Genomic DNA, 59,315 nt, shown 5'->3' with positions numbered 1-59,315 from the left:
GCCTGAAGGGTGATGATCGTGCGTCATGAGCCTTCGCCAGGAGGCTGGCACAGAGACGCGGTTCCGTCGCCAAGAGCGGGGTCCCGGCTTGGGAGGGACACTGCGCAGCCGCTGTAGGACCCGCCCACCGCCCGGTTCGTGCGCGCGCAGGCGGGCTGGAGTGTGTGCGCACGCGCCCTCGGACGCGCGCGGAGTCCGGGAACCAGCAGGAAGCGGAGGGGAAGGGGCGGGGTTAAACCCTGGTGTCGCGCATGCGTGCGCTGCACAAACAGTTTGGCGGGTTTTTCCTGGCTGCTCCGGTGAGTTCCGGCTACAGAGATGCTCAGCGGGAGCTTTTAGGAAGGAGGCCGTTCTCCCCAGGGGAGCGACTTCTCGAGATTTCTGCTCCATGCATTCGGGCTTTGGGGGCTTCCTCCACATTAGAAAAAATAAAATAGTTTCTCCGTGACTGACGCCTGCGGTTTGGGGCTATTTGGTCACCTTCCGCCTCAGTCCCCTAGAGGGCGAAAGGGCCAGAGGGACCTCGTCCCGCTCATCCATCTCCCGTGGGTTTCTTGGCCTCGGTCGGAGCTGGGCGGACCCGTCCCCGCTCCTGGGTCACCATGGCCGTGTCCGTCCAGCAGCTGACAAAGGAGCTGGAGATCTTCGGCGTGGACTGCGAGGAGTCTGTGACTGAGCGACGTGAGTCCCTCGCCCCCTCCCCGGCCCCCAGCCGAGGTCCTCCCCGCTCGGCCGGCTCGGGGTTCCCAGCCGCCTAGGCCAGGCCCTAGGACCCAAAGGGCGCGCCTCCACGGCCGCCTCCCCTAGACGAGCCCCCTCGGGGCCTGAGAGACGAATTAAACTGAGTTTTGAGACGTGGCATGTGGAGGCTGGGCAATGCTCACCGAGTACTGCTGGGACCCCCGGCTCGGAAATGAGAATGTGAAGGACGGTGTTGCGTCCCTGCCGTTTCCGAGGTGGATGGGGACGAGCCGGCTTCACACTGGGCTCCGGGGCATCTCCAAGTTTGGACACTGGTTAAGCCGCTAGGACAGCGGTTCTCAACCTGTGGGTCGCGCCCCCTTTGGGGGTCGAACGACCCTTTCACAGGGGTCGCCTAAGACCATCGGAAAACACATATATAATTACATATTGTTTTTGTGATTAATCACTATGCTTTACTTATGTTCAATTTGTAACAATGAAAAGACATCCTGCATATCAGATATTGACATGACGATTCATAACAGTAGCAAAATTACAGTTATGTAGTAGCCACGAAAATAATTTTATGGCTGGGGGTCCCCACACCATGCGGAACTGTATGAAAGGGTCGCGGCATTAGGAAGGTTGAGCACCACTGCCCTGGGACGAAGCCGGAGGTGTGGGGCTGTGAAACGAAGCTCTCTCTCCCTGGCTCCTCTCTTCCCAGCAAAGCGGTGGGTAGTCTGTGCAGGTAGGAGCCCGGGGAGGTGGGTTCCTAAAACGGAAGTTTAGCTTTGGAAGGGACTTGGGGGGCGTGTCAGCTGGGGACAGACGGACAGACGGAGAGACAGACAGGAGAGGAGCAGCCCGAGCTGGTCTGTGGATCCAGCCTCCTTTCCCCAAGCCTGGAGCTCCGTCCCGGGGTCCATGGTGCGGTCAGGCGCTGGGCAGGGTAAGGACTCCATTGCAGCTCCTCTGGGGAGACGGAGAGTTCCCGGTCTTAGAAGTGGGGTGAGTGCGCACCTGCCCTAACCATTCATCAACACTTGGAACTTTTTAAACATTAAGGTGTTAATCTCTTACGAGAGACCACAATACCCTTATGCCCCGTGCATTCTCTTCCTAACGGGAGACTTAAGTGAGAAACCCAATGATAGTCATACATTTATTATGTGAGCTTTTTATTTTTTAATATATATTTCATTGATTTTTTTTTACAGAGAGGAAGGGAGAGGGATAGAGAGTTAGAAACATCGATGAGAGAGAAACATCGATCAGCCGCCTCCTGCACACCTCCTACTGGGGATGTGCCCGCAACCAAGGTACATGCCCTTGACCGGAATCGAACCTGGGACCCGTCAGTCCGCAGGCGGACGCTCTATCCACTGAGCCAAACCGGTTAGGGCAGTGGTTCTCAACCTTCCTAATGCCGCGACCCTTTAATACAGTTCCTCATGTTGTGGTGACCCCCAATTTCATTGTTACAAATTGAACATAATTAAAGCATAGTGATGAATCACAAAACAATATGTAATTATATATGTGTTTTCTGATGGTCTTAGGCGACCCCTGTGAAAGGGTCGTTGGACCCCCGAAGGGGGTCGCGACCCATAGGTTGAGAACTGCTGCGTTATTGATTTTAGAGAGGAAGGAGAAGAAGAGAGATAGAAACATCAATGATGAGAGGGAATCATTGATTGACTGCCTCCTGCATGCCACCTACTGGGGATCGAGCCCACACCCCGAGCTTGTGCCCTTGTCACCTGCTAGGGCAGTGACGGCGAACCTTTTGAGCTCGGCGTGTCAGCATTTTGAAAAACCCTAATTTAACTCTGGTGCCGTGTCACATATAGAAATTTTTTGATATTTGCAACCATAGTAAAACAAAGACTTATATTTTTGATATTTATTTTATATATTGAAATGCCATTTAACAAAGAAAAATCAACCAAAACAATGAGTCATAGGTTCGCCATCACTGGGCTAGGGCTATCATGTGAGCTTTAAGTCAAAACAAGAAAAAGGTTTCCGCCCAAGATGGCTTCCATCTCACATGGGACTGCCTTGGCCGTGGCGTTGGAATTCTAGGCTTGGAATTCATAGCCCCTAACCTCAATGGGACTCTAGTATTGCCTGACAGTTACACCATCTTTCCCTGGTGTGTTCCCTCTGAGTCTTCCCGGCAACTGGTTTCCACCTTCTCCTTTGACATCTTTCCTTCCCACTCTCAGTGGATGAATTTACTTCCTGTTTTGCTGAAAAAATAGAAGTTATTAGTAAACTTCAGTAAGTTACTATTCTTGCGTCTTCCTGCCTACCTTGCCTTCTTTCCTGTTAGAGTGAATATATTCCCCATGTTCCTGGCAAAAGCCACACCTCCCACTTGAGTCCTAAATCCCATTCCTTCTCACCTTCTTAGGGACATCACTCCAGTCATTCTCCGCTCTTACATATTTTTTATTTTTCTCTATATAAGATGTTTTCCCTAATAGCATAGAGATGTGGTTCTTACTGCTGCCTTTAAAATACTCGATTTGAGCCCAGCGGGGTGTGGCTCAGCCGTTGACCCAGGAACCAAGAGATCACGGGTTTGATTCCCGGTCAGGGCACATGCCTGGGTTGTGGTCTCGAGCCCCAGTGTGGGGTGTGCAGGAGACAGCTGATTGATGATTTTTCTCTCATCATTGATGTTTCTATGTCTTTCTCCCTCTCCCTTCCTCTCTGAAATCAATAAAAATATATTTTAAAATAAATAAATAAAATACTCTATTGATTCCACTTCCCACTTCATTTCTTTCCTTCCCAATTACAGCAGATGTCTTCAAAAGGGTTGTCTAGATTTGTCTTCGATTTTTTTTGTCCTTAAAAGTCAGCTTTTTCACCTCCACCATTACACTGAAAATGGCTTCTCTCCTGGTCATCAGTGACTTTCACCTGGCTGAAGTCCGTGGTACATTTTCAGTCCTCATCTTGAGTTATCAGCAACATTTAACACTGTTCCTCATGTTTTCTTTCTTCTCTTAGCCTCTCGGACACACTGGCTGTTCTCCACCTTGCTTACTGCTGCCATTCCGGCTCTGCAGATCCGTCCCCGTCCCGTCCTGAGCCTCAAGATGCTCTCACTTTCTTGGCGGTCTCACCTGGTCTCGTGGCTTTACAGCCCTGGATTTCTGATGAGTTCCAAATTCATATCTTAGCCCCGACCTCTTGCCTGAACTGCAGGCTCGTCTGCCCAACATGACGTCTCCAATTGGATGTCTAACTGGCACCTCAAACTCTAGTCTTCTAAAACGGAGTTCCTGGTGTCTGCTCCCTCTCCTCAAAGTAGTCCTCCTGTTGTCTCCCCGACCTCCCTTCCAGGTGCTCAGGCTAAAAACACAGCATCATCTCCTTTCTTCTTTCAGACCTCATGTCCACACAGCAAACCCACTGGCTTTACTTTCAGGATGTTTCTTCTCCAGAGTCCCACCGCTTCTGGCCGCCTCCGCGGTCACTGCCTTCACTGTCACTACCCCGACCCAAGCCACCGTCATCTCTCGCCTGGATTTTGCCATGATTCTCTTCATTGGTTCCCCTGATTCTGCCCGTGTGCCCTTCAGTCAGTGGAAGTCAGATCATGTTACAGTTTTATTCTTGTCAGACCCTCTCGCGATTTCCCAACTTGCTCAGAGTACTACCCAGAGTAGTTGTAGTAGCAAACACTCTGCACCCCCGTTACCCTCTCAATTCTGCCTCCTCCTTCCCAGCATTCCAGTCACGGGGCCTTGCTGATCTTGCTGGGCCTCGGGGTGTTTGCCTGAAAGCTCTTCCCTTAAACACTGGCTCACTCCTTCACTTCCTTCAAGCCTTTACTTAAAAGTCTTCTTCTCAATGAAGCCTTCCCTAATCAGTGTATTTAAAAGTGCCAAACCTACCCTCGCTGGTTTAGTTCAGTGGATAGAGCGTTGCCTGCGGACTGAAGGGTCCCGGGTTCGATTCCAGTCAAGGGCACATGCCCGGGCTGGGGGCTCGATCCCCAGTCAGGAGTGTGCAGGAGGCAGCCGATCCATGATTCTCATCATTGATGTTTTTATCTCCCTCTCCCTTCCTCTCCGAAATCAGTAAAAAAATATAAAAAATAAGTAAAAGTGCCAGGTCCTTCCCCATCTCCCTGATCCCTCTCCTGGCTGTGCTTTTCTACATAGCACATTTAACCCTCTGATACACTACATATTTTATTTATTTGTTCCTTTTCTGTCTCCCACCAATAGTAAGCTTCATGAAGACAAAGATTCTCTGTTTTGCTCATTGCTGTATTCTCATGCCTAGGACAGTGCCTGGCACTAGTAGGTGCTGAATAAATATGGATTGAGTAAATAGAGGGTTATTTTCTCTTTTCAAGGTGAAAGCTGCAAGAAATAAACTAAGTTTTCACTTGTCCAATGTTCCCTCCACAGTGGCAGAGCTGTGTGCTCGGTATGAACAGAATGAGGAGGAAATGGTAGGCGAGTTCGTAGCCTTCCTCACCAGCACACAGAAAGACTGCCTTCGCTCAGAGACCGTGGACTCTTTTGAGCATGAGGTAAGAGCACAGTGTAAGGGACTCATCGTGTAATTCTCCATTTCTGCCTTCTAGGGGAGGCAGTATGACATATTGAGAAGAGTGTGGGCTTTGGAATCGACCTGCTTCCAGTCCCAGTGTGAGCTTGGACAGACCAATGTCTCTGAGCCTTGCTTCCCTCTTCTGTCAGTGGTTCTAGTAATGCATATTTTTTAGGATTATTGTCAGAATTACATGAAAATGGCTGTAAATCACTTAGGACTATGCCCAGCAGGTGGTGGGTCTTCAACAAGTAATTGGTGTTATTACTAGAGTTATTATTGTTGTAGAGAAATTGTCACAGAATAAGTCTTTATTTTTAGTTGAACATGTGTCTTCTTAATTCTTACTTTGAGGAATTTCATATCTTTAATTATATTTTGAATGCCAGTTATCGCGTGACTGTGGAAAATACCTCTTCTAGTACTTGACTTTGGAGTAATAATATATTCAACATCTTTTATTCCTCAGTTTCTGAACAAAAGGTTGTCCAAAGCCCATCACAGTGCCTCCAAGGACAGTGGGCATGCGGGAGCCAGAGACATCGTTTCCATACAAGAGCTGTATCCTTTCTGTGGAAGGTCTTTGCCTCAAGCCATATTCTATTTTATAATTTATTTACAGTTGCATGTATAATTTACAAACAAAAATAAAAAGTCCCTTCTGTTCAGATTTCTATTTAATCAACCCTTGTCTTAGATTTTGAGAAGTTTATTATTGTTTTTCTTAACCAATATTTTTAGAATTGAAGTGGAGGAAGAAGAGGAGACCCTCTTGAACTCTTATACCACACCCTCTAAGGTGAGTTTACAGTGTTTGGAATTGCATTCTGCAAATAGTGTTTTTTTCTTTATTCTGAAAACATCATGACATTTGAATTTCCGAGAGAAAATTAACCACTCATATAGTTTCCACGTATTTCCTACCACATTTCCTCTAATGCATCTTCCTTCCCTTATGCATATGTGTTTTTACATAGTGGCAGTTCTTGTGAACATTTAATTATCCTGCTTTTCTCAGTTAGCGTATCATAGATTTTTTATAAATACCATTTCTCCGTAACTATTCTTTTTAATGGTTGTATAGTTTCATATCTAAGTGGAGGCATTATAATTAAATAATCTAATTCTAGTGTTGGATTCAAGCACAACAGAGAGTAGGGTAGTGGAAAAGTATTGTCCTCAAAGCCTGAGTCAAAAGACCTAGATGACCTTGGGTAAGTTGTTAGCTCTCCGAGCTGCAGTTTCCTTACGTATACAATTAGGATTCATTTTCATTTACTGAGCAGCCACTGTGTGCCAGGCGCTACACAATGAATGAAACGGGCGTGGAGGGGCTCTGCCCTCCGGAATCTATCTCAGGGGGGTCAAGAGGGGAAAAAGGAGACATATGTAAAACTTTAGACAATAAATAAAATAAAATAAAATAAATAATAATAATAATAATAATCTATCTCAGAGGGCTTGAAGATGAAATGAATATGTAAAGTGCCAAGCCCAAAGCAAGGTATTCAGTAATAGTAGTTACCATTTATACAAAATAAATTTATATTGTAGAATTGTGACTCTGAAACTTGTATAATTTTGTTAACCAGTGTCACCCCAATAAATTCAAAAGGGGAGGAATAAATAAATTTGTGGAAATACATAAACATGGAGTAAGCCTTAATTTTTCAAAGTAAATTACATTGTAAGAAAGAAAGTAAATAGTTTAAGTGTGTCTGTGGAGACCAAGAAAGCTAAAAATGTACTTTGTAAAGTTGCTAACAGCCCTGGCCGGTTTGGCTCAGTAAATAGAGCGTCAGCCTGTGGACTGAAGGGTCCTGGGTTCAATTCTGGTCAAGGGCACGTACCTCGGTTGCAGGCTCCTCCCTGCCCTGGGCCCTGGTTGGGGCTTGTGCAGGAGGCAACCAGTCGATGTGTTTCTCTCACATCGCTATTTCTCTCTGTCTTTCCCTCTCTCTTCCACTCTCTAAAAATCATTGGAAAAATATCCTCTTATGAGGATTAACAAAAACAAACAGAGTGCTCCTTTCAAATGAAAGGCCAGGTTTCCCTTGTTCACAGCTCTCCACCAGTTCTCCATCTTCCCTGGTAACTTAGCAACCGCGTAAATTCAGAGTCTGAAGTGTGAGGTTCTGTCTGAGCTGGCCCCTATTCCTTCTGGCCTCCTTCCATGCCCCTCGTCACCTTCAAACACACCAGACAGGTCCACCTCATATGTCCCTTTGTCAGAGGGAACAAACTTGGCTAAAATTGTAACACCGTCTTTTTTTTTTTTTTTTAAATATATTTTATTGATTTTTTACAGAAAGGAAGGGAGAGAGATAGAGAGTTAGAAACATCGATGAGAGAGAATCATCGATCAGCTGCCTCCTGCACATCTCCCACTGGGGATGTGCCCGCAACCCAGGTACATGCCCTTGACCGGAATCGAACCTGGGACCTTTCAGTCCGCAGGCCGACGCTCTATCTACTGAGCCAAACCGGTTTTGGCTGTAACACCGTCTTTTTATTTTAATTTTTTATTTTTATTGATTCAGAGAGTAAGGGAGTGAGAGAGAGAGGTAGAAACATCGATGATGAGAGAGAGTCATTGATTGGCTGTCTCCTGCACGCCCCTTACTGGGGATTGAGCCCGCAACCAGGCATATGCCCTTGACTGGAATTGAACCTGGGACCCTTCAGTCCACAGGCTAATGCTTTATCCACTGAGCCAAACCAGCTAGGGCTCTTTTCTTTTCTTTTTTTTTAATATAGTTTTACTAGATGCCCAGTGCACAAAAATTTGTGCACTCAGGGGAGAGGGGGTCCCCTTAGCCCGGCCTGCGCCCTCTCACAGCCTGGGACCCCTTGGGGGATGTCCACCTGCCAGCTTAGGCCCACTCCCTGCGGGAAGCAGGCCTAAGCCACAGTCGGATATCCTTAGTGCTGCCAAGGAGGCAAGAGAGGCTCCCACCCACCGCTGCACTCCCAGCCGTCAGCCTGGCTTGTGGCTGAGCGGAGCTCCCCCTGTGGGAGCGCACTGACCACGAGGGGGCAGCTCCTGCATTGAGCATCTGCCGCCTGGCTGTCAGTGCACCGTGTCAGCGTCATACTGTTAGGGTTAATTTGCATATTACCCTTTTATTATATGGGATGGATTGTTTTAGAGAGAGAAAAAAACATTGATGTGAGAGAGAAATATTGATTGGTTGCCTCCAATACGCACCCTGACCAGGAACTGAACCAAGTGACCTTTTGGTGCATGGGACGGTGCTCAACCAGCTGAGCCGCACTGGCCCAAGCCTCTCCTTTATTTTATTGCTTTATTTTTCTCCATAGAACTTACTACCATGAGACATGTTATATATTTGCTCTTTGGTTTAGTCTGTCTCCCTCCATTAGAGTGTAAGCTCCGCGAGGACAGAGATTTTGCTTTAATCACTGCTGTTCTCCCAGTGCCTGGCACAGCAGTGGTTGTTGAAGTACAGACCGTCTAAAAGAGGACAACTGGGTGGCTCTCCAGGTAGCATCAAGCAGAACTGTAAAACCTGTTGGGGCCACCATCCTGTTGATCTGATTGACAGCTTCGCAGTTCCAGAATGTATCTGACTTGCCTGTATATCCAGAATTAACCATATTCTTGGGAATTGACTCGTGGTAACCCGGCTCTCAGTATTCCGATGTGTAAGTCGGATGCAAATTTACTGTTGAAGTGTGTACCCTCTCAAAGACTGAGGTGCCACATGGGGACACCCATTCCTACCATAGAGGTACTTAGGAGACTCAATTATAAATCAAAATCTGTGACCATGGAATCAGAGCTCAGTCAGTGGATTGAAATGCGCAAACAATTTGAAATACACGTCTGAAGCTCAGAGAAGATACAATATGGTCTGGGCTAGAGATATGTCATATGCTGAGAACAGTACCCATCTCGTGGAAACTGCTCAATCATTGTACACCATGCATCAGTAGTTCCACACAGTCAGTGCCAGGTGAGGTTGCCTGACCCTTGTCAGGTCTTGGGCAAGTGTATTCCAGTTAAGTGGTGAATGTCAGTGGGCTTGCTTATCGTCATTAAATATTTGATTTGTGCACTTGGCAGCTCTTCTTTTGCCTACATGCTCACCATAAATCTTGTTATAATTTGGGTTTCCACATGTCCTGCCTGACAGGAAAGGCTGTATTAACCTAAGAATATGAAGTTCCCATACCATTGGCATAAAATTTCTAGTAAATTAATAAACTGGCATCTTTGGTATAATTTGGGTTCCCGTGTGGTGTGAGAATGTGCTTATATGAGGATAGGGTACCCACTGTATTTCTCATTACAAGTGAATAACGCGGGTAGTGGTAATAGTGAATCTCATGACCTTGGGCAGAGTGAGCACATCCCTGAGGGGTATGAGGGCAGTTGACTTGTTGACAATCAGGTTTTATGACAAGGGCTGAGGATTAGAGAAATGAGACAACTGGCAGGGCCGGCTTTTCCCAGAGTACCATCCTCTTGCCATGTTCTGGGAGGCAAACTCTCTCTTGAAATAATCCCTGTACAACATTAGCCCTAGAGTCCTACAGAGGATTGCATATTAGAAATATCTTTTGGGAAAATAGTTTGAGAAAAATATATATAAAAACTATAAAATCTTTTCTATCTTTGACCCAATAATTCTTCCTAGTAAGACTCTCTCCTAAGGAAATAAACCAGATTATGAGAAAAATCTATATGTGTGACAATATGAATCTCAGCATAATTTATATTCACCCCAAATTATAAGCAGCTGATACATCCAGCAATAGAGAAGTCATTATGTAAATTATTATATACTAGAGGCCCGATGCACGAAATTTGTGCATGGGTAGGGTCCCTAGGTCTGGCCGGCGATCAGGGCTGATCTGTGGGGCGACTGGCAGGCCGATCAGGGGGGCCCCCACTGGCACCTGCCTTAGCCACCCGCTCGCTGGCGCTGCCAGTCGTTGCCTCCCTCTGTGGGGCAACCGGCAGGGTGATTGCGGGGGGTGGCAGCTAGCACCTGCCTTGGCTGGCCTGGGGCCTGCGGACTGAGGGCACCTCCTGCGTTGAGCATCTGCTCCCTGGTGGTCAGTGTGCATCATAGTGACCTGTCGTTCTGCCGGTCAGTCAATTTGCATATTAGCCTTTTATTATATAGGATAAGTTCACTTTAATCAATACAGCTACTAAAAAGGATAGATTGTAGCAATGGCCCTGGCCAGTTTGGCTTGGTGGTCAGAGCAACGGCCAAAGGGTCACGGATTAGATTCCCCTGTCAAGGCGTGTACATACCTTGGTTGTAGGTTCCCCGGCCCCAAGAGGAGCATGTGCAGGAGACAACCAATCAATGTCTCTCTCTCATGTCGATGTCTCTCTCTCTCTCCTCTTCCTCCTTTCTACTTTCTAGAAATCAATGGAAAAATAATGTCCTCTGGTGAAGATTAAAAAAAGATTGTGGCATTGTGGGAAAATTCTGGTAATTAATATAGACCAAAAAATCAGTATACATAGTACTTAAACAAAGGTTTATATTTAAACTAAAATGGTAACTATTAGAATTTGTATTTTTAGTTGGAAAAATATTAAAATACAGGAAAGGAATATTAAATAATGGTTGTTGTAGTGTCCACCTCGCAGTTGCCACAGGAGGCTGCTTTGGTGCATGACTCAGATACACAGCCAGGAGGAGCCCAAGGGCAGACTAGCTGGCCTCCTGGTTGCAGCCCGGGCAAGGGCTTGCCTTAGCTCTGTCAGTCAGTTATCCCAGACTTTGGGGAGCAATAGGTCTCTGGACTACGGGTTTCATCTCCATTCTGGGCATATCCTGGGATTCTTGCTGATGAGCAAAAACCAAAAAATGACCATCAATGAGGTGTTTGCTAAATACTCTCCAAGTATGAGCTCAACCATGTTTTCTGCCTTAGTCATTCCCTTCTCTAATTTTGCAAATGGTAGACTTTGCCAAAATAAGTAGTAACATGGCCCCATCCCTTCTCAGGAAAATGGGTCCATGCAGGTCAAAACCCATGCGTTGTTAAACTCACAGCTGTTCTAAAGCAGTTAGAGGTGGGGAAGAAGGTGACCACATGCATGATTTGACAGGACAGATGCCTGCTTGGCAGTCCTTTTGGGAAAGGTTGGCACTTTTTCATAATTGCTTTCAACATGGGGTCAGTATTCTGATAAATGCTGGCTTACAATTGCTGAAGATTTCTATATGGGATTGTGCTTGGCAGATGGGACTTTAAGACCCAGTCTTGCTGAAACCGGTTTGGCTCAGTGGATAGAGCGTCAGCCTGCGGACTGAGAGGTCCCGGGTTCGATTCCGGTCAAGGGCATGTACCTGGGTTGCGGGCATATCCCCGGTGGGGGATGTGCAGGAGGCAGCTGATCGATGTTTCTCTCTCATCGATGTTTCTAACTCTATCTCTCTCCCTTCCTCTCTGTGAAAAATCAATAAAATATATTTTTTAAAAGAAATTTTTTTAAAAAAGACCCAGTCTTAAGGAACTGTACACTTAATTAGTAACTGAGTCTAGAGGGATTGGGATTTTGTTTTCTATTTTGTTTCTAGGGTTCTCAGAAGCGAGCTGTCACCACCCCAGAAACTCCCCTAACAAAAAGGAGGGTGTCTGCCCGCAGCCCCCAGGTGCTCCTCTCACCATCGAGTTTCTCTCCAAGGTAGGAATTAATTCGGCTGCCAGAAAGCCTGCCGGCCCTCCCCTTTCTCTGGTTACCTGGTGGAGGCTAACCCCACCATTAAATTAAAGGGGGGGTAACTTATTGAATGGGGTGGACGGACACCCGCCGCCGTGAACTGGCTGGAGAGCCTCTTGTCCTGTGCCCTCCCTGCGTTCTCTTCCTGTGTGGAAAATTACTGTTTCTTACAGTAATTCAGGAAACTCACTTTCCACCCACTTTTCTGGGGCTCGTTTCCTAGATCAGGAACTGATATCTTGACTGGAAACAACCTGTCTATTCAGGCGTCTGAGTCCTCCCAGTCCGGCCAGCGGAGGCGCAGCGCCTTTCACCTGCTCTCTGTTAGTCCGTGTGTCGTTGGGTTTCTTTTTCTTTTTTTTCCAATCTAAAGTAGTTACTTGTTTTTAGAAAAGAAAAGCACGTTTCTTTGTTCATAATGTTGCATAACCTGTTATTGTGCCACCTCAGGTTACAGCTGGCTTCTGAGAGTTTTCTTGTCACTGTGGATCTGCACTGACTTAATTGGTGTTTTGTCCCTGCAGCCCCTTCTGCACGCGAATCCACAGAGATCATACGTGATTTTTTGAAATCCGTAAATGACATGTCTCATATGAGAGAATTCCATAGGTGAGGGCTGTGCTGCATGGAAGAAAGGTTTGTAGGATGAGGCTGAGGAACAGAACTGCTAACGGCCTAGGGCAGGGGTGGGGAACCTTTTTCTGTCAAGGGCCCTTTCGAGGGCCATACAAAATTATCAACTTAAAAATGAGCCTGCTATATTTGGTCAAACATTTAATTAACTCACCCCTAATGCCTTGGCAGGGCCAAATGATTTTGCAGGCCTCCTATGGCCCGTGGGCCAGACGTTCCCCACCCCTGGTCTAGGGAACTGCTGGCTGCCAGGGTCACCACCTCAACTTTGCATCACTTCTAGGCAAGCAGAGCTTAAGATTCCTGTTGCTGTAGAAAGGAGGTGATGGCAGTCGGGCAAGATGAGCCCTCACTGGGTTCTAAAGGACAATTGGACTTTCATGTGGTCCACTGCTGCTTTGGGGAGTTGTCAAATTTTTTAGAAGCGAACTTTCTGACTGACAGAGGCGCCTGTGAAACTTGGTGTATAGAAGTGGTTCTCGTAGGTGGGCCAGCACTACTACAGGGGTCGTATCTCTGAACAAGCAGTCCTCTGAAACCTGTAGATCTCTGTACAGCTGACCTCGTGTGTTTCAGCGCCTTAAAGGGCCGGCGGTCACAGACATCCCACGAGCTTGCCAGGGAGGGGCTTGGAGAAGTCAGGGATACGCTGCCTAGTCATTTTTAAATGCACGCTAATAAAGCTGACATCAGAAACTGGTTCTGTAATTTATGAAAGTAACTTCTAAATTATTCAGGTGGAGGCAGCCCTGGAGATGGAGATAATTAACTGAGTCATTTTCTGTAGCCTCTCTGTGGAAAGACGGAGCGATGGCCCCGCTTGCTGTGGGGCCCACGTACAGCTGGTTCCTGCAGAGTTTCGGAGCATTAAATAAGCCTGTTTTAAATAGACCTCTGCAAGTTATGTTCACAGCCAAAGGATTAGAAGGCCTCACTGTCATCTAAGCGGGTAGCACCGTCAGTGTTCTTGGAGGTGTACTTTACCCCTGGGGAGTGGAAATGTGAGAGCATGTCAGTTGAGCCTTGCAGAATGGGAATTTGTTCACCAGCTGACCAGATTCATTACATCTCCACTGCCATGGACACTGGGAAGTTGGTTCATTTCACTTAACTTCATTTTGTTGTTGTTTCCACCTTGAACTATATGGCGAGGGAATATATACATGCACAGCAACCTTTGGCTTGTCCCAAGTTCCAGGCTCTGACAATGTTCTAATGCTAAATATTCACAAGAAGGAAAGAAAATGGTACTCGAAGTTTGCTTTCTAATCAGTTCAGAGTTTGGGTTTCGTTTCCTTTGTTTAGTTTTAAGCCAGGAGAACGACCTTATAAAATATCTCTCTGTCTCTAAACTTCTCTACCATGGTTGGGATTGCTCAACTTGGTCTTCCTCAGCCCCTCATTCCTGAAATTCCTTAAAGGTCTGGGTATGTCTGACCCCATTAAGCTGATTAGATTTACAAACCCCAGCTTGATACCTCTCCAATCCCCATTTCCAAAAGGCAGCCTCATTTTACTACCCTCTCTTTAAAGATGAACACAGTAATGTTCATCTCTTTTGCTTCCAATTAGTGCTACTCCCTCCCAGAAATATAACTCGAGAAATAACCGTGGAGAAGTGGTTACCTCCTTCGGCTCAGCACAGGGAGTGTCTTGGTCCGGGAGAGGAGGAGCCGGTATCATCAGCCTGAAGGTCTTGGGGTGTCCAGAATCACTAACTGGGAGCTACAAGTTCATGTTCCAGAAGCTCCCAGATATTCGAGAAGGTGATTGTTTTTCCCTTTGAAATTCTGGAGGATATAAAACCACCTGGAAGGGTTTAGAGTAAGGAGCAAAGCGTCAGCTAGGCTGCAGAGCAAGTTCCAGGGTTGCCTTTGAATACGCAAGTTCGTAGGTGTCCTCTGGGGCCCCTATTAGTGCAGGGACATGAGATGACTCTCAGTAATTCTCCCAAGTGACTTCCGTTTGCTAAAGAAAAGTGCTAAAGGAAAAGCACATAACCATTTCCCAGTAACAACTACTTAAACTATGTAAAGGAAGCCAATTAAAGTATTAAAGCAGAAACATTTATGGCTTCTTCCTGGTAAAGAATGGGCGACTGTCCAGGTTGGCTTGACTTGCCCTGGTCCTCACGGATGACCTGAGTAACAGGAAGGCTGTGGGTGGGGACCATGCTGCCCCTGGGACTGGGCCACGAGACCCCCTGTGGCCAGGAGGAAGGCCAGCTTCAGCAGCAAGTATCAGGCAACTGGCTAGGGCTTTAGAAAGTATAAACTGGCCGGATCGCCTAAGCACCCTTCCTGCTTCTGTAAAATGACTGGCGTTAATGTTTGACAATGTGCTGTATTTTCTCTTTTTGGCAAGTGCAATGTCTTAAACACAATATGTTTTCCCCTTGGGATTTCAGTTCTGACCTGTAAGATAGAAGAACTTGGCAGTGAACTCAAGGAACATTACAAGATTGAGGCTTTTACTCCTGTTCTAGTTCCAGCACAAGTAAGAATTGTTCCAATAGTCCTTCCTAACTAATACTATATTGTTTAATCCCTGGTGAAAAGCATCCTCTTGTGTCCCTTTTCACTTCTTGTCTACATGCTAGTCAGAACATCTACCCTGGTTCGATTTGGTAAAATGGGTCCTTTTGAAGAAAGACTTACAAATCCTCTCTGGTTTATGACACAGTCATTGTCTTTGCACTTGGGTTCGGATCCTGCACACAGCAAAGATGGAGGGCCTTAAGCATTCAGTGTCAGACTGTGAGGACAACAGCAAGGATAGGAGTTCCAGAAACGGGTTTCACAGTCTCTTCCTTGTTTGGTCTCTGTTGTTATGAACTAGCTGCTGCCAGTAGTGTCTTTACATCGTGGTTTAATCTGGCATATGTGCCAGTGCATTCGAAACAGTGGTTCTCAACCTTCCTAATGCTGCGACCTTTTAATACAGCTCCTCATGTTGTGGTGACTCCCAACCATAAAATTATTTTCGTTGCTACTTCATAACTGTAATTTTGCTACTGTTATGAATCGTAATGTAAATATCTGATATGCAGGATGTATTTTCATTGTTCGCGACCCACAGGTTGAGAACCGCTGCTAGAGGGAGCTGTGTTCTAGAAGAGTCTTTAAGGTACCTCGGTCATGTTTTCGTTCTGAGAAGAATGACCAGTTGGAGAAGATAATGTGAAACCATGTGATATGAGGAAGTTTGGGAGGAACTGGAAGGAAGTAGTGGAGGGGGGACAAGGATGCATGATCTTGTGGGAAAAGATTAGACTTCCTCAGTTTGCCCCAAGGAATGGGAACAGGACAGAAAAAGCCACAGGAAGAGAAATTTCAGCTCAATTTAACGAAGAACTTCCGGTTAAGAGGCAGTAAGCATAGTGTGTGGTTAAGGATATGACTGTAGAGCAGGGGTGGGGAACCTTTTTTCTGCCAAGGGCCATTTGGGTACTTATAACATCATTCACAGGCCACACAAAATTATCAACTGAAAAATTAGCACACACACACCGCCCCCCCTCCCCCCCCAAAAAAAATTAACCTGTTATACTTGGTTAAGCATTTAATTAACTCACCCCTAATGCCTTGGCAGGGCCAGACCAAATGATTTCGCGGGCCTCATACAGCCCATGGGCCGGATGTTCCCCACCCCTGCAATAGAGCCAAACTTCCAGGCTTCAAAGCCAGGCTTCACTCACTGTTTAACCGTGACTAAATAATCTAGTGTCTCTGTTGCTCAGTTTTCTCGTCAGTAAAATGGGTGCAGTAATAGTATCCCCCTCGCAGCTGTTGTGAGGACTAAATGAGTTAATACACGTAAGCCTTTAGAACAGTGCCTGGTATTTAGTACGCTCAATACATGTGAGCTATTATTAACAGCTATAGCTATGCGGAGATGCAGTGGGCTGCTCTCGGGGTGTGGGGGCAAGTTCCCCTTCATAGAGATGCTCAAGCTTAATGGTGCCACTTAGAGGGTCTCAAGCATTAGGTGGGCAGACTGGACCCCTTTAAGAGCTCTAACACCCCTGAAGAGTCGGTGATGACGCTCATCACTAGCGAAAAATGATACCCGCCAAAATAAGGTGTGTTGTTACTTGGGTGTTGCTTTGCTATTCACCCTGTTGACTTCAGAAGATGAGCTTCTGTCCCAAAGATTGTATCGTTCTTTTGTTGCAACCTTCCTTCCGCAGGAGCCTGTCACGCTGCTGGGCCAGATTGGCTGTGATAGCAATGGGAAGCTGAACAACAAGTCGGTGATTCTGGAGGGAGACCGAGAACATTCCTGTGGTGCTCGAGTTCCAGTGGATTTATCTGAGCTCAAAGAATACTCCCTGTTTCCCGGGCAGGTGAGACGGGACGCGGCATGCTCTTTCTTCTGCAGTCTGTGTGCTGGGCTGTGGCTGGAGGAATAAGCTTTTCATTGCTGGCCTCTGCTCCTGACTTTCAGCCTCCGCTGCCCTGAGATGTGCCTGGGGCACAGGCCCAGCAGCGGACACCGGTGAGGGGATTCCGATTTGCCCTCATGTGCTCTGATCTTGGCTCTGGAATCCGAGGCCCAGGTTCAGATCCCAGCTCCACCCCGTGAGGTGTGTGATTGTGGCCATTTTACTTAGCCAGAGTGGCTTCATCTGTGAAAGAGGAATACTTCTTACCTCATAGGGTTGTTGTAAAAGTTAGGTCATCGTGTAAAGCATAATTATTATTACTAATACAACCCCCTTAATTTGGTTTCTACAAAAATACTGCCAAGTTTACAATTACAAAATGAGAGTAGCTGGACAATACTTTTAATTACATCAAAATAATTTATTCCTGACCTCTCGTTTATCTCCCCTATTTTGCTTCTTGTCTTTCAGGTTGTAGTTATGGAAGGGATCAACACCACTGGTAGACAGCTTGTTGCCACTAAACTCTACGAGGTACCATGGTCCCCCGCCCTCCCTCCAGGTCCGCCACAGGCACGGATGTGCAATTTGTCCTTTTGAAGAGCCTATTTACTTGCTTCTCAATTCTCTCTCTGGAGTGGGAACCTACTTCTAGGCCAGGGGTAGTAAACTTTCTGTAAAGGGCCAGAGAGTAAATATTTAATAACCACAGCCATAGACAACGTGTAAACCCATGAGTGCCTGTGTGCCTATTACAAAATAGGTGGTAGCCAGATTTGGCCCAGGCCGCAGTTTACCGGTCCCTGCTCTAGGCAATAATCTTCCGCAGATTTTCATAGGATGCAGGGAGAGTAGCAGACACCCCGCTCTCCCCTCCTTCCTTAGGACACTCCCACTTTGCTCCCACTTTTTGCTGGGTGTCCTATGAGTTTGCTGTGACCTCCCATTTTCTGGGTTTCTTTGTCGCTCTGAGCAAATATAGAAAAGCGGCAGATAACATCAGCTCTGTGAGCCTTTAGCCCCATGGAGCCAGACAACTGCAAACATGCCCCGTTCGGTGCCCACCCTTTTCCTTACCAAGGCGATGCCTGGAGCATGACCTCAGTTTTGTTTCTCCTGTTTTTAAGGGCGTCCCACTTCCATTTTATCAGCCCACTGAAGAGGACGGAGGTAAGTTTGGGTTCAAGCACTGCTGTGCCAGCACTGACGGGGTGGGCCAGGGCCCAGGAGTGCAGTGCCGCAGGGATGGAGGAGGAAGCCGCAGCGATGGCGGCCCCGTGGGAGGCAGGGGTCTGGCCACCTGGGTTCTGAGCACGGAGGCGTGTCGTTCAATGCTAATGTTAATAGGTATTTGAAGGTTGCTCTGAAAAGGGAAAACTAGGAGCTTTTTAAAAAAGAATTTCTTTAAATGTAATGTGGTCCCCTAGATTGGATCCTGGAAAAGGGACGTTACTGGAAAACTAGTGACATCCACATCGAGTCAGGAACCGTTAGCAGTGATATCGGCGCTAATTCCTTCCTTTTGACAAACGTAGGAAAGATGCCGCCATCAGGGCCACTGGGTGAAAAGCATACACACAGCAACTCTGTGCTGTCTTTGCTATAAGTCTAAGGTGATTCCAAAATAAAAGTTCATTTAAAAAATTAGATGAATTTCTAAGAGAGCCTAGAGTTGTTTGGTAACTAAACCAGATGGGAAAAGACAAAACTAAATTTTAACAAACTTTGCTTCAAAATATTTTAAAGCATTTTTTAAAAATATTTTTTTATTGATTTCAGAGAAGGAGAGAGAGATAGAAACATCAGTAAGAGAGAATCATTGATCAGCTGCCTCCTGCATGCCCCTACTGGGGATCGAGCCCGCAACCCAGGCATGTGCCCTAGACTGGAATCGAACCCGGGACCCTTTAGTCCGCAGGCTGACACTCTATCCACTGAGCCAAACTGGCTAGGGCTTAAAACATTTTTGTAAGGAAAGAAGACTATTAAGGATTCACAGTGAGATGGCCACCACCCATACACATTAATAGTGTATGAGGTGGTTCTTGGCGACAACATAGAATGAGGAATGAAATTTAGGAATTGATGATACTGTGCATTTTATCAGAAAACGTGTTTATGGCAGTATGAGTAGCATGGTGGTGTTAGGTCAGCTTCAGAGAATGAAAAGAAATGAACATGGTTGCCCTACCAGTTTGGCTTAGTGGATAGAGCGTTTGCCTGCGGACCAAAGGGTCCTGGATTCAATTCTGATCAAGGGCATGTACCTCAGTTGCAGGCTCCTCCCTGGTCCGGGCCCTGTTCAGGGCTCGTGCAGGAGGCAACCAATTGGTGTGTTTTCTCTTACATTGATGTTTCTCTCTGTCTTTCCCTCTCTCTTCTATTCTCCCTAAAAATCAATGGAAAAATATTCTTATATGAGGATTAGCAAAGAAGAAAGAAAAAGAGAGAGGGAGGGAGGGAGGGAGGGAAGGAGAGGGGAGGGGAGGGGAGGAGGAAGGAAGGAGGCTGAGATGCCCAGAGCCTGAGCTGTGTGCCAGGGAAGCCTTTGGAAGCAGCTGAGTGTGGTGTCAGTGATGTGAGCAGGGTATGGAGCGAGGCACTCCTGGACACAGAGGAAGATGTGGGTCTTGCCCTCCGGGCACTTGCTAGTTACCCTGGGTTTACATCTCCTGCAGGCACCGCAGAACCAAATTTAACTTTGCCGCCTGCTCTGTATGAAACTTACTCTTCCCGTTTAGTTCTCTGTCTCAGTTCATGGTATCGTTACCTGTGAATTTGTTATTTCTACGGCAGAAGGGGCTTTACAGATGTGAACAAGTGAAGGCTCTTGAGCTGAGTTACCTGGATTATCCAGGGAGGCCCAGTGTAGTAACGGGTCATTAAGAGGGAGGGCAGAAGGCTCAGCTTCTGAGGCTAGAAATGTTAGGCTGCTGGCTTTGAGGATGGAGGAGGGGCCATGAGCCAAGGAATATGGGTGGCCCTGGAAGTGAAAAAAGTCAAGGAAACAGATTCAGACCTCCAGAAGGAACACAGCCCTGCCAGCACCTTGATTTTAGGACTTCTGACCTCTAGAACTGTGAAATAGATGCGTGTTGTTTTAAGTCACTAATTGTGGTAATTTGTTGCAGCTGCATGTTAAGAAGTCCGGGATCTTTGGATTTTGTTGTTTTGTTGCAAGCTACCGAAACTGGTTCAGACCACCTTAAGAAAAAGAGCATTTGTTAGAGGAAGTCCAGGTAGCTCACAGACTGGACAGGTGGCTAGAAATCCAGGCTAGAACCAGAATAGGAGCTAGCAACTCTAGGTGTCCAGGTAGCAGGAATTCCCCACTGTCTCATCCGGTCACCTCTGCTGGAATAGGTCAGCTGCAGCCTTTTTTCTCTCCTTGGATCATTCACCTTGAGATTCCAGAACCTGGGAGGAGAGTAAGAAGGGCTGGCACTGGGTCACATGCCTGTCCCGTGGCCAGAGGAGGACAGTGCACCTAATTTACAGCCCCTCCCTCCCAAGACTGCTTTATGGAGGAGGCAGCTGGTTCTCCAAAGGAAAGCAGATGCTGTGAGGAAAAGGGCAACACAGGAGTGGCCAGAGCACAGCACCCCTGCACCCCATCCCCCAACAGCTGCTCATTCCCAGCCTTGCACCCCAGCCTGTTCAGGGACAGTTTCAGTTTTACAAGATGAAGAGTTATGGAGACGGGTGGTAGTGATGGTTGCGCAACATTGTGAATTTATTTATTTAATACCACTGAAATATTAAGATGGTTAAGATGGTAAACTGTGTTATGTGTATTTTACCACAATAAAAAAATTAGGGGGAGCCCTTGCCAGGTGGCTCAGTTGGTTGGAGCATCTTCCCATACACCAAAAGGTTGCAGGTTCGATCCCCATTTGGGGCAAGAGAGGCCACCAATCAGTGTTTCTCTCTCACATCAGTGTTTCTCTCTCACATCAGTGTCTCTCTCTCTCTGTCTTTCTCCCTTCCTCTCTCTCTAAAAATAAATTAAAACAAAACTCCAAACAAACAGCCTCGGGTGAGGATTAAAAAGAAAAGTTAGGGGGAAGTATAAGCACATCTCACTTTGATCAGTACTCTCCTGGCTGCCGCTTTCCTCCCGCCACTCCCGTGCGCTGCTAGGAGCGTGCCTGTCATGTGGTCCAGTTATTTGCATACCCACCTGTGCACCTGCTGGTGGAGGATTCTGTGAGGATTGGAATGTGGTCTTACTCCTCTTGGGTTTCCTGAGTTGCACACACAAGGAGACTCGATTGATTGAACCCAGTGCCATTTCTCCCTACTTGTCCTTTCTCCCACCGTCCCAGGATCTTCTACTCCACTCCTTACCATCCTTTCTCTCTTAGATTTTGAGCAAAAGATGGTCCTGGTGGCCTGTGGACCATACACCACATCCGACAGCATCACGTATGACCCCCTGCTTGACCTGATCACCATCATCAACCGTGACCGGCCGGATGTCTGCATCCTGGTAGGAGGCCCTCCCGGGACAGCTTCGCTCAGACAGGCACCAGTGGGAAGACCCGCAGTTCTTCAGAAAAAGACCCAGCGCGGGTCTAAATTCTTAGGAAGCGTTTCGGATTCTCCTCCCCTTTTTTTTTTTTTCTCTCCTCTCTTTTAAAAATATTTTTTAGTTCTTCATCTGCAGCTTTGGAGAGGTGTACATGTCCACAGGCCTTAATTTAATCTAAAAGCCCAGGGTCTTTCCATCCTTCCTTGTCTGTGCAGGATCCTGGCCTCTGTGTCATTACTCCAAGCTCTGAACTGTCCTCTTTTTAAGTGCAAAGCACTGCTGTTAGCAGGTGGTAGGTTTCCCTTGCTAGGTTTTAGAACAGTGGTTCTCAACCTTCCTAATGCCGCGACCCTTTAATATAATTCCCATGTTGTGGTGACCCCCAATTTCATTGTTACAAATTGAACATAATTAAAGCATAGTGATTAATCACAAAACAATATGTAATTATATATGTGTTTTCCGATGGTCTTAGGCGACCCCTGTGAAAGAGTCGTTTGACCCCCAAAGGGGTCGCGACCCACAGGTTGAGAACCGCTGGTTTAGAAGGTTAGGAAAAAGCCCAGTATGGTAGGAGGCTGTACCCTGGTTATGGGGCCATGGGGGCCTCCCTGCTTCCAGGGCTCACGGCCTCTGTCTGATCTTGGCTGGGGGCACCCACCCCATCTGCTAACTGTCCCAGGCTCTACACGCAGCCTTGACAGGACAGATGGGCACGGAGAAGAACTGCTAGGAGGGGTTATGAAGGCGCTCACGGACGCACGTGGTTCTGATTTGGTTCTTTCGTTTCTCCGTCGCCCTCATCTGTAGTTTGGCCCTTTCCTGGATGCTAAGCATGAGCAGGTTGAGGTAAGTGACTGGGATGAAGGGGAGGGTGGTGGATACTTGCATTCAATTGTGCCCTCAGTGTTAGTCATCTCTTTTTGTTTTACTTTATGTTTTTATTGTTTTTGTTGTTAGTCCTCACCCGAGGCTATTTTTTATTTTGTTTTATTTTTTAAAATATATTTTTATTGACTTCAGAGAAGAAGGGAGAGAGCGATAGAAACATTGATGAGAGAGAAACATCATAGATCGGCTGCCTCCTGCCCACCCCCTATTGGGGATCGAGTTGGGCATGTGTCCTGACCAGGAATCGAACCGCAACCTCTTGGTTCCTGACTCGAGGCTCAACCACTGAGACACACTGGCTGGGCTATTTTCATCTCTTGGCGTTACCCTGCATCTAATCCCTATAGGTCGTCAGAACGACATTGTAGTGGGAATTTAAATAAAGATAGGGAATGTGAGGGCTTCGTTTCACCAGAATCCAAGGCCATTAGGAAGCTGGGGAGGGAAATACAAATACATGAGTCCTGGTGTTCCTCTGTGACGCCTGACACCAAGGCCAGAGGGCGTCGGCACAGATGCAGGGAGGTCCCTTACACCGCTTCCCTCAGCTCCGTGGCCCAGTCCTGCTGTCCCTGATGCACTAACACAACTGGCCCTTCCCGGACATCTACCCAGATGCTCATCCTTTTAGTGTTTCAGCTTATATTCAAGAGGATTAATTATTTCCCGATCTCCTTTCCTGTCCCCACTGGACCCCGCTCCTTGAGGACAGAGAGCTGTCCTCCTTTGCACCCCCTTCAGCTCTTAGCTCAACAGCTGGTACGTGGGGTCATCTAATGTTAAACAAATGAATCATCGCCAAATGTCCACCCTCTAAATCTTTTCTTGCAGAACTGTCTCCTGACAAGTCCATTTGAAGATGTTTTCAAGCAGTGTCTACGCACGATTATTGAAGGGACACGAAGGTCAGAATTTAAAAATGCTGCCTTAAGCTGCCTAGGCTTCTCCTGGGCCTCCTTCCCATTAAAAACTGAAATTGTTCAAAAGGAGGGGTAGTTCTTATCCTTTCATCTTTTGAACTAGGGATCAGATAGAACTCTTGAACTTCAAGTGCACAGACGCTGCATTGAGGCGTCTTTGTAAACCACAAAGATAAACACACTTGATGTTGCTCTTCCCTTGCTCGCTCTGTACTTCCTTCCTTTTCTCACTCCTGTTCGAATACACTCATGTTCCACGGAATCTTCCCAGGATGTTCCTGGGAAGTGTGTGATGACTTACACAGCAAAATCCCGAGAGGCCTAGCCCTCTCATTGTGTGAGTGATTGTTGGGGTGAGCCCGAGTCCTTCCCCTGAGTCACTGCTTGCCCACATTTTGTGGGTATCGCCGGTGGCCAGAGCAGCCGTGGTAGAAACTCAGGGTGGGGATCTTGAATCCCTGCCATAGACCCGGGGAAGGCGCTGTGGCAGGTCACAGGGTGACGAGAAGAATGTGCAGCTCTAAGTTGAGAGAAAAGGTGCTATTCCAGGAACAGTCACTTCCTGTCCCTTTTCCTCCGGTGCTGGGTTTGGGGGAGATTGGTGTAGGTGATAGATTGTCTCTGGGGATTTGCTTGCCTGTAGCTGAGCTCATAAAAAACCAGCATTCCTGAGGATAAGCTTTTAAAAACAAGTCTGTAACAAAGGTAGATTTTCAAACAAGATGTTTACTCTTCCACCCCTTGACCGAGTGAACTGATCACAGAGTCGATTAGCCTGAAAACTGCCTTCCTGTACCGGCAGCACCATGGCCCGTATGGTAGGCCTCGTGGATGGGGCGGGGGCGGGGGCGTGGACAGCCCCTAAATGACCCAGAGTTGGGGGACTTGAATGGTGCAGTGACAGGCTGCGGCGGGAACTGCCTCTTCCTGCCTTCCTCTCGTGAAGATGACTTTGCTTCCCAGGTTTGCTGTGGCCCTGAGAGTTCATCAGACCTGGAGAGCTCGGGAGATAAACCCCGACAAACAGGAGCAGGGCTGCTGTTCCTGTGCTGTCGGCCCGAGGTCTCCTTGGGGACAGGCAGGGCTGTGTGGCACGGCGCCCGGGGCTGGGTGCTTTCAGTGTGAGATTGGGTTGTTTGGGTTCCTCGCCCATGTGGTATTGACAGCAGCGGTACAAACAAAGAACAGACCAGGCTTTGTTACCCTGGGGCAGCGCCCAGCACCACCAGGCACCTTCATCTGCGGCCAGGGTGTGCCCGCGGGTAGGGAGGCTGCCTCACCTCCCCCCAAACAGTATATAAACAGTCCTCGTTTGGGGAATTTCCTTTTATTCCTGAGCAGTCGGAAATGCAGAGCATTAGCTGATTTATCAATAAAGACCAGAACCAGTGAGAAAGCACCTCCTCCCTCACAGGAGCCGAGCCTGTGTGAGGGCCCTCCCACCGTGAGGCATGAGGTTGTGCAATCCTCAGCATAGCTGGAATTTTCTCTCCGAGCCCTCCCCCTGCAGCCAGTCCCTAACCATGAGCAAGAGCTGTTTCCTCCTGAACTGTTGCTCTTCCAGCGCCTACACTGAACCAGCAGTCCCACCTCTTAAAGCCCAGCTGTACCTTCGTGTCCATCAAGACAGCCCCTGGGGCCTGGAGCACAGGCTGTCCATTCAGTTCCCCGGCCTGCTTGCTAGACTCCGGCACCAAATGGGTAGTCTTGGATAATGACAGTGAATTTTTCAATGTCAAGGGGACTGTAACTAATATGTAAAGTTCCTTTGGTCTCAAGATTCTGATTTTCTGTTGCAGAAGTCTCAGTTCACATGAGCAGGGTGACATTGAAGGGACAAGTGTGACAACAGTCACCAGCACCTTTATCCTGTACGAGGCAGCTTTGGCCATTAGCTGCATTTGGGAAGGCCACCCTTTAAGTGTAAGAAGGAGATGGCAGTGAGAGTTCCTGGTGGGCTTTAAATAAGCCCGAGTCCGCTTTACGCCTGCTTGGTTTATAATAGGCCCCTCTGCCACGCACCGCTGAGGGAGCCAAGGAAATGGGGCTTTTTCCTCTTTGTGTGGCTGGGGAGGATAACAATTGCTCCCAGAGTTAAAGGTTTTTATATCGCTTATGCGTTGTAACCCTAGGGATCCTCCTGCCTCCATCAAAGGAAACATCTGTCAGCTACGCTTTTACTGTTGCTGTTAAATGTCTTTTGTTTTTACAAGGCTGCCTGCTGAGAAATAAGAACTGAACGCACCGCTTCCCCAGGGAAGAGGGGAGGGGCTGGCTCTGGGAGAAGCCAATCAGGTTTCCCCGTCGCTCTGCAGCCCTCTCCGTCCTGGTCCTGGATGCGGCTCTGTGACCCAGGGCTTGATCAGTAGGAGGCTGTGGTCTCCAGGTCTGATTAATGTGCCGGGTCGCTCCCCAGGCAAGAGCTCTGTCCCGAGACTTAACGCCTTTAAGCCACATCGTGGTTTCAGCTCTGGCTCTGAGGCTCCGATCCTTTGGTCAAATCCTGTCTTTCTGGATTTTCTAGATCCTAACTTCTCTACCAAACTGTAGTCCCATCTTCTCCTCATCACAGAGAGCCAAAAGAATGCATCTTGGGTGACTGCTCCAGGTCAAGGTGGATGTGTGAATGAGCACAAATTGTCCCACGGGAAGTGGCACCTCTCTTCATAGGAGAGTTCGGTTCTGAAATTCTTCCCTGGAAGCAGGGTCTGTACAGCCCTGATGTTTTACTGTCGTCCGGTTGTCCTCACTAACCTGCGCTCATTGTTCTCCCTCTTATGATTTTATGACGAAGTAGCTCCGGTTCCCACCTCGTCTTTGTCCCCTCGTTGAGAGATGTGCACCATGAGCCTGTGTACCCACAGCCGCCTTTCAACTACGATCTGCCTCATGAGGACAAAAAGGTACCAGGTCCCCTCCTTGACCAGCAGGCAGCCAGAATTGAATGTGCCGCAGGTGACCAGCTCTGTACCCGAAGTGGAGGTGAAGATGCCTTTTTGGGGCATGCACAGGGCCTGAACCTTAAGCTACTACTCTTTTAAAAATATATATATATATTCTTATTGATTTTAGAGAGGAAGGGAGAGGGAGAGAGAGAGAGAAACATCAATGATAAGAGAATCATTAATTGGCTGCCTCCTGCATGCCCCTGACTGGGGATTGAGCCTACAGCCCAGGTTTGTGCTCTGACCTGGAACCAAACCATGACCTCCTGGTTCACAGGTTGATGCTCAACCACTGAGCCACCCCGGCCAGGCTTAAGCTATTGTTCGCAGGCACTTGTGCTCATAAATTACTGTGCGCTGGTTTGGGCTCCCTAAGCCCTTGGACACCCCCAACTTTCATAAGAAGTTTTGAGCTTGGTGTGTAAATGTGCATCTCAACCCCTTCTCACTTTAGCGAGTGCAGTTTGTGTCCGACCCCTGCAGCCTCTCTATAAATGGCCTGGTCTTTGGCTTGACGTCCACGGACCTGCTCTTCCACATGGGGGCCGAGGAGATCAGCAGGTGAGGCACGCATTCCACCCCCAGGCAGGACAGCTGGCCCTCCACCACACCCTGGGGCCATGGGAGGGGAGCCATTGGAGCCTTTGTTTCTATTAGCACTTGTCTCTATGGTGTTTGAGACCCCAAAGAACCTTGTTGTCTGCATTTAATTTATGGTGATAGAAGTTTATCTGCTTTTCTCCTCCCACATTTGTGACCTAAATAAGGGTGGGCGTCCCCGTTGGTGGAGGATGACCTGTGAACTTTGGAAGCTGTTCCCCACCAGAGCAGTGTGTGGCTCTGCAGAGAATCAGCTGCAGCCAGATCTGTGCGCGTAGCTTCTGCAGTCGTGTGAACATGGGCGTGTGCTTGTTGGCGGAGAGTTGAATTGTGGGGGTCACCCCGGCTACACGCTCCCTCGCTGGTGCAGACGCTGCGTGCTCTTGCACAACCCAGCGCTGGCTGTCATGGTTTTGATCACAGGGGATTCCTGCTCTTTCCCTTCTTAACCCAGCATCCTGCCTCTCGTCGTGTGGGAAAGGACCAAGCTACTTGTGGGTGGGTCTTTAACCTTCCCCAGAGGGACCCTCTTGCCTTGGCCATGTAGTCTCGCTGTAGTTTATCAAATCCTCGAGTCCTCCCGAAGAGAAACAGAAACTGCAAAGCAAGGCTCTGCATTCCATTTCTTTCTTATCTGCCTTCCCCAGTGCTTCTGGAACTTCAGACAGATTCAGCCGAATACTCAAGCACATCCTGACGCAGAGGAGGTGAGCTCGCTTCCTGGACCCATGGCTGGCCGCGGGGAGACTGCTTTGGGCTCATGCAGCTCTGGCAGATTTGATCATGAGAGCCTTCCCCAGGCCACTACCAGGGAGCTCCCCCCTGTGATGACAAGCCTGTGTTCTGTCCCCCAAACACAGAGGCAAGGAAAAGAGTGATGGCGTGGGAACCCGCGACATAGAGGCCTCCATGTGGGAAGGGGGTCCTGAATCTGGATTAGCTGCTCTGACTGTTTCTCTCCATCTCTGTAGCTACTACCCACTGTACCCTCCCCAGGAAGACATGGCCATTGACTATGAGAGTTTCTATGCCTATGCACAGCTGCCCGTCACCCCAGATGTCCTCATAGTCCCCTCAGAGCTCAGATACTTTGTCAAGGTAAGATTGGACTCTGCTTTCCCCAGACAGGCCAGAAGCAGTCTCTGACTTTCCCTTCTAGACCACCACACCCACTCTTCATGGGTCTGCTGACAGGGACGGTGGTAGGACTAGAAAAAGAATCTGTTAGTAAAACACTTCAGTAAATGACATCCCCATGCTCCCCTCTCCCCCAGAGCTTGGTGCTCAGTCAGCCCAGCCTGGGAGCTCCAGAGGCAGGAAGTATGGCCCTCAAACAATTGCCCTCAGGGGGCCCTGCCGGGGTGGCCTGGGGACCAGTTCACACATGCGCTTGCCTGCTCCACCCCTGAATTCTGGCTTGACCTCCAAGTGGCCTCAGCCCTGAGAACTTGAAGGTTGCATCAGGGTCTCATCTCTGCCACGGAGGCCCCGCCCACCTGGGATTGGACCCCTGGGATTTGGGACTCCCCCAACCAATCCCCCTCTTGTCAGCCTCACATTGAACTGGCTCTGGGTTGGCAAGTGGTAAACTTTTTCACGTTGGAAATCAGCCAGGTCACATGTGTCTCCAAGTTTGGGAGCTGATGGCCATCTGCCTAGTGACCTCCATTCTGTTTCAGAGACTCCAAAGGAATTCAGTTTTACAGTAAGAAGTTCACATATTTGACTTAAGATGTGTCTTGTTCCATTCCTTTCCATTTTATAAAACAGTTTGACATGTGTTAGATAATTCCAACTTCGTCACAGCAGTCCTAGTTTTGGCCTTCCAAACCCAGTCTCCTCCTCTCCTTTCCCAGGACGTCCTCGGCTGCGTCTGTGTGAACCCTGGGCGCCTCACCAAAGGGCAGGTGGGGGGCACCTATGGCCGACTCTACATCAGGAGGCAGACCATGGACGGGGAGGGGAGGCGGAGTCCGTGTGTTGCCGCCCAGGTGGTGAGGATCTGAGGCCTAGGGTGCTTTACCGCCCCCCACTGCGCGGGCCCTCCCGTAGGCGTAGCCGCCAAGAGCCCAGGAGTGGCCCTCTGACAAGATCCCAACTGTTGGAAGGTGAAGGAGCAGAGGCAGCCAACGCAGGGGAGAGGGCCCGGCAGGGAAGGCGTGTGCGGCTGCCCGGGCCTGAGCGGCTCTGGGAGAACGCGTTTGTTTCTGACACACGCACGAAGCCCAGAGCGAACTGGCTGGGGCTGCAGCACGCTCAGGAAAAGCAAGACGGCTGGTGACTTTCTACCTGAATCAGACACAGAAATAACTCTTGGAGAAATGAAAGTAAATTCTGAGTGTAACTTCTGGGTCTCATCTCTCGCCCACTCTTTCTTTTTCCTGGTGGTGAATAAGAAGGTTGCCTCCTTGACTTCTGTCCAGAGAAGACAGTGGCTGTCACCCTGGTTTTCTGGCCGGCCCCAGCCTGGGTCCTCCTGAGCTCCTCCCAAGGCCCCCACGGCTCTTGCTGACAAGGTGCGCCGGCCCAGGCCAGGAGCGGGGCTGCAGAGCGAGCGGCTGGCTGCGGGCCTGGCCCTCCGCCGCTCTCACATGCATACTGTGGTCCCAGCCTGACCTCTCCATCTGGAGGGGGCAGCCTCCCGGAGCTGTGCCAAGGCTGGATTCCCCGGAGCTGGCTCCGCCAAGCTGCACAGAGGCGCTGCGCCCACCTATAGCCCAGAACACAGCAGGCCAGGCCTTCCAGGATCCCCAACACGACCGCATGCCGTGGTCCCGGCATCGAGGAAAGGCTGCCTCTGGCTAAACGTGGAGTGGGTTTCTGCCCTAAACTGGCAGACGGTCCTGCCTCACATGCCAAAGCCAAGACAGGACACCCCCAGCTGCCGGGCTGAGGGAGCAGCGGGGCTAATGCCTGCGCCTTGAGTCAGAGATAAATAGGTAACCCAGCAGTACCAACCTTTGCCTCCCCCCTCCAGCAGAATCGATGACAGATCTGACGGGACTTGGGAGAACTGGTCTCTCTTTGAAAACAAGCAGCTGCTGTTGTGCCTCATTCGTTTTCTAGGCGCCTCCTCTGCAGACAAGAATCGGAGACAAGCCCCAGCTTGGGGAGCTGATCTCCCTCCCAGAATTCCCCACGCCCAAAGCTCCCGGCTGCGATCTGAGGGGCAGCGTGACTTGTGCTCCGGATGTGGCATTTTGGAGCTCAGGCCCCTCTTCCACAACATGATACAGTTGCCCAGTTCAAGAATGTCATCTTATTTCCACCAAGCCCCATGTCCGCTCAGCACGCCCCCCTCCTTGGGAAACCCTTGCTTGGGAAGATGAAGCAACAGGCCCTCAGCCATGATAAACAAGCCCTATCACGTGAGCCCGTGTGGCTCTTGGGGAGCCATGGCTCTTGGCAGATATTTTCATGCTGCTGCTGAAGAAGCCTTGAAGGGTAACATCTTGGTTCCCACTTGGCAAGGTCCAGAGAGGCCCCGTCTCCTTGACCAACTCAGGGGGACCCAGAGGCCTGGTGGGATGGGAGCAGCCGGCAGAGGGGGAGGAGAGAGCTGCATGGGGGAGGGGGGGTGGCGCGCATGCGAGGCCCAAGATGCCGGGTGTGCAGCCTCCCGGGAAGAAAGCTGGAGCCGCCTGGAATGAATGGGATCGAGAGCCGTTGCCTGGATACAAGTCCTGTGACTTGGAAATGATCCGGGAAGGTCAGAGTAGGCATTTAAAACTTAAACAAAAAGCAAGCAAGAAAGCAGGGTGTGAGGCAGAGAACAGCCAGGTCTGGCAGAGGTGCGCCTCTGCCACCAGATGGTTCCCTTGTCAGGAAGTCCGTGCCCAGCAGCTGCCAGGCCCCTCCAGCTGAGTCACTGGTTTCCTAGCGTCATCCCTCTTGCTCACGGGAGCTCTTGCTCCCACCTGGCGGGGACACGGGCCCTCTGGCTGAAGTTGGGGGGTGGAGGAAGCGAGGAGCCTGGGCTGGGCTTGGACTCCTGGGGCCACTACTTTAGATTCTTGGTAAACTCTCCGGGTCCTGGTTGTGCCTTGTGTCCTTGAGACTCAAGCCGAAAGGTGAAGCTCTTACCAAGTTTCTCCTTCCATACCCAAGCTCCAGCCCTGCCCTTTGCCTCTTCCTCACTCTGGCGGGGGAGCCTGAGGGCAGGGGAGAGCTGACAGCTGCATAGGAACCTAAGTGGGTGCCCAGAACAAAGCTGGGGAATTGAGGGAAGGGGCTCTAGGGGTGAGGGCCAGGGCAGGGCCATGTCTGCTTCTCGGGCCCTCCATTCTGCTCTGCCTTCTGCAGCCTCTTTGGACTTGGTGTTTCCTTTCGCTGCCTGACCTCGGGTCACCCGGCCGGCTCAGCTGGGCCCTGTCGCTTCCCCTGGTGCTGGGAGTGGCCATGTGGGCTGGCTCACTTCTCTCTTTGGGACACATTAACTTTCCTCTGACCTGGGGCTCCTGGCTGAGCCACCCGAGAGCCACTCCGGGGCGGACAGTCCTGGATGGTTGCCCCCAGACTGCGAGCGCTCTAACACAGAAGCCCTCCACTGACTAGGGTAGTTAGATTTTTAAAATATTTTTAAATTGATTTTTAGAGAGAGGAAGGGAGAAGGATAGATAGAAACATCATCGATCGGCTGCCTCCTGCACACCCCCTCCTGGGGATGAGCAGCAACCTGGGCATGTGCCCTGACCTGGAATCGATCCAGTGACCTTTTGGTTCCTGGATCAATACTCAACCACTGAGCCACACCAGCTGGGCAGATTAAAAAACAAACAAACATTTAAAAATTGTTATTGAAATATAAAAAGAACATAAACTTCACCATTTTAATGTGTACAGTTAAAGGGTTTTTAGTATATTCACAACATAGTGCAAACATCGCCACTATCTAATTCCAGAATATTTTTATCACCCCAAAAAGAAACTCCATACCCATTAGCAGTCACCACCTCCTCCCCACCCAGCCCTTGGGAACCGCGATTCCACTTCCTGTCTCTATGGCGGGGCCTGTCACATACCGGGAATGACACAACGCGTGGTCTTCTGCCGCTGAGCGGCCACACCTATCTGCTCCCTCTGGGACTGTCCTGGAAATAACGGCCCCAGGTGCCCAGGGGCCCGTCTGTCCTGGACACAGCTGGGCCCAGGGCCAGCTCCAGATTTTTCTACCCAGACCCTCCCTTCTCCTCCGGCTCCTCCCTGCCCAGAGCCTGCCTGACAGCTGAGAACCCTGCAGCTGCCCGGCCCAGGGGCCTCTCAGAGGTCTCAGGGACAGCTGCTGCCCGGTGACCCTGCTGACCTCTGATCCCTGCACACTGCTCCCTGAGGGCCCAGCCTTCAGGTCCCAGCTGAGCCTGTCGCCTCTGCCTGCTCCCAGGTCTTCCAGGGCCCCGTCAGCAGGCCCCACCCCAGAGGAGTGGGAAAGGGGAGAAGCAGGGTGGCCAAGGTGGGCTCCAGGCCCCGCAGCCCCGCAGAGGCCGTGGGGGTCCCAGGACAAAGCCGGCAGCAGCAGGAGGCGCACTGGGCCAGGGACTGGAAGGCAGGTCCGTTCCTGATCCCGGCAGCCTTCTCGCGAGGCCCTTTCCCCTGAGCGTGCAAGTCCCCTTCAGATACCCTGCCCCTTAGGAGGTTTCTACCTCGGGGTGGTGTCAGAAGGCTTCTTTGTCATGTCCAGTCTCATGTCCTGTGTGAAGTCTTTTGCCATAAGCATGGATGACTTTAAAAGAAAGAAAAAACACACGTGCATATACAGCTCCCCGCCCTCCAGCTCTGCACATCCGGTCACGTTTGTAATGCGCTGCCTGGGAGTCCGGCTCACAGCGAGGCCACCGGCCACTGACTCCAGGCTCTTCTACTTCCTGAACCTTTGTCTCCCAGAGCCCCCTTCTCGCTGTCCCCAGCATCCTACCATTCACTCATTCATGGGGCACCTGCTATATGGCATACACTTTGGGGAAACTGGTGGTTACGGTCCAGTGGCGGGTGCACATGGGTCAGTGACAATGGCATAGAGAAGACAGTGGTCCAGAGTTCCTCCAAGGGTATATGACGGGACTGCGGGTCTGGAAGGCTTCCTTGAGTGGGAGGCAGCACGGCCGAGAGCTGCAGGACGTGCAGGAGGTGGCCAGGTGAGCTGAAGGGAAGAGTGATGCAAGGGGGCTGGCACGGCTGGTGGGCCGGAAGGCCGCTGTCTGGAACAGAGGGAGTGGAGAGGTGGCTTGACGCCTGAGGCCTGAGGCCCGCAGGAGCCCTGCCCAGGGTGTGTGGCACGAGCGTGCAGCAGGGGCCTGTGGCCGGCAGGGTGCTGTGCATCAGTCACAATTGGGGAACGGGCAGGTGGCACATTCTCGTCACCCCCAGAATCCTCTATGTCCCTTGGTGCCTCATCGTCCTCCTTGCCTCCCTGCCCACCCTCATCACCCAAGTCATCACCCTGGACTGGGTCTGACTCTCCTCCTCCTCTCTCCATGGTTCTGGTCTGTCACCAAATTCTAATATTTTGATCTTATGATCTCCAACCCTGGCTTTTACACCACAATCCAGAGGCAAGTCCTGTCTCTCTGCTGAACCAACTGTCCCCAAAGTGTCCCCTGCCTCCAACTGGGCCTCCGCCAGGCCGCCCTCTCCAAAGCGACCAACTCATGTAAAGGAAGTTCAAGTGGCCCCGAAGCCTCTGACAAGATGGCCAAGCTCACCTGTCACTAGAGGCACAAACTGAAACTACACTGAGGTTCCTCTGGCTCCGTTTACCTTTCAGACTGACAGGAATCAGAAAGGCTGAGAGCCAGGGGCTGCGGAGGCTGAGGGGAAACGGGCCCTGTGGTCCATGCTGGGGGCCTGGTACTTGGCACATCCCACGAGAAGGACAAGCAGACAGAGATGACCAGATGGCAACTGAATGTGCCCTTTGACCCCCGAGCCCCTCTGAACTTATTCCACAGCTATGCTCACACGTGTGTGAGACAGCATTTGTGCAAGATGGCTAACTGTGGCACAGCTTGTCATAGGAAAAGGCTGGGAACAACCGAAATGTCCACCAGCTGAGAACTACTTATGTAAATTCCAGTGCACGGGAATACTATGCAGCCATCAACAAGTGAAACCCAGGCCAGCCAGGGTGGCTCAGTGGTTGAGCATCAACCTATGAACCAGGAGGTCCCAGTTCGATTCCCGGTCAGGGCACACACCTGGGTTGTGGGCTCAATCCCCAGTATGGGGTGGGCAGGAGGCAGCTGATCAATGATTCTCTCTCATCATTGATGTTTCTATCTCTCCCTTCCTCTCTAAAATCAATAAAAATATATTTATTTTAAAAAGTGAAACCCAGGACATACTCTGTGTACTGACAGGGAGTGGCCATAAATATAAATAAACTGAAAAAAGTAAGGTGCGGGACTCGTGAATAGCAGAGGCTCAATAAAATGAGGTTTCCACGCCCCTACGAGTGAGCCCCACTGCCCCCGGCCATGGGCCGCTTCCCTCCATGCTATCAGGGCCTGCAGGACTCTGGGGTGCTACTTGTTTAAACATTGCCATTTGTGTAAAACACCCGGGAAGGGCTTTGCCTGCACATGCAAAGACTATCTCAGAAGTGTCTACAAGAAACTGATAATGCTGCTTGTCTGTGGCGAAGAGAACGGGTGCCTGGGGACAGAGGGAAGAGAGAGACTTTTTGCCTCTTGTGGCTTCTGAATTTTGAACCACATGAAAGCATTGCCATGTCAAAAATAATTTAAATGGAAAACATGCAATTCTTTTTTTTTTTTTAAACATGCAATTCTTATGTTGCACCTCCACACAGACCCTTAATTCCCTTCCCATGGCATTCAGCAGTTTTCATGAGCTATCTATCGCTTGCCTTTAAATTATTCTTTAAGGGGAAAGATTCTCAGTGGCAAATGACAGAAGCCCAATCCCAACTGGATTAGAAAAAAATTATAATTCCTTGGTCCGTAGAGTGGATTCTGCGTCAGGTATGGCTGGATCTAGGATCACAAGCAATGTTACTGAGTTTCCTTCTCTTGGCTCTGCTTTTCTCTGTTCAGGCTTTGTTCTCAGACATACTCTTTCCTTGTGGTGGCAGATCTGGTCACTGGCAGTCCTGGGTTTGTTTGCATCTTGACATTGGTAACCCTAAGAGTCCCAGCAAGTCCCAGGCTGAAACTCATTGGCGTCATATGCCCATCCCTATGACTCAGGTTGGCGAGGCCTGGGTCTCAGGCCCACGTTTAGAGCTTGGGGGTGGGCTCAATCAGACTGGAGATTCTGGAAAACTGAGGGGCGTCAGCACAATAAGAGGAATGGAGGCTGGGCAAGGAACACAGCGCTCACTCACTACCCTCCTGGACTTTCCCTCTCCTAGGCCATGGTCTACTGGACACCTCTTGTTTCCTGGTCACGCCGTGCATCCTCTCGGACTCCCCTTGGCCTCTGCCTCTGCCTGCTCCCCCAGAACAGCCTTCCCTTTATCTGCCTAGCAAACTCCTATTCACCCACTAACACCCTACTCCAGTGGTTCTCAACCTTGGCTGCACATTAGAATCACCTGGGAATCTTTTTAAAATTCTGATCTCTGGGCCTCATCCTCCGGAAATTCTGTTTCTTTGTTACTCATGTTGTGGCCCCACCCCATAACAAAGAAACAGAATTTCCGGAGGATGAGGCCCAGAAATCAGGATTTTAAAAAGATTCCCAGGTGATTCTAATGTGCAGCCAAGGTTGAGAAACCACTGCCTTACTCAAATATCACCTCCTCCTGAAGGCTTCCTAACTCTCCCATCTGCTTCCCCACCCTAGCAGAACAAATCCTCTCACTGCTGTTCTTTTTGGTTTTCATTCAATCCACAGTCACGGACAGCCTTGTCCATGCCGGCCTGGGGTACCCAGGGGTGGATCAGGGCGGCCTGTACCCTCACGGACCTCCATCCCTGTACAAACATGCTGCTTGAGAGCTGGCGTTTCACTCAGAGCTACCTGTTCCCTGAGAGCTGGGGCCCAGCCGTGGCTGGCTGTGTCTTCTCTAGTCCAGCACAGCCCTGGGCACAAGGTGGATGCAAACAGGAGTTTTCACGATGAGTAATGACAAGGCGCATTGCGGGGTGGGAAGTGCTGAGGAGGGCCTCTGTGGACTCTGCTCCCCAGGCCCAGGGACAGCAGGGGGGCTGGAGTGTCCCAGGGCCTCTGGGAGGAAGTGTCTGGGCTGGTCCCTGCTAGCACAGAGCTGTCACCGCTCTGGAAAACCCCATGGCCTTAGCCTGGGGCCAACATCCAGACCCAAAGGAAAGTCCCCCAGCAAGTCCGCCCAGCTCCCAAGGTGGGGTCCAAGGCAGCGGCAAAGGTCGCTCCAAGGGGACACTCATCTCAAAGCCCAGCCTCTGATGGATCAGAGCTCTTTGGGGGGGGGGGGGGGGGGGGGGGCGGCCCGCAAGGAGGGCAGGGCTGGAGTTGGCAGGAGTGCAGTGGAGGAAGGAAACAAGAAACAATCAAGGAAAAATTTAACCCAGGCCTGGGGTTGGCTCAGGTCACGGAGCCTTGCAGGCTGAGCGCAGTCTGGGATGGAGGAGGCTTCCTAGGGGTTTCGGGTGGTGGTGGGGGGAGGAGTGTGAGGAGGGGAGAGCTGAAGGCTCTCTACAGACCTCATCTCTCACTGACCTCCTAGCTGCCCCCTTCCCTGGTGACCCCCTGCTCCCAGACCTGCCCCCCGACTCCTGGTCCCCATCGTCCCACCTGCTTCTCAGGGCGCTAGGTTCCCAGGTGAGTGGGACCACAGACAGCTGGCTCCAGCCTGGGGCTCCTTCCCCGCCAGCCCCTTCCTCACCCCCAGCCATCCTTGGAGAAGGGGCTTTGACCGGTCCCCCGGACCCACTGGGGGGTTGGGCCTGCTGACGCGAATGATTTCCAGGAAGAAGAGTCTGGGAGGGGAAGGAAGGGCTGAGTCAGTCCCCGGGTGGTGATTACAGGGTCCTGTGGGGGGGGAGTGGCCGTGGGGTTGCGGGGAACAGAAGGGACTGGGCCCATCCCAGGGCCAGGGAGGGGCTCACACTGAGGAGCAGGAAGTTGAATACCCCGTTCAGGGCATTTCGCCATGGCAGCCTTCCTTGCCTCTAAACTCTCCCAAACATCCTGCAGGGTCCTCCCCCTCAGCCACCAGGCTGTTCAGGAACCCTTCCAGCGAGAACAGTGCAGGCTCTGGCCGAGGCATCGGACCCGGGCCCTGAGCATGGGGTGTAGGCTGAGGGGTGGGGGGCAGCAGCTGGGGCAATTGGCCTGTGTCTGTTGGGTCAGAACAGCAGGACACCCAGCCATCCCCTGGCTCAGGATCCCAGCCTCCCTGCCCACACTCAGGCCCTGCACACAGCCTGAGAGGTTACGTAAAAAAACCAATTTTAGTAAATGAGATTCTGGTTTATAAATGCTCCTTAATTGCAGGGCTCCCTGGGCAGCTGGGCGTGTACACAAAGGTCCTGTCCACTCAGCACATCCAGGAGCAGCGGGCAGCAGCTCCCCGGGCTTCCCTGGCCCCAGCCAAGGGCTAGGACCTCACCTGTGAATGGGGAGCGGGAACCACCTACCTGAGCGCTTGCAAAGCGCAGACCCACTGCCCGGCACAAATCACGCCTTGGATGTGGGCTTGGGGGAGGGCCTTGCTCCGGCCGATGGCACTAGTCTACAGAGCAACAAGGGGACCCAGCACTGAATGGAAGCCTGTCACACCCAGGTGTCTTCCTTAACAGTCCCAGAGTGAAGACGGTAGGTCCTCTGGCTTCCGGCCCTGGCCTGGCGGCCAGGCTGGACTGATCACCAGGCCCTGAGCAAGGGGAGCAGGGGTTTGGCCAGGCTGGTGTGGCCAACTAGGCTGCTCTCTACCCATCCCCCACCGCTCCCCAATCCGACCCCTGAACCTCTCCAAAGAGCTCCGGGGTTGGTTTCGGGCTTTCTGGGGCCTTGGGTGAGTGTCTGCTGCGCTAAGCTTCCATCCCTGCAACTGGGTTTTGTCCTTAACTCTGGATGGAGCTTCTGAGTCTTCCTGAACCCCTTCCCCAGAGGTGGACTCTCAGCGAATGAGCAGGGGGCTGGAGGCTGCACCTCAGGCACATTCCCGCAGGTCCAGGGGCTTCATCACTGGAGTCATTCCGGGGTAGGGGCCAGGCCAGCCCGCTTCCCCGAAGCTCCTGTTAACATCGTGTCCATGAAGCTGTCGCCTGCCGGGGCTATGTGTTTCCATCAGCAACACACACACTCCCTCATCTTGTTTGGGGCTCACTTAACTCCCGTTTTACAGGCAAAGAGTTCAGAAAGGGACTGTCCTTTTTTAAATATATTTTTATTAATTTGAGAGAGGAAGGGAGAGGGATAGAGAGATAGAAACACCAATGAGAGAGAGCGACATCGATTGGCTGCCTCCTGCACATCCCTTACTAGGGATCAAGCCTGCAACCTGGGCGTGTGCCTTGACCAGAAATCGAACCTGGGACTTCTGGGTTCCGGGGCCACTCAACCACAGAGCCACACCAGCTGGGTAGGGACTGTCTTTTATCTGCAGCCACAGAACACGTCAGCAGCAGAGCCAGGGCTCCCTGCCCACCCTGGGCCCAGGGCTCAGGGGCCATGCTCAGGGCTGGGCAGAGCTGCCCCACCCCAGACTGTGTTGTGGGAGGGAGGGGCAGGCAGGGGTGACAATGGCTAGGCGAGCATCCTGAGCGGGAAGGAAGCCCGAGTCTGCGTGTCTTGGCACTTTCAGGCCAAGCAGGTTACTGTCAGTGGCCCTGGCTTTGGTTTCCACTTCTGTAAAGGGGGATAGTGATGCTGGCTCTGCCCACCTGGTTGGGCTCTCAGCGACAGGAAGCTCTAGGTAAGGGGCACAGGCAGGCCTGGGTGGGTGGCTGCCTGCTGAGCCTGGATGGCAAGAGGGGGAAGAGGTATAACTCTTACCCACCTGCATCACAGTTTGGCCCAGGGCCACCATGTTCCCTCTCTCCACTGCCCAGGCCAGTTTTCCTCTGAACCACCAGGCCAATTCCGGCAGAATCTACCTAATGAATGCTTCCTGGAGAATTGAGGGAGGAGCCGGGAAGGAGCCTGAAACTTCCCTTTATTAGTTTTCTATTGTTGCTGTAACAAACTTGGAGGCTTAAAGGGACACAGATTTGCTAAGGTGCAGCTCTGCCGGTTAGAAGTCCAATATGGGTCCCACTGGGCTAAGATCGGGGTGTCGGCAGGGCCATGGTCCTCTGGAGGCCCCAGGGGAGTGTTCACTCGCCTTTTCCAGCTTCTTGCAAGCATGTCAAACTCGCGGCCGAGGCATGTAGCCCACCAGCTGCGAGTTTGACATGCTTGTGAGCAGAGGCTGCCAACATTCTTTTGTTTGTAGCCTCCTCATCCATCTTCAAAGGCAGCAACAGCGCATTTCTCTGGCCCATCATCCATTTCCATGGCCCTTTCTTGGACCCTCCTTTTCTGTCTCCCTCTTCTCCTTTTAAGAACTCTTGATAGTACACAGAGCTCACCTAGATAATTCAGGATAATCTGCCTATTTTAAAAAATTATTTTTATTGATTTTGAGAGAGAGGCAGGAAGGGAGAGGAAGAGAGAAAGAGAAACATCTATGTGAAAACGGCTGTTGGCTGCACACCCCTGCCCTGGGGATGGAGCCCACAACCCCGGACATGGTCAAACCAACAACCTCTTGGTACATGGGACCACACTAATCTGCCTATGAAGTCAGTTGGTTAGCAACTGTAATTTCATGAATTATGATTTGCCATGTAATAGAACCTATTCAGAGGTCCCGGAGACTAGGACATGGACATCTTTTTTTGGGGGGTGGGGGGAGCATTCTTCTGCCTACCACTTCTCCTCATCCTTTCCTCCCTCCTGACTTGGCTCACCCCACCCCCTCTTCCCGCATCCTTCTCTACTTCAGGATGTTTTGTTTTCCCGATTCTGCCTCTCTAAGAGTCCCTCCCACATTTGCAGTATGGAAACTGTCACAACTGTCACCCTCCAGAAAGCGAGGTCCCTTCACCCCATTACCGTCCAGTCTTCCTTTGCCTCACTCTTCTTAGCACTTGCCCACCCAGAAGGGCATCATGGTGCACCCCGGGGACTGGCGTCCCTCCATCTCACTTCATTGGACTGGAGGTCCCCATGCAGAGGGCGTTGAATCCCCAGCGACAAAAACAGCACATGGAACTTGGTAGAAACTCAACAAGTATTTGTGTGTGTGTGTGTGTGTGTGTGTGTGTGTGTGTGTGTGTGTGTGTGTGTGTTTTATTTCAGAAAGGAAGGAGAGGAAGAGAGAGATAGAAACATCAATGATGAGACAGAATAACTAATTGGCTGCCTCCTGCATGCCCCCCACTGGGAACAGGACCATGACCTCCTGGTTCATAGGTGGGCCCTCAATCACTGAGCCTCTCCGCCGGCAACAAGTATTTGTTGAATAGCTAAAGGGAGCAAGGGGACAGCTTCTTTCCATCTATTTCCAGCACCCTGTGCAGGGCCTGCCTTTCCATAAATGTTCCTGGTACTGTATGAATGAAAGAGTGCATGAATGGCCCTGGCTGGTTTGGCTCAGTGGAGAGTGTCGGGCTGCGGACTGAGGGGTCCCAGGTTCGATTCCAGGCAAGGGCACATGCCGAGGTTGCCGGCTCAATCCCCCAGTGGGGGGCATGTAAGAGGCAGCCAATCAGTGATTCTCTCTTATCATTGATGTTTCTATCTCTCTCTCTCCCTTCCTCTCAAATCAATAAAAAATATTTTTTAAAAAGTGCGTGAATGAATGAAGAACCAAGGTTGTAACAAGGCTAAGTATGGAGCCCACCCCTGCTTCCCTCCGAAGAAGCCACCTAGCCTGAACCGCAAATCCGGGCCCTGGCCGCTCCACCTGCCCACCGCAATGCCCTCTCCTTTTGGGGGTAGGAAACTCCTGGAGGCTCTCGACAGTTTGTAATATTATAATGCAGGCTCTTCAAGGCCTCATTCATTTCCAGAGCATCACTGAAGACACTTGTGCAGACGCCTGCCTGACCCAGCCCTCCAGGGAAGGAACCGGTCCAAAGACGCTCTTGGGATTCTGCAGAATTCACTCTTCCAACTGCCCCCTCCCCCCGGCCCTCCTAGAGCTGAAACATTTAGGTTCCGACGGACGCCGCCGGAGTCCACGGAGTCCAGCCAGGCACTCGGTGCCGCCTGGCTCGCAGCCGCCGGAGCTGGACCGGACCCCAGGACCGCTCCTGCTCCCGGGCGCGGCCGCAGGAGAGGGGCGGGGCGTGGGCGGGGCCTGTCCGGGGAGGCGCCCGGGCATTGGTTCCGCGGGCCCGGGGCGGGGCTTCAGGGTCCAGGTCTGCACAGCAAGTTCCCAGCGCGAGTCGGCCGCCGGGTCCAGGTCCGGAGCTGCTGCCGCCCGCGCGCTAGAGGTGAGTTCACGCTGGGCTTCTGCAGCCCGACCGGCTTCCGAGGGGTCGCCCGAGAGGCCCATCCCTGTGGCGCTCCGTCACCCCGGCTCCCACCTCACCTCCGCGCAGGTTCTTTCCCCAGAGCCGCGGACTCCACGGTGTTTCCCGCCCGCGCCTCGGTCCCAGCGGCCACACCCGAGCCCTCTCCGCCTGTGGGGCGCCGTGCATCCCGAACCCGAACCCCCGATCCGCCCTCCATCCTGCGCCTGAGCTACCCTCGCCCCCCCGGGGCCCCGGAGCGCCTTCCTGCCGCCCCGTGTCCCCACCCGATGTTGTTGGGAGCCTGTGTGCAGGGCTAGGGGTCGTATTTTTAGCGGATGGTGAGGTGTCCTCCTATCTTTAGCCACGGCCGCGAGCGTCCTGAAACGGATCCGGGCTGGGCTGGGCTGGGCTGGGCTGCGCCCCGGGAGAGGGCGGGGAGGGATCGGCGCCGGAACCCGAGCTGGGGCTGAGGAGCGGGGCCCGCGGGAGCCAGGGGCGGGGGCCCGCACGCCGAGCTCTGGCCCTGCGCCGAGTGGACACTCGGACGTCGCCCAGGCCGGAAAGCACGGGGGAGGCTCCTCCCAGAGCTGGGAGACCCGCGCAGGGTCCCGATCGCCCTTTCCCCCCGTGATTGTCTGATTGTGAGACAGAACCCCCCTATGCCCCCAAGAGGAGAAGATCCCGCAGACCATCCGCCTCTGGTGCGCGAACCGGAGGCTCCTTGGGGGCGCCCGCCCGGAGCCGGAGGCGCGCTGGAGACCCCGGCGCGCGCCCGGACTCCTCCGGGACTCGGAGGCACAGACAGAGCGCGCGCGCGCCACCTAGCGACCGCGGGTTCCAGCGCCGCCCCGGGATCTCGAGAGACAGGCACCCCCCCACCCCCACCCCCGTACCCCCAGCCTCCCCAGGCCTGCGAGGGGGATTCTTCGCTGGCTGTGCTGGGCGGGCGAGACGAGGTGGACGCCTGGGGCCAGGGGCCCTTGGTTTTTTATCTTGTCGGGAGCACTGTGTCCAGATCACAGAAGTGCTTGGGGGAGGCCCCACAGCTGTTTGCCGAATAAAAGGCCTGGCTGACGGTGACATTGCTGCTCTCAATTGCAGTGTAGCTGTAGGGTCTCCAGGTGCCCGCTGGTGATGGCTTTATTGTCAGCCCATTTTGTGGATGGGGAAGGTGAGCGCCAGAGAGGAAAGGTGTCTTTCCCAAAATCAGAGTGAATCCTACGTGGAGATGGATTTAGGTGGGTCTCCTGATCGTAAGGTCTGGCTGCTCTTAGAACAGCCCTGGTCGGGGCAGGGAGTGGTCACTATTCCTTGTGATGGGAGGTCGTTTTCTCTGAAGGAGGCCCAGAGTGGCTGGGTCCCAGCGCCCACCCTCCCTCAGCAAAGTTATTTAATGTCTCCGAGGCTCAGCTTCTGCCTCTGAAAGGCAGTAACGACACCCACCTGGGCTGTGTCTGGGAGCTTTAAAATGGAAGCTGTGCAAGGGCTGCTGGAGCCGGGGGTCTTGTGGTTGCCAAATTTGAATTCTTGGGGCTTGATGGTTGCAGTTCCCAGCTCTCCCCTGGGTGGCTGATGCTGGCCCAACCCTTCCTCGATAGCCTGTTCTCCCCACATCTGGAATTGGGCGGTATCTCTGGCTCTGAGTGAGACAGCTGTCGGGGACGCCCAATTTGTTGTGGAAACGCTCAGGCTGTCTTGGCACCCCTGTGTAATGGGTGGGGGGGGGCTGGCCCAGGCCTGAGCAATCCCACCAGTCAGCCCCACTCTCCATGAGCAAAGAGGAGGGAAAAGCCACCCAGGACTTCTCGCCTGCCAAGGAGACAGATAGAATGTGTGTCAGCATGCGCCCTCCCCCGCAGGCCTGGCATGGTGGGCATCTGGGAGGTGACTGAGGGGACTCTAAGGCCTCGAGGCACCCACTGCCGCCCCCTCCTCCCCCCAGCTCCTTCCAAGCTTGGCTGGAATTCCCACACTGGAGATTTAGTCTTTGTTTCCTGTTAAGCTGCAGGTGCTCCGGGAGGGGCAAGATGTCCGGTCTCTGTGGCTCAGCGTGACTGACCCTGGGTGTCCGGTGCTGGGGTGGGGTTTCCTAAGTGAGAGCCTGGGCTGAGGGGGTGATTCTGCCACATCTGCATCCTCCTGCCTCCTTCCTGCCTCCTCCTGCCAGCCCCTCATCCTCCCCTCGCCCTGCCCAGGATAAGGGGGCAGAGCTGGCAGGGCTCCCCGCTGCTCAGCCCCTCCCTGGCTGGGTCCCACTTGCTCAACCTCTGCCGGGCTGGGGCCGAGGCCGGGCAGAGGGAGACGGCGAGGTCATGTGGGCGCCCGCTGGATGACCTTGGACACGTTCCTTCCTTTGCCTTTTGTGCTCTGATTCCACATCTGTGTCCACGTGTCAGGGCCACTCCCTCACCGTGGGAACCAGAGCGAGCACTTGGGAGGCTTCCTCTTTCTGGTAACCCAGCGAGACACCCCTTCAGAGAGTGCTTATCTTTTCCACATTAAAAATAGCTTTATTTTTCTGATTTTATAAATAATATAAGCTTATTAAGAACCTGAGTTTAAGAGAAGCATGGAACAGACTGTCAAATTACAGCGGGAAGGCTGGGGAGTGTTGGGGGGGAGGTAAGAGATCAACCGAAGGACTTGCATGCATGCACATAAGCATAGCCAATGGACACAAGACACGGGGGGGGGGGGGGGGGGGGGCGTGAGGGCATGTGCTGGGGGGTAGGGGCGGCCGGGGGAAGGTCGATGGGAGAAAAAAAGGAGACATATGTACTAGTATCTGTAATACTTTAAACAATAAAATAAAATTTAAAAAATTATACTATAAAAAAATACAAATGCTGTTTGGGGAAAAAAAACAAAAGGACCTGAGTTTATAAAAGTATGAACAAGCAAAGCAGAGTCACCGGAAATATTACCACCTTAGAGAAGTACCATCAATATTTTGACTGCCATTCTTTCATATTTACATATTTTATTTTATAGTAACAGTGCTAAATATTAGATAATTTTTATTGAGGACACCTTTCCTCTCACATCACTGACCTCACATCCCACCCCTGCCCCCCACTCCAGTCTAGGTAGCACATATGACATCTAGTCTGGCCTTCCATATTCTTCTCTGTTCATACATCGAATACAATTCTACGCAGATTGTATGTAGGTACATGTACATGTGTACATGGGGAGTGGGAGGGGAGTTGGTCAAGGCTTCCAATAAATGGAATCTTCTATATTACATTTTTGCATGTTGCTTCTCTCCCTCTGCAGTGCCTTGTGGGAATTCCTCCAATGTCTTATAGCTCCAGTTTTTGTTTGTTTGTTTGCTTTGTTTTATCCTCACCTGGGGATATTTTTCCATTGATCTTTTAGAGAGAGTGGGAGAGGGAAAGACAGAGAAACATCGATGTGAGAGAAACACATCTATTGGTTGCCTTTTGCACGTGTCCTAACCAGGGCCCAGGCCGGAGCCTGCAACCAAGGTACATGCCCTTGACCGGAATCAAACCCAGGATCCTTTGGTCCACAGGCTGGCACTCTATCCACTGAGCCAAACCGGCTAAGGCATAGCTCCAGTTTTTAAATGGGGATGATAGGAGGGTGGTTGTGATAACTAAATGAGATGTATTTGCAAAGAACTCAGCAAAATGGCAGATACAGAACAGAGACCCCCCCAACTGGTCCCCCGCATCCATCTTCCCGTCAGGTGCTAGGGCAGGGAGTGGGACAGAAACTGCATGAGACTCAGCCCCTGCCCATAAGGAACTCCTGACCAGGAGGAGGAGAAAAGAGAAATTCTGAGGTGACCTCACTTCCAGGTGGGATGTGATTGGGCCAGATGAAGGGCGGGGAGGGGGAGGGGTATCTCAGTTACATGGCTCTGCCAGCTGAACACCTACTGGGTGGGTGAGACAGAGGTTACAAGATCTCTGTCGTCTGTCAGGCAGGGACCTGAGACCAGTCTCCGAGAGCCCCAGGCAATTTGGCACCTGCCTGCCATTTCTTGGGGCACCATTGATGTGCAATAGCCAGTGAGTGCCTGGGCCACAGTGATGAGCAGAGCCAGGGTCCAAGGGCAAGAGGCCAGAGCCAGGACTTTTTAAAAAAATCGTCACCCGAGGATATTTTTCCCATTGATTTTTAGAGAGAATTGAAGGGAGGGAGGAGGGGGAGAGAGAGAAACATCGATGTGAGAGAGACACATTAATTGGTTGCTTCCTGCTACGTGCTCTTGACCAGGAATCGAACCTGAGACCCTTCAGTCTGTGGGCCGACACTCTAACCACTGAGCAAAACCGGCCAGGGCCAGAGCTGGGACTTTGTATGGGACTTCGGGCCTGTCATTCAGGTTCCCGGGCCTCAGTTTCCCCTCTTGTAAGAGAGAGGCTTGGCGTTGGTGATCCAGGCCCTAAGGTGCAGCGGGCCTGTGACTGAGCACATGCTCCCTCCAGCAGGGCCCCTGCACTGGGGCTCCCAGGGCTGGCACAGGGGGCCCAGCAGTGAAGTCCTTCTGTCCCTGACTTGTACCCTTGGTGTGTCTTTCAGCTCCTCAGCCCGGGACCCGGGAGACGCTCACAAGGGCAAGACCAGGGAGCACCGCGGCCTGCAAGATCACCTTCTGCTGCCAATTCCAGGAGTTAGTTCTCCACCCTTTGGGGAGAGTGTGACTTTCGTTATCTCAACCCCCTGACTTCAGGAACAGTTCATCTTTCTTTTTCTAAGTCCTTGGGCCAACTTGGCGACCACGCCCCTACCCGCTCCTGGCCCTTTGCAGGGTTTTGGTGTCTGGGTGTTTCCGGTGGCGAGAGGAGGCAGCAGGAGCCTGTCGGCTCAGCACGGACGGTCTCTGGCCTCGGCAGCCAGGCCTGGCCGGTGAGTCACTATGTCCACCAAGGCGCCCATCTATCTGAAGCGTGGCAGCCGCAAGGGCAAGAAGGAGAAACTTCGGGACCTGCTGTCCTCAGACATGATCAGCCCGCCGCTGGGGGACTTCCGCCACACCATTCACATCGGCAGTGGCGGTGGCAGTGACATGTTCGGGGACATCTCCTTCCTGCAGGGCAAGTTCCACCTCCTTCCGGGGACGGCAGTCGAGGGACCTGAGGAGGATGGCACCTTTAACCTCCCCTTCCCGTTCACGCCCGCCACCCTGTGTGGGCAGGAGCTCCCCGAAGGGCCGTCCCCCCTGCTCAAGAACGCCATCTCCCTCCCAGTCATCGGAGGGCCCCAGGCCCTCACCCTGCCCACCACCCAGGCCCCACCCAAACCCCCGCGCCTGCACCTGGAGACCCCGCAGCACTCCCCACAGCCCTCCCCGCAGGAGGCAGGGAGTGTGGACATGTGGAGAATTCCAGAGGCTGGCTCAGCCCAAAATGGTCTGACTCCTGAGTCAGGGGCCGAGGAGCCCTTCCTGTCCCACGCCAGCTCCCTGCTCTCCCTGCACGTGGACCTGGGGCCGTCCATCCTGGACGACGTGCTCCAGATCATGGACCAGGACCTGGACCACATGCGGATCCCCACGTAGGACCGAGGCGAGCCAGGCTGGAAGCCGAGGCTGGGGTGAATGCCGGAAGCGGGGGGCATGGCCCTGGCCTACAAGTCGGGATCCCAAGTCCTGCTTGGGTGGTCACTGGCCAGAGATGTCTCACTTTGAGCCTTTGTTTGCCTCCCTCCCACCCTCTCCCCATGGGCAGAGTGCATCTCATTGCTTTCCCATGAACCCACGAGGACACGTGCAGAACTCAGCCCAGAGGGCCCCCACCCCCAACTGCTCCTCCTTCCCTCCGACCTCTTGGGTGAAGGCTCTGCAACAATGGACTCCCCTTTCACCTCCCTTCTGCCTCAGCGCCCTCGGATGCCCTGATTGGGGGCAGGGAGGAGGCAGGGCACAGACCTTTGGTGCCATGTCCCGGACGGGAAGCATGGTGTCAATGACTGAATACCCATCTACCCCATCCCCTCCCACATGACCAAGGATTCTGGTCGCAATAAAACTTGCTGCTGCTCATAGTTGTACTCCCTGTACCCTTGTCCCTGAAGACGGGCCAGTCTGCAACCTGGGCTGACCCTGGGGGAGACCCCAGCTCCTGGCTTTGGGAGATTTTACCTGATTCTGAGGGCCTGGGACTGGGAGGGACCCGACAGTACTCTCGATGCTGTTTATTGAGCACCCGCAGTGTACTTGGCCTGCTGCAGGCGCTGGGGACACAGGCAGACGTGATCCCTGCTCCCCTGAAGCTAATGTTCTAGGAGGAGAAAGATACTAAATTTGTCAGCAAGTAAGCTGATTCCCAATAGTGTTGGACACTATGAAAAACCATTGCTTCGGAAATGCCTGGGGCAAGGGGCACGGGGGTGTCCGGGCACATTAGGGTGACCACATGTGATTCGAAGCCAAACCTAGGGCACTTATTCATAGGTACTTGTTCCCTGCAGATATTCTTTTTAAAAAAAAATATATTTCATTGATATTTTACAGAGAGGAAGGGAGAGGGATAGAGAGTTAGAAACATAGATGAGAGAGAAACATCGATCAGCTGCCTCCTGCACACCTCCTACTGGGGATGTGCCCGCAACCAAGGTACATGCCCTTGGCTAGAATCGAACCTGGGACCTTTCAGTCCACAGGCCAACGCTCTATCCACTGAGCCAAACCGGTTAGGGCCCCTGCAGATATTCTTATGCCTGTCTTTGCCTTCTTTAAACACAGTAAGCAGTGTTACTTTACGGCCATTATCAGATAATTCCAGTATCTTAAATCTTTGTGGGTCAATTTATGTTTCCTGTTGTTTGTATCAGTTCTTGTGCAGAGTTTCTTATTTCTTTGTGTGCCTGAGTACCTTTGACTACGGGCTGAATATCATATCTGAAAAATTGTTTTTAGAAGTAATTTGAAGCCTTGGGTGACAGTACATTCCTTTACAGAGGTCATTGCTTGGTACCAAATATGCTTGCTCTGCCAGGTGACTAGGGGCATGATAAGGATGGGTCCAGTTTAATCCAAGTTCAAGGCTTAAGAGTCCCTGGACCACCAGGTAATATGATTCTGGGCTACATGTTCATACAAGTGGGGGTCCCATCTTAAAGTGTGTGTGTGGGTGGGGTGTCTGACTTCCTCCCTTGGGCAGGCTCTGGGTTTTGATTTTTGGCCCTCCCCACCACAGACTGCCAAACAACAGCTCGGTTTCACAGTTCTATCTTCCAGATCGGTACATGTCTCCAGAGTAAAAATTGCTTTGAATTCTGGGCTTACCTCTCTGGGTTTGAGCCTCCTAAATGTTGGCTCAGTGATTCTTCACTATATGATTAGTGTTTCAATGCTTTTAAGATTTTTTTGTTCACTTTCTCTGATTTTTCATTTTTCTTTAGTGGGAATGTTGGAATTAAACACCTAACCAGGAGCCTGTCTCCAATTAACTGAATATAATATTAAGAAAATCCGCCGAAACCGGTTTGGCTCAGTGGATAGAGCGTCGGCCTGCGGACTGAGAGGTCCCAGGTTCGATTCCGGTCAAGGGCATGTACCTGGGTTGCGGGCACATCCCCGGTGGGGGATGTGCAGGAGGCAGCTGGTCGATGTTTCTCTCTCATCGATGTTTCTGACTCTCTATCTCTCTCCCTTCCTCTCTGTAAAAAATCAATAAAATATATTTTAAAAAAAAAAAAAAGAAAAGAAAATCCCCTCGCTGCCTCCTTTTCCCCTCCCTCGTCCCCAGCGCCGCTCCCCCTCCTCTCCCCTCCCGCTGGGGAGGAGGGAGGGACAAAAAGAGGCAGAGATACTCATTGTAACGCTCAGAAAGGGTGCTCCCTATTCCCTTGTGTCAGCCAAAGGCCGTGACTAGAAACATCTCCCAAAAATGTTTACTAGCTAAGAACCAACTTAATGTAAAACTCTGCATACACTAATTAAATGTTTAGGTGCAGTTACCTGGCAGACCAACTCGCACTATTATTCTGGCTTATTCCACTAAAATGTGTATGTTGTGTAAGTATTTAGAGTAGGTCTTACTTTGCAAACAAAAAAGTCCTGCAGTTATCTTTCTGCATGGCCTGGCAAAGTCTGGGCCCCTGCAGCCTCATGGAAGCAGTGGAAAGAAGAGGGCTTCAGAATTACAGGACATCGCTCTTGAAAAGGGGGCTTTGAAAACTGGGGCATCAAGAAATGGCTTTGCCATGGTCCCATGTCTCAGTTGGAGCGTCCCATACACCAAGAAGGTTGTGGGTTCAATCCCCAGTTGAGGCTCACACAGGAGGCAACCAATCTCTCTCTCTCTCTCTCTCTCTCTCTCTCTCTCTCTCTCTGTGTCCCCCCCCCCCCCCTTTAAAATCAGTAAACATAACCTTGGGTGAGGATTAAAAAAGAAGTTGCTTTATGTCCCTGGGGCTTAAGAGCTGAAGAATCATCTTGAGTTTGAGCCTATGCCATGTTCAACACAACTCAGTGTTCAGATTATGTTTGCCACCCGGAGGGCCTCACTGTGGGTTGTGAACTCGGAATGCTCCTGCAGGCAGTTGTAATAAACCTGATTCCCTAGAATTGAAGCCCTTGTGTGTGGCTGGCAAGAGGGAATGTCCTTGAGCAAGCTTGCTCACCTGCAGTTTGCGCTTGTATGTGTTCTTTGCTTTGGTGTTCTCTTGTGGCTGCAGAAATTGTGTATCAGTTCCTGGCCTACCCCCCGACCCCCCTTTACCTTAGGCCAGTGGTCCGCAAACTCATTAGTCAACAGAGCCAAATATCAACAGTACAATGAAAGAAATTTCTTTTGAGAGCCAAATTTTTTAAACTTAAACTATATAGGTAGGTACATTGTTATTAACTTAATTAGGGTTCTCCTAAGCCGGCCTTTGCTAAGCTCCTCCCTCTCTCTCATCTCCAAACACAAAAGAGCTCCCACCTCTCTCTCTCTCTCTCTCCTCGCCCACTGCCTCCTTCCCTCCCTCCTCCCCAGCGCTCCTCTCTCTCTCTCTCTCTCTCTCTCTCTCTCTCTCTCTCTCTCTCTCTCTCTCTCTCTCTCTCGTCCTGGGCTGCATTCGAACCTCAGGCCCTTCAGTCCCCGGGCGATGCTCTAGCCACAGGGCCAAACCAATCTACACTCTTCTCCTCCTTTTTTTTTTAGGGCCTAAAGTAGAGGGTTTCAATCACCTTCTTTTCCGTGGTAGATTCAACTAAGACCAGGTATGGAGGTTAAACCACTCACAGTTGCCTCTTGTGGATCACTGTCAGAGAAAGAATTCTACAGGGCCCCTGTAGTTCAATTCTGAAATCCCTACATGAGGAGAGAGAAAAGGAGAATATGTCATTTTTTTCCATGTCTCTAATATTCAGAAATATTCCCCGGGGAAAATTGTGGAGAAGAGACAGGGAATAAGGTTATGTGTATGTGTGCCTAGCTCCTGAGAAGCCTTCTCAAACTCTGAAAGAACAGGATAACTCCCTGTGGATTATAAGGCATCTCTGGTCAGCCTTGGTCTTGAAGAACGTCTTGGCTAAATAGTCCTTTGCCAGAGAGCAGGTTGCCTAACTTAGTGAAGAAGTTGCACCATGGGTATGTTTTCCATCCCATTCCTCTGACCTCATCCTCTTAATTTTCTTCGCAAAGCCAATTTAACAGTTGTATCTCAGACTGAGGCTCAAAAACCAGGTTCATCTATTTGCTTTAACATAACCCCTCAATTGAAAATGAAAACAATTCAGGAAGGAAGACTTGCAACATAAATGGCATCTGTGAATGCTCTGGAAATTAATCCGTTATACACATCATTCTTTTTTGAGGTTGTTTTATCTGCCTTCTAAAGAACTCAGAAACTCAATGGCAACTTGAAACAGAACCCAATTTAGTCCTGTCATTAGCCAAGAGGGTTTTATTCTCCCTGGTCCTTGGTTTTATTCCCCTTCTCATCTAATACTGGAACATATCCACCCACAGCAAGATCTCACTCTTAAATGAGGTTCTTGTATTTCAAGAGACCTTTTACAGGGGAAAATAATAGCTCCCCTCTACACACAGCTCATGGCGGGAAAGTGAGTCTATTTATCTCCAAAGATTCAACAAATTCTTACAAAGTGTTGGGCCCAAATTCTTGGTGGCTAGAGGAGGAGGTGGGGTTCTGAAGGGGGACATGACTTGCTCAGTGTCACATAGCTAGGTTAGTGTGTCACCTGTGTACTTCCTTTTTTTATTTTTTTTTATTTTTTATTGTTTTATTGCTTAAAGTATTACAAAGAGTATTACATATGTCTCCTTTTTCCCCCCGCCCTTGACAATCCCCTGGCCTCCCCTACCCCCCAGTGTCTTATGACCATTGGTTATGCTTATATGCATGCATACAAGTCCTTCGGTTGATCTCTTATCCCCCGCTCCTGCCCCCCAACCCTCCCCGGCCTTCCCGCTGTAATTTGACAATCTGTTTGAGGCAGCTCTGCCTCTGTATCTATTTTTGTTCATAAGTTTATAATGGTCTTTATTATCCATGAATGAGTGAGATCATGTGGTATTTTTCCTTCATTGACTGTCTTATTTCACTTAGCATAATGTTCTCCAGTTCCATCCATGCCATTGCAAATGGTAAGAATTCCTTCTTCTATACAGCAGCATAGTATTCCATCGTGTAGATGTACCACAGTTTTCTAATCCATTCATCTACAGATGGGTACTTAGGCTGTTTCCAGATCTTAGCTATGGTGAATTGTGCTGATATGAACAGAGGGTTGCATATATCCTTTCTGATTGGTGTTTCTGTCTTCTTGGGATATATTCCTAGAAGTGGGATCACGGGGTCAAATGGGAGTTCCATTTTTAGTTTTTTGAGGAAACTCCATACTGTCTTTCATAGTGGCTGCACCAGTCTGCATTCCCACCAGCAGCGCACGAGTGTTCCTTTTTCTCCACATCCTCTCCAGCACTTGTCGTTTGTTGATTTGTTGATGATAGCCAGTCTGACAGGTGTGAGATGGTACCTCATTGTTGTTTTGATTTGCATTTCTCGGATGATTAGTGACTTTGAGCATGTTTTCATATGTCTCTTGGCTTTCTGAATGTCCTCTTTTGAAAAGTGTCTATTTAGGTCCTTTGCCCATTTTTTGATTGGATTGTTGATCTTCCTTTTGTTAAGTTGTATGAGTTCCCTATAAATGTTGGAGATTAAACCCTTATCTGAGATAACATTGGCAAATATGTTCTCCCATGCAGTGGGCTTTCTTGTTGTTTTGTTGATGGTTTCTTTTTTTTTTTTTTTTTTTAATATATTTTATTGATTTTTTACAGAGAGGAAGGGAGAGAGACAGAGAGTCAGAAACATCGATGAGAGAGAAACATCGATCAGCCGCCTCCCGCACATCCCCCACTGGGGATATGCCCACAACCCAGGTACATGCCCTTGACCGGAATCGAACCCGGGACCCCCCAGTCCGCAGGCCGACGCTCTATCCACTGAGCCAAACCGGTTTCGGCTGGTTTCTTTTGCTGTGCAGAAGCTTTTTATTTTGATGTAGTCCCATTTGTTTATTTTCTCTTTAGTTTCCATTGCCCTAGGAGCTGTATCAGTGAAGAAATTGCTTCGGCATAGGTCTGAGATTTTGTTGCCTTTTGATTCTTCTAGTATTTTTATGGTTTTCCGTCTTATGTTTAAGTCCTTTATCCACTTTGAATTTATTTTTGTGTATGGTGTAAGTTGGTTGTCTAGTTTCATTTTTTTGCATGTATCTGTCCAATTTTCCTAACACCATTTATTGAAGAGACTATCTTGACTCCATTATATGTTCTTGCCTCCTTTGTCAAGTATTAATTGAACATATTGGTTCAGGTCGATTTCTGAGCGCTCTCTATTCTATTCCATTGATCTATATGTCTGTTCTTGTGCCAGTACCAGGCAGTTTTGAGAACAGGGGCTTTGTAATGCACCTTGATATATGGTATTGAGATCCCACCTACTTTGTTCTTTCTCAGGATCGCTGCAGCTATTCGGGGTCTTTTTTTATTCCAGATGAATTTTTGGAGAGTTCGTTCTAGGTCTGTGAAATATGCCGTTGGTATTTTAATGGGAAGTGCGTTGAATTTATAGATTGCTTTGGGTAGTATGGGCATTTTAATGATGTTGATTCTACCAATCCAAGAACATGGTATGTTCTTCCATCTGTTTATGTCTTCCTCTACCTCTTTTTTCAATGTCTTGTAGTTTTCTGAGTAGAGGTCTTTTACCTCTTTAGTTAAGTTTATTCCTAGGTAGCTTAATTTTTTTGGTGCGATGGTAAACGGGATTGCTTTTTTAGTCTCTCTTTCTGTAAGTTCATTATTGGTGTATATAAATGCCCTAGATTTCTTGGCATTAATTTTGTATCCTGCTACATTGCCGAATTCATTTATTAAGTCTAATAGTTTTTTGATGGAGTCTTTAGGGTTTTTTATGTACAATATCATGTCATCTGCAAATAAGCACAGTTTTACTTCTTCTTTTCCAATTTGGATGCTTTTTATTTCTTCTTCTTGTCTAATTGCAATGGCTAATACTTCCAGTACTATGTCGAACAGGAGTGGTGAGGGTGGGCATCCCTGTCTTGTTCCTGTTCTTAGGGGAAATGGTGATAGTTTTTGTCCATTGAGTATGATGTTGGCTGTGGGTTTGTCATATATGGCTTTTATTATGTTGAGGTATGATCCTTCTATTCCTACCTTGCTGAGAGTTTTTATCAAAAATGGGTGTTGGATTTTGTCAAATGTTTTTTTCTGCATCAACTGATATGACTATGTGGTTTTTCTCTCTCAATTTATGTGATGTATCATGTTTATTGATTTGTGGATATTGTACCATCCTTACATCCCTGGGATAAATCCTACTTGGTCATGGTGTATGATCTTTCTGATGTACTGCTGGATTCGATTTGCTAAGATTTTGTTGAGGATTTTGGCATCTATGTTCATGAGGGATATTGGCCTGTAATTCTCTTTCATTGTATTGTCTTTACCTGGTTTTGGTATTAGGGTGATGCTGACTTCATAGAATGAGCTTGGAAGTGTTTCTTCCTTTTGGATTTTTTGTAGTAGTCTGAGGAGGATAGGTTTTAGTACTTCCTTGAATGTTTGGTAAAACTACCTTGTGAAGCTGTCCGGTCCTGGGCTTTTGTTTGCTGGAAGCTTTTTTGATGACTGCTTCAATTTCTTCCATAGTTATTGGCCTATTGAGATTTTTAGATTCTTCCTGATTGAGTTTTGGAATGTTGTATTTTTCTAGGAATATGTCCATTTCCTCCAGGTTGTCTAGTTTGTTGGAGTAGAGTTATCCATAATAGTTCTTAACAATCATTTGTATTTCTGTGGGGTCTGTTGTTATTTCACCTCTATCATTTCTGATTTTGTTTATTTGGGTCCTCTTTCTTTGCTTCTTGGTGAGCTTGGCTACAGGTTCATCAATCTTGTTTATCCTTTCAAAGAACCAGCTCTTGGTTTCATTGATTTTATGTATTCTTTTTTTGGTCTCTATGTCATTTATTTCTGCTCTAATCTTTATTATCTCCTTCCTTCTGCTCAATCTGGGCTTTTCTTGTTGCTCTCTTTCTAATTCTTTGAGATGTAGAATTAGATAATTTACTACCATTTTTTCTTGTTTTTTGAGATAGGCCTGTAGAGCTAAAAACTTCCCTCTCAGGACTGCTTTCATTGTGTCCCATAGGTTTTGGATTGTTGTGTTTTCATTGTCATTAGTTTCCAGGATGTTTTTAATTTCTTCTTTGATCTCAATGGTAACCCAATCAATATTTAATAACATGCTATTCAGCTTCCAAGTGTTTGAGTATTTTGGGTTGTTTTTATTGTAGTTTATTTCTAATATTATGCCATTGTGGTCTGAGAAGATGCTTGGTATGATTTCAATCTTTTTGAATTTGGGGAGACTTTGTTTGTGACCCAATATGTGATCTATTTTTGAAAATGTCCCATGAGCACTTGAGAAGAATGTATATTCCGTGGCTTTGGGGTGAAATGTTCTGAAGATGTCAATTAAGTCCATCTGATCTAGTGAGTCATTTAGGATTGCTGTTTCTTTGCCAATTTTTTGTCTAGAGGATTTATCCAGTGATGTCAGTGGTGTATTAAAGTCCCCTATTAAGATTGTATTGTTGTCGATCTCTCCCTTGATATCTTCCAGGAGTTTTTTTATGTATTTCGGTGCTCCTGCATTGGGTGCATATATGTTTATCAGGGTTATATACTCTTGTTGTATCGATCCCTTTAGTATTATGAAGTGGCCTTCCTTATCTCTTGTTATGGCCTTCACTTTGAGGTCTATTTTGTCCGATATAAGTATTGCTGCCCCACCTTTTTTTTCCATTTCCATTTGCCTGAAATATATTTTTCCATCTCTTCACTTTCAGTCTGTGTGAGTCCCTTATTCTGAAGTGGGTCTCTTGTAGACAGCAAATATATGGGTCATGTTTTTTTATCCATTCAGCCACTCGATGTCTTTTGATTGGAGCATTCAGTCCATTTACGTTTGAAGTTATTATTGAAAGGTACTTGTTTGTAGCCATTTCTATTTTTTTGTGCCTGTTTTCTTTCTGAGCTTTTTATTTCTCCTTTTTACATTGGTCCCTTTAGCATTTCTTGTATTGCTGGCTTGGTGGTGATAAACTCCCTTAGCCTTTTTTTGTCTGTGAAGCTTATTATTTCCCCTTCAATTTTGAATGATAGCCTTGCTGGATAGAGTATTCTTGGATTCAGTCCTTTGCTTTGCATCACTGTAAATTTCCATCCATTCTTTTCTGGCCTGATGTGTTTCTGTTGAGAAATCATTTGATAATCTAATGGGAGATCCCTTGTATGTAACTTTCCATCTCTCTCTTTCAGCCTTTAAGATTCTCTCTTTGTCTTGAATATTTACCATGGTAATTATGATGTGTCTTGGTGTGGGTCTTTTCAGGTTCACCTTGGTTGGGACTCTCTGTGCTTCTGTGACTTTTTTCTTCCCCACCTCAGGGAAGTTTTCTGATATTATTTCTTCAAATAGGTTTTCTAACCCTGTTCCTCTTTCTGTTGTTCTGGCACCCCTATTATTCATATGTTGTTTCGTTTCATGTTGTCCCATAGCTCCCTTAGGCTCTCCTCCTGTCTTTTAATTTTTTTCTCCAATTGCAGTTCAGTTTGGGTGTGTTTTGCTTCCCTGTCTTCTAATTTGCTAATTCAGTCCTCCGCTTCTCTTAGTCTACTGTTGAAATTTTCAATGGTGTTTTTTATTGCAGCTATATTGCTCTTCATTTCTTCTTGGTTCTTACATAATTTATTGATTTTTTTCATCCGTGTCTTTTTGATTCTTACATAAGTTGTTGATTTTTTCATCCGTTTCTTCTTGATTCTTGCATAAGTTGTTGATTTTTCCCTCCATCCGGTTTATGCAGTCTAGGACCCTTAATCTGAATTCCTTTTTTCTGTCATGCTGCATGCCTCTGTTTCACTTAGCTGCTTTTCTGGCAAGTCCTCCTTTTCTTTCCTTTGGGGGTTTCTTTGTCTACCCATGTTTGATCTCACTGACATATCTAGATGTTGAGTCGTTCAGGGACTGCTCCTTGGGTGGCAGTGGCTCCTCGGGCTGTGGTTGCTCCTTGGGCGGTTGTGGTAGCAGCTGCTCCTCAGTTGGTAGCAGCTCCTCTGGTGAGTGCTGTTCACAGCTGTGGTGGCTCCTCTGGCTGGTGGGGGGAGGCTTCACACACAACTGCTGTTCCTCAGACAGAGGGTGTGCCGATCACGAGGCTGCTGTTCCTTGGATGGGGGTGGGCTACACATGCGGCTGCTACTCCTTGAACTGGAGCAGACTGCTCACATGGCTGCTGATCCTTGAATGGGGGCTGGATGCATGCTGCTGTTGTTCCTCTGATGTGGTGGGCTGCTTGTGGGGCTACTGCTCCTAGGACTTGGACAGGTTGATTGCAAGTCTGCTGCTCCTCAGGCGGGGGTGGGCTGCTTGCGAGGCTGCTGCTCTTTGGATGGGTTAGGGTTAGGGTTAGGGTTAGGGTTAGGGTTAGGGTTAGGGTTAGGGTTACGTGGCTGCTCCTTCTCAGACAGGGACGTGCCACTCACCCAGCTGCTGCTTGTCAGACAGGTACAGGCTGCTGTGGCTCTGCTCCTCGGACCGGTGCGTGCTGCACAGGGCTGCCACTCCTCGGACATGGGTGGTGTGCTCGTGTGGCTGCTGCTCCTCGGACCAGGGTGGGATGCTGCTGCTGCTCCTTGAATGGGGCCGGGCCGCTCACAGAACTGCTGCTCCTTGGATGGGGGCGGCCTGCTCACACAGCTGCTGTTCCTCGGATTGGGCAGGCTGCTCGTGCAGCTGCTGCTGCTTGGACAAGGGCAAGATACTTGTGCAGCTGCTGCTCCTCGGATTAGTGCAGGGTGTGTGCAGCTGCTGCTCCTCAGATGGGGGCAGGCTGCACAGGGCTGCCGCTCCTCAGATGTAGGAAGACTGCTCATGTGGCTGCTGCTCTTCGTACAGGTCGAACTGCTCGCGTTGTTGCTGCTCCTCAGAAGGGGAAGCGGGCCACTCACACAGCTGCTGCTCCTTGGACAGGGGCAGGCCACATGAGGCTGCTGCTCTTAGGCCTGAGGCAGGCTGCTCACGGGGCTGATGCTCCCTGGACGAGAGCGCGCCGCTCACATGTCTGTCCTAGGAGAATCCTGTTCCAGGGGTTCCCAAAGGTGTGGACGGAGTCAGTGAAGACTATCCACCCTCTTCCTATGATGGAGTCCTATCCGTCCCGAGTGTGGGGGAGCTTACCTAGGGGAATCCTGTTCAGGCGTCCAGGGTTCAAGTCCCTGTTCGGGTGCCATCTCTGGGGTCCAGCCCCAGCAGGACCAGGGGTTCCCAAATGTGTGGATGGAGTCGGCGAAGAAGGAATGACACGGAGACAGCGTTCAGTTGATCAGCAGCCTAGCCAGGTTCTCTAGCCAGGTTCTAGCCAGGATCTCCAGCCAGGTTCTGTGTCACCTGTGTACTTTCTTTCTTCTCATAGCTATTGGGTACTTTCCCTCAAAGTGAGACCCAGACTCTGGTTGGAACAAGAATTCCTGTCCTATGCTCCTCTGAGATATAGCACCCAAGGCAATTAAAATGTTCAGCTGTTGCCATTGTCCAGTGTAAATCTCTCTCTATTCACCTGTTTCCCTTGGGAGAGAGTGACTCACTGGACCATGGCTGAAAACCCCACATAGTCCAAACCTTGGTGATCTGTTTGGTTTATTCTCTCAATGGACCTCTTCTCTGTAGCCACACACACCCTCTGTCCATTCCTTGTACTGTTTATAGTACCTCCCATCGCAGGCTCTGTGTACATTATTTCCCACATTCAATCGTCCTAGCCCACCCTACCAGCCACTGTTCACCAGCCTAATCCTCTCTCATTCTTTTTTTTTTTTAATATATTTTATTGATTTTTTACAGAGAAGAAGGGAGAGAGATAGAGAGTTAGAAACATCGATGAGAGAGAAACATCGATCAGCTGCCTCCTGCACACCTCCCACTGGGGATGTGCCCGCAACCCAGGTACATGCCCCTGACCGGAATCGAACCTGGGACCCTTCAGTTTGCAGGCCAACGCTCTATCCACTGAGCCAAACCGGTTTCGGCCTCTCTCATTCTTTAGGTCTTATTTTAAATGTCCCCAAGGCAACCACCACCAACCACTGACTTCTCAGACTATCAGAAATATAGCTACCTGGACCATTTATTCATCACACTGATCACATTTGTGATTATTTCATTGAGAGTTTCTCCCACTTCTCCATAAACTTCATGAAAATGGGAATGGAGCTAGTCATTCTCTTCATCGCCATAGAAGTAGTCATGTGTTGACGAACTAGCCAATGTGGCCTTCAGGCTCTGGGGCGGAGGAGGAAAAGCAGGTGTTGTCATTATAAAGGACAATGGGACTGGCAGGAATTTGCTTGTCCCCTCTCTTTTATGATGGGCCTTTCAAAAGGCTTGTTTAATCCCACAGGGTCCCACAG

General features: G+C 50.0%; 2 protein-coding genes across 4 annotated transcripts; both read left to right on the top strand.

The window, feature by feature from the left end:
- The first annotated feature begins 276 nt into the window (after positions 1-276).
- Positions 277-29,323, top strand: POLA2 (DNA polymerase alpha 2, accessory subunit). 3 transcript variants are annotated; one of them, XM_036326692.1, is made up of 18 exons: positions 277-681; positions 5,121-5,245; positions 5,735-5,826; positions 6,007-6,064; positions 11,835-11,941; positions 14,183-14,376; positions 15,018-15,106; positions 16,800-16,955; positions 17,466-17,528; positions 18,122-18,164; positions 21,359-21,483; positions 22,336-22,374; positions 23,248-23,321; positions 26,131-26,239; positions 26,736-26,842; positions 27,529-27,588; positions 27,853-27,979; positions 28,738-29,323. In XM_036326692.1, the coding sequence occupies exons 1-18, from the start codon at positions 603-605 to the stop codon at positions 28,885-28,887; spliced, it is 1,797 nt and encodes a 598-aa protein (XP_036182585.1). In that variant the 5' UTR covers positions 277-602; the 3' UTR covers positions 28,888-29,323. The 3 variants fall into 3 exon arrangements, with proteins under 3 accessions (XP_036182585.1, XP_036182588.1, XP_036182586.1); XM_036326693.1 differs by having other exon boundaries at positions 280-681; positions 26,134-26,239; positions 28,738-29,255; XM_036326695.1 differs by lacking the exons at positions 11,835-11,941; positions 14,183-14,376; positions 15,018-15,106 and having other exon boundaries at positions 278-681; positions 28,738-29,322.
- Positions 29,324-41,175: 11,852 nt separating this feature from the next.
- Positions 41,176-47,343, top strand: CDC42EP2 (CDC42 effector protein 2). The gene is made up of 2 exons (XM_036326691.1): positions 41,176-41,301; positions 45,874-47,343. The coding sequence occupies exon 2, from the start codon at positions 46,211-46,213 to the stop codon at positions 46,850-46,852; it is 642 nt and encodes a 213-aa protein (XP_036182584.1). The 5' UTR covers positions 41,176-41,301; positions 45,874-46,210; the 3' UTR covers positions 46,853-47,343.
- The last annotated feature ends 11,972 nt before the right edge of the window (positions 47,344-59,315 follow it).

This window comes from Myotis myotis, unplaced genomic scaffold (genome assembly GCF_014108235.1).
Source record: "Myotis myotis isolate mMyoMyo1 unplaced genomic scaffold, mMyoMyo1.p scaffold_m19_p_10, whole genome shotgun sequence".
Classification (NCBI taxonomy): domain Eukaryota; kingdom Metazoa; phylum Chordata; class Mammalia; order Chiroptera; family Vespertilionidae; genus Myotis; species Myotis myotis.
The sequence above is the reverse complement of the archived record's forward strand: the minus strand, read 5'-3'. Positions and strand labels throughout refer to the sequence as shown.

Coding starts and splice junctions, on each gene's coding strand:
- CDC42EP2 (XM_036326691.1), top strand. CDS start 46,211: ATGTCCACCAAGGCGCCCATCTATCTGAAGCGTGGCAGCCGCAAGGGC.
- POLA2 (XM_036326692.1), top strand. CDS start 603: ATGGCCGTGTCCGTCCAGCAGCTGACAAAGGAGCTGGAGATCTTCGGC. Junction 21,484..22,335: donor GGCCGGATGTCTGCATCCTG/GTAGGAGGCCCT, acceptor CCTCATCTGTAG/TTTGGCCCTTTCCTGGATGC. Junction 27,980..28,737: donor AGCTCAGATACTTTGTCAAG/GTAAGATTGGAC, acceptor CTCCTTTCCCAG/GACGTCCTCGGCTGCGTCTG.